The sequence below is a fragment of the Pseudorca crassidens genome, chromosome 18 (assembly GCF_039906515.1).
Source record: "Pseudorca crassidens isolate mPseCra1 chromosome 18, mPseCra1.hap1, whole genome shotgun sequence".
NCBI lineage: Eukaryota > Metazoa > Chordata > Mammalia > Artiodactyla > Delphinidae > Pseudorca > Pseudorca crassidens.
The window spans coordinates 72,225,638-72,297,726 of NC_090313.1; the positions used below are offsets into that span (position 1 = coordinate 72,225,638).

A 72,089-nucleotide genomic window follows, 5' to 3' on the forward strand; every position below is an offset into this window, starting at 1 on the left:
CCAAATCACTATACATAAGTAGTTTGCATAGAAGTAATTAGCTCCTTATTATTTTTTTGTGTGTGTGGTACGCGGGCGTCTCACTGTTGTGGCCTCTCCCGCCGCGGAGCACAGGCTCCGGACGCGCAGGCTCAGCGGGCATGGCTCACGGGCCCAGCCGCTCCACGGCATGTGGGATCTTCCCGGACCGGGGCACGAACCCGTGTCCCCTGCATCGGCAGGCGGACTCTCAACCACTGCGCCACCAGGGAAGCCCTAGCTGCTTATTTTTAATCAACACTTCTTAACCAACACTCAACTTCCTGCTAGCTAGGCTTCCTGTCGGGCATAAACAAAGAGTAAATCCAACCCCAAGGGTGATTTTGGTTTTATCTGAGTCTAAAGTAAAATAAAGTAGCTGTTGCAGAAGAGGAGAACTGAATAGCTCCTGAGGGTATATTAGGCAAGTAAGTGATTTTGCAAAACAAAATCAGCTCAGAGATGGGCAAAGGGAACAGTTATTAAAATCTTTTATAATCCAAGTAATATCCTACTTTTCCCTCTTTTATTCAGTTGGCATAAACCTAAATAATTTCAGTAATTTATTGTGAATTGTCATTCCTAAAACAGTTTTATGAGATCAAATATGAATGCAATCAACTATTTGGATAATTACCTGCAGATATTTCTAAAAATATCCCAACTCAATTGTGGCTATATTGCCTAATCTTTAATATGGGGTTAATAATAATAATAATAACAACAACATCTTTCCTGTTTGGTTCATGGGGCAGTTCTGATGGCAAGATAAAATAGTACATGGGCGCTCTAAAATTTAAAAACTTTGTAAATGTATTTGAGGTATTGTTTGAGTATATTTGAAGTTCTTATTATTTTCAAAGGGACCTAAAGAAAAAAAATGTCAGATAAATGCAGACAAAGTAGAAATTTTGTTAGACAATTCTTTGATCATCTCTAGTAGATTCCATTTCCCCCCAACTTTTGCTCCCTTCCTGAGAGCAGATTTGTTCACCTTAAACTTAAATTAAAATATTGAAGATACCTACCACCTCTGTTTCTGGAGCAGATTTGCTTTTCATCTGTTTTATTATGGGATTTCCACACAAGACCTCTTCTGTGCAAATCATGCCAAGACTAAAATAATTTTGAAAGCCACTGTCCTAGAGAACTTAAAAATATGATTTTAATTGCCCACATATAAACTGCGCATACATTTTCCTAAAATGGAAGGCATGTAAGAAAAAGGTGAAGCAATGTAGAAATCATGCTTCCATTGGGAAGATGATAATACTGATAGCACCTGCCATTATTGAACATTTATATTTTTCTGTTTAACACTTAAAGCAGTCCTGCAACAAAAGTATTGTTATATTTATTTTTAAATAGAAAGACTTGATGGTAGCTGTTCTTAGGAAAGAAGGACAAAAGGGTGGGAAAGGGATAGAACAACTTTGGGAGCTGTTGACAGCATCCTGTTATCCATGTTCTTAATTATTTTATCATAGATGTTTTGTACAAGCTGAGAGATTTCAACTTCTTGAGGGTGTAAATGTGAAATGGATTTTTTTTCCTCATCATTGCTTTCAACTGTATTATTATGCTGTGTCTCCTTAACTTCCTTGTTACATTTGATTATAAGAACAGACTTATTCCAGCTGTAACAGCTGAGTGTTGTATATATTTTTTAAAACTTCTGTGGCTCTGAGAGCAAGAGGAGGAAGAGGGTTGCAGATGTCTTCTTAGACATCCTCTTATATAACTGCCCTCACGTGGCTTTAGGGAAGCATCTAGGGTCTCACTCTGGTTTAGCCTGATGCTGGTGGCTTTGCTAATGTGGGGATCTCTGGCGTGTGTGTGCTTTTCATGGGGTGCTTTTGGTGGGTACTTTCACCCTGACTCCTTCAGTCACTGACACAACCCATCAGGGAGCAGCCATGTTTCCCTTTGGCTCCAGCTGTGGGACACGCCAACCTTGCCCAGCTCCCCTGCAGCCACCTGGTAGCCCCAGAGTGCCTATCCCTCTTATGCCTTGTGTTCCTTCCACAGAGCCTCAGGAACCCCTGGAGACCATTTCTGCATCATCTGAGGGCCATGGGAAACGTGGCAGGGCAGATAGGGCCCACATTCTTTCCAGGTTTTATAGACGAATAAACAAACTTGGAGAAATAAAAGTATTTACCAAGGAGCTAGAATTACAAATAGAACTTGGGTCTCTTGACTTCCAATCCAGAGCTATTTCCACTGCACCATGATCTCTGTATGTTGTTTTCATGAATTCTCTATGAGCCATGTGACCTAAAACAAATGGCCTCAATGTTCTGTGCCTCAGTTTTCTCAGAGGTAAATGGGGATGGTAATATTACCTGTGTCACTGAGATGTGCAGATTCAGTAATGCATATAAAGAGCTCAACCTATGATTGGCACATAGTGCTTTGTAAATGGTATCTATTATTATTGTTGTTGTTTGTCATTGTTACTATTGGATACCAATCCAGCATGTCTGTCTCAGTTTACTTATTCTGTTATGGCACATTAGGCATTGGTGTTGCACAGTAACATGTGTAAGTGTTCCTTTCAAAAACTAAGAGTGGGATTCTGTGCTCTAATTACATGTTAATATACCCTCCTTAATCATTTCTACCTAACTGCACGTGATAGGGAAACTGAATCCATACCTTTTGGCCCGTCATTCTGAGAAACAGTTATGGAGACGAGGGATAGGATAGGAGAGTCCAGCATCAGCTCACAGATCTAAGAAAGCGTCCTTCACTGGTCATCACCCAGAACGCATGCACTGCTCTACAGCCTGGGGCCAACAGGGTTCTCTGTAGCCAGGCAGCAGCCCGAATGCTTACCTGGATGAGAGAGGTCTTCTGGGAGGGCCCGTTTTCCTGCTCACCCAGAACCTCAGTCTCCACTTGCTGGGTTAGCTTTTGGACTGTAACTGCTATTGATGCTTAGTTTCTTACTTTTGTTTTGATGATTTTAGTCTTTTTGATCATTTAAAAATTTTCAGGAAGTGGTAAGGTACAAATAGTTATATATATGTATGCATAAGAATCATGGAATCTTATTACAAGAGAGTTTTTCCAGCTGGTGCCAGAGGAAGTCTTGTATCTGTTCCTGGCTCATGGGCTCCCTCATTCCCGCCACCTCTGCTAGTGGTTTCTGCCTCCTTCTGTATGGCCAGTGCTGGGTAGCGATGAAGTGTTCTCGGGTCTATGGTGACCTGCGAAAAAGATGACAATGTTCTCAGTTTAAAAGACTCTCCTTAAAAATGATATTCTTTATTGCTTTTTGTTTGTTTCAAGGGGCCTTTTATTTTCTTTTATGATGTAATAGTTATAATGGATGGTGGGAGTTTTTTTAAATGTCATTTCTTGGAAAAATATAAACCTGGCAGGACTGTGACCATCTCCCCTTCATATTTATCATATTTTAAGTTAATTTTTACATGCGTAATAAATTCACATGGTTAAACAATTAAAAATAAAAAGGAAAAAGTAAATGGTTCCCTTGAACCCCACCTACTTCTGTTATGATTTCTTACTATTTTTGTGATTCTTTATGCATATATGTGTGTGTATATAGGTGTGTATATATATATATAATTTTTTTACCTCTCTCCCAGCCTATTTTAGACAAAAGATAATATTCACTGCTCTGCCCCTTGCTCTTTCACATAAACATATTATACTAGAGGGTTTTTTTTGGTCTATATCGGTACATGGAAGTATCTTTTATTCTTAATGGTAGCATAGAATTCAAAGTAGGGATAAACTATTATTTATTTAAGCAGTCTTCTAATGGATATAGGACTGTTTCCAATCTTCTGCTACTATAAACAATGCTGCAGTGAATAACCAGGCCTATTTGTCACTTAACACTTGTGCAAGTTTATATCTATAGGACAAATTCCCTGAAGCTGAATTGCTGGGTCTGAGGATAAATGTGAAGGTAGTTTTGATGATGTTGACAGATTGTCCTTTGTAGAGCAGTGAGGTAGGAGGGTTATACCGATTTTCATTCCCACACCAGCAATGTATGAAAGTACCTATCTTCCAACAGCTCCACAGTGAATCTTTTGGATTATTACCAACCTAATAGGTGAAAAATGGTTTATCTGTACAGTTATTTTTTTTAATTAATTTATTTTTGGCTGCATTGGGACTTCATTGCTGCATGTGGGCCCTCTTTAGTTGTGGAGAGCGGGGGCTACTCTTCGTTGCAGTGTGCAGTCTTCTCATTGCGGCAGCTTCTCCTGTTGCTGAGCATGGGCTCTAGGCGCTTGGGCTTCAGTAGTTGCGGCACGCGGGCTCAGTAGTTGTGGCTCGCAGGCTCTAGAGCCCAGGCTCAGTAGTTGTGGCTCAGGGGCTTAGGTGCTCTGTGGCATATGGGATCTTCCCAGACTGGGGCTTGAACCCGTGTCCCCGCAGGTGGATTCTTAACCACTGTGCCACCAGAGAAGTCCCTGTACAGTTTTAAATTGCATTTATATTACTACGAATGAGGATGTACAGATTTTCCTGTATTTAAGAGCCATTTGTATTTCCTTTTCTGTTAACACTTTATATACTTTGCCCATTTTTCTTTTGGGTCATTAGTTTTATTCTTGGTTTTCTGGTTATGAATATTATTGCTTTATTATTTGATACATGGATACTCATAATCTCATATCTTCATAAACATTATAGAGTTCTCTTGTCTTGTTTTTTAAAACCTAAACCCCACTTTGTTTGCTATTAAGGTTGTAATCTCTGCTTTTTGATTCATATGCTTGCATTGCCCAGTTCTCCTTTATTCATCCTTTTTATTTTTAACCTTTCTGAGCCATATCTTATATACATGTAAACTCCTTTTTGTTTGTTAGTAGAGTTTTATTTTGTGTTAGTTCTGTCAATATATTTTCTTTCATAGTTTATTTTATGAGCTTTTTACTCTGTGGAGTCTCTGTGCTTTATTTCATGTCTCAGAGTTGAATGTTGAGAGGCAATTTTTCCAACACATAATGTACCAAGTTTCCGTTTATTTCGGGAATTATACCTTTTATTTTTTTGAAGTCTTTTGATATTTTAATAAAAATAGCTGGTCTTTACGTAGTTTGAAGTGTCCATATACCTTTATATGATATATACCTTTATTTGTTTAGTTCTCTGTAGGACTCAATGTATAAACTGGGTCACCTTTGTCTATCATGTTTAGCTATCATTGTGCGTGTGTATAATCTTCCTTATCTATTTCCACTCTACACTGTTTACTTTTCATATATCATCTGTGTCACTTGTGCTTTCTTCAGAAGTATCACTTCTCGCATGTACTCATTCAAATTTCATTTTTATTTCTGTGAGAGTTTTCATTTTTTTCTTGCTTGTTTTCTGAGTTCTGCTACTTTAATTTCATCCTCTGTTATCTTACTGTCTCTTGTTTGACTTCCTGTATTTCTTCATTGAAGGTACTCCTTATTAAGTTCTTTTAAATTCATATGAAACATTTGGACATGATTTTTATTTGCTGCATAGCAACATTTTTTAGTGAGAAATATTCTTTGTTCTAAGTTTTCTGTTTTGTCCCATATACTTTTTTAATACTCTTTGATTCAATGCTTTTCTAGTGACTTTTTCTTATAACTCATCCAAATACATTTTTCTACTGGATTTTGCTGAAGGTTGATGGGTGTATATGTACATGCACATATGCATGTGTGTGTATTAGTAGGTACGTGCATGCATGTGTGCACGCGCATCTGTGCAGGGGTAGCATGTGTGTGTAGACTTCATATCCTGAACCTTTTCTGCTTCTCTGCCACACAGAAAAACTGCTTTATGCTAGAATGGCTCTTTCATGTTATTCTTTATTTGGTCTTTTATCCTTTCCTTCTTGGCCAAACTGTGTCCAGAGAGACTTCAAGCATTCCTGGTAACCCCAGTTCTAACTCCCATTAATAAAAACATCTATATAGGTTTGCACATCAGAGTGAGACCTCTTATCTTCAGGAAGTATATTTTTTCTTGGCTCTGAGACACTTAGCCATTTTTATGATTTTTCTCTACATTTCTACTTGGTTTTGTCCAGTCTAAGCTCATTTTGGCATCCTCACACAAATGTTGAATTGTATGGATAATAACTGTTTTCTAGTTTTACTGAAAACAAAGTTCGTGTCCCCCCTGCCCCCTTCGCCTTGTTGGCTTTCATATGACTTGTAGGAGGAGAAGAGAAAAGATACTGTCTTACTCAACCATGTTCCTACTGGAAGTCTCTCCCTCTATATTTGTTTTAATTATAAAGCTCTAAAACCCACATCAGGGAACCATAGGGCCTATACAGTAGTCTCTGAGTTACTTTATCTAGCTTGTTAAAAGCGAATCAATTCCTAAGATTCTCAGGTTTCAACGATGCCGCTCAGCATCATTGAAATCCTTGACAACTGATCCTAACCCCACTTTATTTAATCAATAAATTTGGGTAAACACGAACGCTATGTGCAAAGTACCATAATAGTGGGATGACTTTTACTTTTTATATGATGCGATTCTTCCTCATAATACATGTTATGAAGCTACTAATAAGTTTTTTATACATTACAAACAAGGAAAATGGAAGACAAATCTCACTCATGAATGGTGATTAAAAAAACAAACCTGAAGCAAATTGGCAAATCAAATCAATTCATTCTAGGTTCATCCCAGGAATCGCAGTGTTGGTTTGTAAGTAGAAAATCTTCTCATTAATTTAGCATATTGATTTAATAGAGAAGAATTATACAGTCATTTTGATAGAGGCATAAAAACATTTAGTAAAATTCAGCACCCTTCATAAAGTCTTAGCAAACTAGCAGTAGAAAAGAACTTTTCAAATCTGGGGTGTATCCTCCCAAAATAGCACTAGCATTATTGTTACTGCTGAGATTTTAGAAACATTTTCATTCATAATTAGGAAAAGCTCAAAGATGTTCATTGTTTTCTTTTTGACATTGAATTCATGGTCTCATCCAGTGCATTAAGATGAGAAAAAGAAATTAAAGTTATAAGAATTGGAAAGAAAGAAATAAATGTCATCATTTATAAAAATTATGATTGTCTACATAGGAAATCCATAATGACTTTCAAATAAAATATGACGTTTCAGTAAGGTTTCTAGATATCATTATGCAAAAAATTACATTTTAAACAGCAGAGACAGAAAATATCATTGTACAAAAGGTATAATTTATTACTGCCAAAACTAGTCATCCTAAAATAAATGCCATGAAAAATGTGCAGGACCATTGTGCAGATACTTATGCAACTTTACTGAGAGATAGTAAAAAGATCTGAATTAAGAAATATACTGTGTTCATGTATAGGAAGTTTCAGTACCATAAAGGTGACAGTTTTCATTTAAATAGGTTTGTAAATTCAAAGTGGTTCTGACAAAAATCCCACCAAAGTTTTTCCTGAGGAATTGTACAAGCTATTTCTAAAATATGTGTGCAAAAGCAAAGTCCAAGAATGCCCCAAACTCTCTCAGATAATAAGTTAAAGGAAATTGCCTTACCAGGTGAAGATTTACTATGAAACATCAGTGATGATGGCATTGTAGCATCAGTGAAGAGAATAATGGAGCAGATTAGAGGGGTCAGAAATAGGTTCATGCAGATGTGGAAAAGACACTTGCCAGTGTGGCAGGGCAGATCAGTGAAGAAAAGATGGACTGTTTACAGATGTGCTCGGACACTTGGCTATTCATGTGGAAAAACATGAAATTGGAGCCGTATCTCACCAATCAAAAAGTAATTTCAGTTGGATTAAAATTTTAAATTTGAAAAGTATGTAAAAATGTCAAAATATTAGAGAATGTCTTTCTGATTTTGGGGGTAGCAAAACTTTTTTTAAGATAAAATATACACATGCATACAATATAAAACAAAGATTGATATATATTTGGGTAACAAGAAACTCCTATTAATAAAAATGGTATAATAAAGTAAAAAAGACACCTATAAACTGGAAGATCTATGTAGTACGCATAATACAAGGAATTATGTCCTGAACCTATTAAAGATCTATAAATTAATAGGTTTTAACATGTACAAGAATGTTTACTGCAGTATTGTCTATAGTAGCCAAAAATCTAGAAGCAGCCCAAATGTCTTCAGTAGAAAATGGATAAATTTGGTACATTACTACTGAATGATAGTTCAAATGATTAAACCATAAACAGCAAAGGACAAATCTCAGAAACAATGTCAAGTGCAATTTACAGAAGACTTTGTAGTATACCAATTACAAAGTCTCAAAAGCATAAATCATAAAGACTGTATTGGTAAAGATACATACATATGAAATATGATTATAGTAAAAAGAAATGGAATGGTAAATAATGAAGGTAGTGGCTATCTCAGGAGATCAGAGAGTAGCATGTAACCCAGATGAGCTACAAGAGGCTGCAGTGATGTTGGTTTTCTACTTAATCTGAGTCACTGCTCTTTGAATGATCTCAGATGTTAAAATGTGAGGATATGTGCATCTTAGAATTCTTGACATATTGCATTTCACAGTAACATTTTTAAAGCTTAAATGTGTCCATGTACACACGTGTGTGTATATATATATATATATATATATATACACACTACTTTCTCAGACATTTCTCATATTGAAAATATTTTTAACAACTCCTCACCTTCCTGTTTCAGTTTGTCACTATTCCTCTTGCATAAACTATTGTGACCAGAACTGAACACAACACATTTCCAGAATGGATTCTGTCATAGATTCCTGACATAAGTGAACGAAGACTCCTACTCTATTCTGCTTGACTCAAGGATCATATAAAAGTGATTTTTGCCCTACTATTGTTAGAGTTGTTGTAGAGCATGATTTCTAGATGGTTGGTCTGTAGACAGGAGAAAGGATGGGAAATGAGCTCACTAAAGAACACGTGCTCCTTAAGCGGTATAAAGGAAGAACAGCAGTTGCCAGGCAACCATCCTGTGTCCTTGGCCTTGAAATGCTGACTGCATGTGGCTCATAAGCCTCAGGTCTTTCTTGGTGTGACCGTGATGTAGCCCTCTCTGCCTCTTTTCAGCATCTGCCTCCTTTTCCTTTCACACACAAAGTATAAGATTCTGCATGAGTTCCTTAATTTTGCATTCTTTACTGACATCTCTGCATCTAGTTTCCCACGTAGACATGAGTTGACTCACAGAAGTAATCCTTGTCTTTATGGAGTTTCATGGGTTAAAAGTGTAAAACAACCTTCTAGAAAGATCTTTTAACATTTGTATTTTAAATCTCTGTGTGTGTGTATTATCCATGTCTTTTCTAGAAAGGTTTGGGGCAGCTGGAGTGTCACGTGTTCCATTCTCAGTTGATAAAACTGGAAATGAAATTAATTCCCTCTTCCATGATGTATTGCAGAACAAAAGTGAGATTTTCAGCAAGAAAAAATACAATGTAGAACTATGGTACTCCAGCTGCATGGTAAAGAGGATTGAATTTGGGGGATACAGGAATATAGAACTGTTTACCAGTGTATGCCTTCATAAATGCCAGTGAATTTCAAAAGCTCCTGTGTCAGAAAATCCTGTTAAGTATTAAGTCACTGTTTCTCAATAATGGCCTGTACCAGCATTGCCTGGAGTGTTGGATTAAAATGAAGATTCCCTACTCACTGTGAAGCTCAAAGCTCATTGAATAAGGTCTTGGAATTTGCATTCCTAATTAGCTTTCCAGGCAATTTTTGAGACACACCCCTTTAAGTTATTTTAAATGCCCCTAATCCTGAAGAGTCAGCATTGTTACTAGCCTGAGCAGTCTCTCTAAACTGAGCATTTAAGATGCAATTAGCAGAGATAAGCCTTCACAGCATTTAGGGAAATATTTTACCAAGAGTGACCTAATACAATTATAGTAACCAAACAGTCTCCAATTCTAAAAATTTGCCCTGTTTATCCCCAAATCTATTACTTCTTAGATCATGAGCCCAGTCATTTTCTTCATTGTGTATTCAAGCTGTCTGGTAGCCGCTGACCTGGTACCCCTGTCCTTGAAGCCAGGTTCTAAGCCAACATTAGCCAGAATTCGGTGCAAAAGCTCAGATGCACCATTTCTACCCGTTTGATTCTGATGTGTTTTCACTTGGTTTCATAATCTTAGTTCTTAACTTTTTGGGCTTCCAGTTTGGGAGCCCATTCCTATTCCTCTTGACAGTTAGACCTAACATCTCTTATTATTCTAGACAATCTGGTCCCCTCGAATCACCCATCACCTTGGGGTCCCTGGCATCACCCATTGTCAGGAGAGAAATCTGATTCTACCTTGTGCATGTGGAAGTCAACCCCAGTGTAGCCAGCCATGGTGAGCCCTGCCCTGGGCTGGAGGCCCAACTTGGTCCTGATACACGAGATCCCTTCCCAGTGGCTCACATTTGATCCAGAGCAGTTGACTGCAAGTGTTCAGTCTCTTTTGACACCATCTGAATGGCTGTAATGTGAGGCAGGGCAGCTGTGTCTGAACTCCAGTGTGGATGGTTACTTTGTCAAGTGCTGCCTACTGGGAGGAGAGCTTCCCAGTCTACGGAAGACTGTATATCCCAGTGATAGAGTGGAAACCCATCTAGCCCTATATTGTATCCACACTGAATTCCAGTCCCCTGCCAAGGTGTGTGTGTCTACTGATGAACTTGTTTAACTCACATCCACCATGGCAACCAGGGAATCAGAAATTTAGCTGGAGACTCAACAATTTTTTGTGGGGTTGGGGGGGCTGAGTTGGGTCTTCGTTGCTGTCCGCGGGCTTTCTCTAGTTATGGCGAGCAGGGGCTACTCTTTGTTGCGGTGCACAGGCTTCTCATTGTGGTGGCTTCTCTTGTTGCGGAGCACGGGCTCTAGGCACACGGGCTTCAGTAGTTGCAGCACGCAGGCTCAGTAGTTGTGGCGCACGGGCTTAGTTGCTCTGCGGCACGTGGAATCTTCCCGGACCAGGGCTTGAACCCGTGTCCCCTGCATTGGCAGGCAGATTCTTAACCACTGCATCACCAGGGAAGTCCCTCAACAGATTAATGTTAAAAATATTTACTGAGTACTTACCATGTACCAAGCATTATTCAAAGTATTGGTAATATACGAGTGAAAAAAACCAAGTCCCAGCTCTTGTGCAGTTTTTATTTTAGAGGAGGGAGACAAATGGAAAAACAAATAAATATAAAATATGTCAGGGATGATAAGTGCTAAGAAGAAAAATAAAACAGCCAAGGAACCATCTTAACTTGGTTGACTTCCAGATCAGCTTTAGATAGTGGCTTAAGTGTAGGTAGTTTGTCTTTGGTAGATCCCAAGGTACAGGACTGACTGAGAAGAGTAAAATGGTAAAGGAAGAAGAGCCCATCTTAGGGTGTGTTACTGATGCAGGCAACTGGGACTCAATCCCCATGGGAATCTTTGGAGGAACTTCATTGAACGTGCGTTAGAATTGTCTGCCCAAATCACAGAAGATGGTTGTATTTATCCATAAGTCCTATTCCCATAGGTCAAGGGTTCCCCCATTTGGTTCCAGGTTTGAGCATGTGCCGGGGTGGCTGGGGGGTGGGGGTGGTGTCCCGCAGGCAGGGTCAGGAGAGAAGCCCAGGGGCAGAAAGCAGGAGCTCTGCAGCACAGCTGGGCAGGGGCTGCCTGGCTACACGTGCATGAAGCTAGTGGCCCCAGTGATGACTGGAGAAAAAGGCCGGTTGACAGGATATAAAATGAGGCAAAAATAGGGATGACTTGAGGCAGTTTTATATTAGCTGGTCAGGGAAGGCATTAGAAGCACCTTTGGGGACTGCTGAGCGGTGGTGGAAGAAATAGTGGGTGGGAATCTGGGTTGCTTCATCGACTTCAACCAGAAGAACTCTGCTCTCATCTATTTTACATATATAGCTTCACTGTAATAATTCTAGAGCTAAAGGACATTTGCAAGTCAAAAGATCACATCAGGAAATTCCACTAGGAGAACCAGGGAGGTACCAAACCTGGGCTGAGCTGCCCGTCTCACCTCTGGCCATTGAGCTAGACTCATACTCAGTGAACCATTAAAGGAAGCCACAAATATCAGCCCGTGTTCAAGGTAACTCTGCTCCCTCCCTAACCCCATTTGATCTCAGCCTGCTTTTACTAAGCTTCATTCTCTGGCTTATTCATTCATTTATTCATTCATTCACATAACAGATATTTCTTGAGCATTTGTTCTGTGTCAATGTTGTGCTAGACTCTTGAGATATAAATAAGATACAGCTTTTTCGTTCAGAAACCCAAGTCTAATGAGGGAAAAGGGCAGATAGACACTTACTATCAATGCTAAACAAAGAATAAACAGTCCCATGAGAATGTGGAGAAAAGCCTTCCAGTCTAACCTGTGTGACTAAGGGATGGAGTCTCAGAGGAAGTCAGATGTGAAATGAGTCCTGGAGGATGTGCAGGAGTTGGTCACGCTCTAAGCCCTTCTCTCTAACAAAGTCCCATCTTGGGTCTTGGCTTTCCTCTTTGAAATTTGGCTTAGCTGGAATTTCTGGGACCTGTTTGACATTATTCTAGAATATAAGATGTGACATTGACCAGATCATTCTTCTGTAAGCAGTAGCTTCCCCATTCATCCTTGGTTTGGAAAAAGGGTAAACCTTGGAAAAACAAATGTCATCTTGCAATGACGGCAGAGTGGAGTAAATAATATTCATTGAGCAAACACATTCTGAATGCCTACAATGTGTGAAGCACTGTGGCTGCTACTGGAAACAGAAGTGAATGTTGTCTTAGTCTGTTCAGGCCACTATAACAAAATACCACAAGCTGGGCAGCTTATAAATGATAGAAATTTATTTCTCACTTCCAGAGGCTGGACAGTCCAAGATAAGGGCACCAGCATGGTCACATTCTGGTGTCAGCCCTCTTCCTGGTTCATAGCCAATGCCTTCTTGATATGTAGAGGTGGGCTAGGGAACTCTCCGGGGGTCTCTTTTATAAAAGCATTAATCCTATTCATGAGGGCTCCATTCTCGTGACCTAAGAACCTCCCAGCGGCCCCACCTCCTAATACATCACATTGAACATTAAGATTTCAACATATGAATACTGGGGGGACACAAACATTCAGACCAAAGGAAATATTTATTCCATGTCCTCAAATAGTCTACAGATTAAGAAGGTGAGAAATAAAAGATACAATTGCAGTGCAGCAGGTAAGTGCTATGATGGATGTAAGCAGGGTGCTAAAGGATCCTGGGGAGATACACATGGTCCAGGTCCTAAAAAGCAAAGAGGAGTCAGCATGGTAAGGTGAAAGTGGGACAGATGGTTCTAGAGAGCCTGACTCTTGGTGTAGAGCAGGGCATAACCACTATTACTGGAACATAAAGTGTGGGCTGGAGTGAAGTAATAGGCTAAACTGGAGAGATTAAGTAAGGGTCATATTATAATCATGTTCTGTGTTATAAGCTGGACTTTATATTAAAGACCCTAGGGAGCCGTTGATGGTTTTTAGAGAGATCCTTCTGGTTCGAGTTTGGAGTGTACATTGGCGTGGCTTGGGTATAGGGAGTTTTTTCCCTAAATTATGACAGTAATCCAGAAGGGAATTAATGATGGTCTGGACTACAGGGTGCAGAGGACTTGTTTAAGTTAACCTATTGGTGTGTAAAAATCTACTCCAAAACTCACTGGCTTAAAAAAAGAACAGTTTATTTTTTTGTGATTCTGTGGTTTGAGTGAGTGGTTCTTTTGCATGATGCAGTGTCCACTGTGGCTTGGGAATGGCTGGAAGGTCTAGATGACCTCACTCATGTGAGTGGCAGTTGGTGTGGGCCACAGATTGGGACCTCAGCTGGGCTTTCAACCAGCGGTCTCAGTTTTCCACGTATTTGCCTCCGTGCGTCTTCTTGAGCTGCTTTCCTTACAGCATGGTGGCTGGGTTTCAAAAAGCAGTGTATCTAGAGTATAAGCCCCAAGTGCCAGAGCTTATCATATCTCCATGTTCTTCACACTTGCTAATGCCCTATTGGCCAAAACTAGATACATAGTTAAGCCCATTTGGGGGCTACATGGGGTGTGAATACCAGGAGGCATGGTTCTTTGGGAGCCACCAAATTAACCTTCTACCACAGGGATGGAGAGAAGTAGAAAGTGCCTCTTCTACTGCCCGCCCGATCCATAGCTGCTGGACCAGTCTGGTCCCAGAATTTGCTCTGCTGGCATTTGCCTCTTTCCTCATATGGGAGCAGGAAGTGGATGGGGAAGGGGTAGTGGGCTTATACTGCCTAAAAGACTTGCATGCCACCACTAAAATAATATTTAAGTGGAAGAACTCTATCCCCTTTTTTCTTCAAAGTATTTGGCTTGAATTTATCATTGAGTAATTTTACAAGAAATAAATGCGACCATTTAGCAATTAGTAACATTTTTTAAAGGATGCTCTTGCTTAAAAATTGATAGATATTCCACTTCATGGCTTCAAATCCCCCAGGCACAATTAGTATGTAATCTAAAATATGAAAGTGGGAAAAGGAAAACAGGAAAGAATATAGCTCTAGAAGGAGCTGTGTAATTTCCAAATGTGTTTGCATGTGGCTCCTTTACTGTGATGAAATGACTTTTATGGTTGTGGTAATTGGGCCTTACGATTACTTGGATATGTGATTTTCTTGGAGTGATCGGATGCTTTGAGAAAATGTTAGTTTCTGTATGTTGCAAGAATACTTTAAAAATAATCTCCCTTTATACTCAAAGATGCGGCACAAAATTAATCTTTTCATTCCTAGCATATGTCTCCAGTTTCCTCGTCAGAGAATAATAATAGTAACCTTTTCATAGGTTTGTTGTGAGGATGAAATAATATATGTAAAAGTGCCTGAAACAGTGCCTGGCACTCAAAAGTGCTCAGTCAGTGTGAGCTATGCTTCTTACATGCTCTAGGAGTATTTTGCAGATAGAGCTGTTATTCTTTCCCACAGTTACAAACACCTTAAGAAGAGCTCCCCATGAGTCCAGTGGTTAAACCAAAGCAGGGATTGTGGGTTTGAGCCCACTCAGCTCACGTGACTCGAGGAGCCCCTTGGCTACTCGCATATAAAAGGAGCAAATTGAGCCCAGTGTTCTCACAGGTCCCTTGACCCGCTAAGCCATCTCTCTGGAGTGACCGGCAGCCCTGACTCATCTGTTCCTCCTCTCTGTCGTCTGTGACAGAAGTCCTCCTTTCCCCTTCTTCTTAATATTCCATTTTATTTAAACCACAGCTTTCTTTTCGGAGGTCTTAATCACCTTTGAGGACAGAGCCTTTTGCCTGTTGCATAGCCCTGGAGGTGTAATGCGACAGTGAGAGCCTTCTCTTTCTTTCAGGTACCATATTCTTCCACCTTCGTTTGATTTCCCTTTAGTCCCTCTAAATTTATTCCATCCTCTTTTCCTTGTTGGGTACTCCTTCCTGTCCAAGGAGACTGGATTGCCTTCCTCAAGCTTAGCAGAGTCATTCTTAGTATCTTTTTACTTTCTCTGAGAGCAAGTGCTCCTGTTCTCCATGGCACATGCAACTGATGAGCACCACTAATCCCTACTTAACCCTGGTTTTCCTAGTGTAACAACCTGTGAACCTCCTGTGGAGGGCTAGCAGTTGGACAAGATATCACCGCACTCTGATGCTCACATACAGAGCACGCAGGAGACTCAACGTAGAATATCCCCCTCAAGAAAGTTTCCCACCTCTCAGAGGCACTAAGCAAACCATACCTTGTTCACATGCATCTATGCCTGGTCACAGGACTTGGAAGTAGCAAAGCCTCTCAATCTAGAGGTCAGTTCTACTCAACACCAGTAATTTTAGTTGGTCCCATTTCAGGGCCTGATTAGTAACATGCACAAGAAGAGAAATGTGCATTTCTGAATACACAGCAGGGTGCAATGACTCCACATTGCATAGACAAACATTCTCTGATATCTGACTTACCAGCAATGGTAGAGAGTGCCAACCTTGCCACTAGTGAAGCGTTTAAATCAAGCAGGTGTCGTGAGAGACTGGCGAATGAAAGCTGACCTAATTTCCCAATATGAAATCCTCAGTTTAACTTGCCTAAGATTGTTATTTTTCCCCTTTGGATTGAAAATTAGGGATTTTATTTCAGTACCTAGATGCATCACTTTTTCATCATGTGATACAGAATTATTGAAGTATAGTTGAAACATATTTGATTACAGTGTTGTGTTAGTTTCAGGTGTACAGCAAAGTGATTTTCTGATCTTCTTTCCCAAGATAGCCTACTTTCTACCTTTGGCAATATAAAGATGATAATCAGAGCACCCATCTCCTAAGATTCCAAGGCAGTTACCAGGCTGTCCAACAGACATTTAGCAAACATGGTTGTTTTCATTGAAGACTCATGACTGAGTCTGTTTTTAAACATGCATAGTAACTGAACAATAGTCAAAGTCTATTTTCCTTGGCTTCTTTGTTATTAATCTTTGTCCTTGCTAACACTCGTATTATTTTCTCCATTTGCATTCGGAACGTGCCCTTGAATGAGCCACAAAGCTGTCCTGAGCTCCTCCCCCTGAGGGAACTATTACCTTGTGTTTCTCTTTACCATCTGTTTCTTTTCTGCAAAGCTTTTTTTTTTTAACATCTTTATTGGAGTATAATTGCTTTACAATGGTGTGTTAGTTTCTGCTTTATAACAAAGTGAATCAGTTATACATATGTTCCCATATCTCTTCCCTCTTGCATCTCCCTCCCTCCCACCCTCCTTACCATATGCTAACATATATATGGAATTTAAGAAAAAAAAATATCATGAAGAACCTAGGGGTAAGACAGGAATAAAGGCACAGACCTACTAGAGAACGGACTTGAGGATATGAGGAGGGGGAAGGGTGAGCTGTGACAAAGCGAGAGTGGCATGGACGTATATACACTACCAAACGTAAAATAGATAGCTAGCGGGAAGCAGCCGCATAGCACAGGGAGATCAGTTCCGTGCTTTCTGCAAAGCTTTTTGAAGCTCAGCCTCTTGGAACAAGAGAATAACAAAGATGACATTTATTGCCATTGATCACTTTTAGATAAAGCTGAATGTCTTCCAGCTACTCTGAATTGATTTTCTTTTCCCCCTTGAGAAAGTAACAGAAAGGAGTTAGCAACCATGCAGGGGACTGAATCAATACAAAAGTGAGGGGAATTTCGTGGAGGTAATCATGTGTAGAAAAGCAGGGAGCTCGCAGGACTAGTTAATAGAGGTAGGTTGCTTATTCATCATTATTATCAACTCACTAGGCAGACCATAGAACCTCAGATTTTCTACCTTAATATATGCCCCTGTTCCACTGTGCAAGGAATTCACAGTAATTTGTTGCATCCTTTCCATGATTCATACCCGGTTAAGGCCTCTCACCACGAAGTTCAGGAGTGCCCATTGTATGTGTAGCTCATAATGTTAGGAGTAATGAGCTCCGAAGTCAGGTAAGAGGGTAGTAATTGTAATGATAGTAATAAAATATTGTTACTTGAATATCGTTACTTATTTCCACTGAGAGCTAAAGATATGTAATGGTTACACTCCCTTTCCTCTTTGACCCCTCAAAGACAATGGTTACTGTGTCTTCCTTAAGGTATCTTTAAATTAAAAAAAATTTGGTGAACTATATATATAACAAAGAATTCGCCATTTTAACCATTTTTAAGTGTACAATTCAGTGGCATTCATTGCATTCAGTGTTGTGACACCATCACCACTGTCTATTTTCAAAACTTTTTCATTAGCCCAAAAAGAAACTCTGTACCCACTAAGCAACAACTCCTCATCACCCCACGCCCAGCACCTGGTGCCCTCTAATCTTTTTCGGCTTCACCTTCACTTTATTTTTTTTCCTTCCAGTTTTATTGAGGTATAATTGACATATAGCACTGTATAAGTTTAAGGTGGACAACATAATGATTTGACTTACATACATCATGAAATATTTACCACAAAGGTTTAGTGAACATCCATCATCTCATATAGACACATTAAAGAAATAGAAAAATACATACTTTTTCCTTGTGACGGGAACTCTTAGGATTTCCTGTCTTAACAATTTTCATATGCAACATACAGCAGTGTTAACTATCTTATCATGTTGTATTACGTTACATCACTAGTACTTATTTATCTTTTAACTGGAAGTTTGTACCTTTTGATCACCTTCATCCAGTTTCCCCTCCCCGGACCCCCCACCTCTGGTAGCCACAAATCTGATCTCTTTTTCTATGAGTTTGTTTTTGAAGTGTAATTGATGTATACTATGTTAGTTCCTAGTACACAGCTTAATGATTTGATATTTTTATACGTTTCAGAATTATCACCATGATAAGTCTAGGTGTCATCTGTCACCACACAAAGATATTGCATAATTATTGCTATATCACACACTGAACATTTCTTACCTGTGGCTGATTTATTAATATTTTATAACTGAAAGTTTGTACCTCAGAATCTCCCTCACCTATTTCTCTCCTTCCCCCAGCCCTCTCCCCTCTGGCAACCACCTGTTTTTTCTGTGTATCTATGACTTTGTTTCTGTTTAGTTGTGTTTGTTCATTTGTTTTGTTTTCAGATTCCACATATAGGTGAAATCATACAGTATTTGTTTTTCTCTGTCTGATTTACATGTTGTTGTAAACAGCAAGATTTCATTTTTTATGGCTGAGTAATATTCCATTGTGCGTGTGTGTGTGTGTGTGTGTGTGTGTGTGTGTGGTGTGTATACACATATATGTATAACCACATATTCTTTATCCATTCATTTATAGATGGGCACTTAGATTGCTTTCATATTTTGGCTATTGTAACTAATGCTGCAGTGAACATAGGTGTGCATATATCCTTTTGAATTAGTGTTTTTATTTTCTTCATATAAATACCCAGAAATGGAATTGCTGGATTGTATGGTAGTTCTATTTTTAATATTTTGAGCAATCTGGTACTGTTTTACATAGGGGCTGCGCCAGTTCACATTCCCACCAACAGTGTACAAGGGTGCCCTTTTCTCCACATCCTTGTCAACGCTTATTATTTGTTGTCTTTTTATTTATAGCCATTCTGACAGGTGTGAGGTGATACCTCATTGTGGTTTTAATTTGCATTTCCCTTATGATTAGTGATACTGAGCATTTTCTCATGTGTCTGTTGGTCATCTGTTTGTCTTCCTTGGAAAAATATCTATTCAGGTCCTCTGCCCATTTTTTAATTGGGTAGTTCGTTTTCTTGATGATTAGTTGTATGAGTTATATGTATATTTTAGATATTAACCCCTTGTTTAGATATATTTTTTGCAAATATGTTCTCCCATTCAGCATGTGGCCTTTCTGTTTTGTTGATAGTTTCCTTTGCTGTGCAAAAGGGTTTTAATTTGATGTAGTCCCGTTTGTTTATTTATGCTTTTGCTTCCCTTGCCTGAGGAGACATATCCAAAAATATATTGCTAAGACTGATGTCAAAGACTGTACTGCCTATGTTTTCTTCTGGAAGTTTTATAGTTCAGGTGTTACATTGACATCTTTAATCCATTTTGAGTTTATTTTTGTATATGGTGTGAGAAAGTAGTCCAATCTAATTCTTTTGCCAGAAGCTGTCCAGTTTTCCCAACATCATTTATTGAAGAGGCTGTCTTTCCCTTTGTGTATTTTTGTCACTTTTGTCACAGATTAATTGCCCGTATAAGTGTGGGTTTATTTTTGGGCTCTCAATTCTGTTCCACTGATCAGTGTGTCTGTTTTTGTGCCAGTACCATACTGTTTTGGTGACTGTAGCTTCATAGTATAGTTTGAAATTAGGGCGCATGATACATCCTGTTTTGCTCTTCTTTCTTAAGATTTTTGTGGCTATTTGCGGTCTTTTGTGTTTCCATACAAATTTTAGAATTATTTGTTCTAGTTCTGTGAAAAATGCCATTGGTATTTTGATAGGGATTGCATTGAATCTGTAGATTGCCTTGGGTAGTATGGTCATTTTAACACTATTAATTCTTCTGATCCATGATCATTATATAGCTTTCTATCTGTTTGAGTCATCTTTTTCTTTCATCAGTGTCTTGTAGTTTTCCAAGTACAGGTCTTTTACCTCCTTAGTTAGATTTATTCCCAGATATTTAATTTTTTTATGTGATTGTGAATGGGATTGTTTTCCTAATTTCTTTTTCTGATAGTTTGTTGTAAGTGTATAGAAACACAACAGATATATGTATATAATTTTCTATCCTGCAACTTTACTGAATTCATTGAGATCTAGTCGTTTTTTGGTGGCATCTTTAGGATTTTCTGTTGTATTGATAGTATCATGTCATCTGCAAACCCTGACAGTTTTACTTCTTCCTTTCCAATTTGGATTCCTTTTGTTTCTTTTCTTGTCTGATTGCTCTGGCTAGGACTTCCAATACTGTGTTGAATAAAAACCCTCCCTCACAGTCCTCTGAAGGAACCAACCCTGCTGACACTTTGATTTCAGTCTTTTAGCCTCCAGAACTGTGAAACAATACATTTCTGTTTGTTTAAGTGACTAAATTTGTAGTACTTTGTTGTTATAGCAGCCCTAGCAAATGGAGACAGTTCCTAAATTTGGATTTATTCATATTTTCAATCAGGATATGGAAAAGGTGGGCTAATTATCTTGTAATATCTGATTTATTGGGCTAGATCTGCTTTGTAGTTTTCAAATTAAAAACTCATATGAGATTTTCTTTTCACATATCTTTGTATTTTGAAACCATCTGAATGTGACCAGAAACAACATCTCCTTCCATGAAGCTTCTGGTATTCATCTATTAGAGAGGTTTTTGAGAATACACTATTTCTTTGGTTAGTATTTAAAATAGGTTTGGATAGTGAAAAAAATGCACTTCTACGTGAAAGGAAATTTGACAGGAGTGGCAGAATCACTGTAAGGCAGGAAGGCTGCTTTTAGACTGAATGGGAGGCTGTCTCCTTGGTGGGTAGCCCTTTGGCTCAGCTGAGCCTCTTGGAGCTACTACCTCTTTCAACATTTGGCTTTGCTGTTTTTATTCCTAGAGCCCAACTGCAGTAGTCAATGCCTATCTGTATGGTTCTGTCAGAAGGAATTTCTTGTTCTTCAGAACAAGATACAGATATGCCATGAAAACTATGTGAATGAATATAATGTCTCTACTTGAACTTTCAACCCACGTTCATGTTGATCCCAGATTCCCTTGGTCCTGGAGTTCTCTGAGGTTGTGGGACCACTTACCTGTGACCAGCACACTGGTGACCAAGCCAGTGGCTACATATAACTACAAATAGTATATGAACCAGAAAGAATTTGATAATATTTCCCTTGAGGTGGAGCAAATTGTCTCCCCCTTAGCAGGATCAGTCCCCACGTCAGGTCAGAGTTGAAGCTCAGGAATTACAGACCTTGAAGTAGTTGAGTTATGGGAGCAGATTCAGAAGCAAGCATACATGAGTCAGAAAGACGTGCTAAGCAGGACCAGACAGATATTTTACGTTGTCTGTCTGCTTCTCAAAGTTGCTCTTACCCCGCATATTCCATGAGCAAAGTTGGAATGGAAGAATCCTGCTGCTGAGAGCAAGTGGAAGCAGCATGTGTAGTAAAAGAAACTAGGATTGGGGTCAGGTGAGACCTGGGTCCAAGTCCTGGCTCATCTGCTTCTAGTTGTGTAGGCTTAAGATTGATTAACCAATATGACCTTCACATCCTGCATCTGCAGCATGTGAATAATAATGTATCATAGCTACCTCAGAGGGCTTTTGTTAAATGTGATATTTGGAAACCTATGTGCCTGACACATACCAGCAGTTGAACAAGAAATAAAAATGTGAACATGCCTCTGATTGGCTTGGGAATCACAGTGTGAAGTACAGCCATACCCAGTCTTTGTTGGCAGACCATAGGATACATGTGAGCAGAGAAGCTCTTGATGGGAGATTACGTGAGAAAGTTACATGAAAGAAATCCCTGAACTAATAGTGTCGCCTGGCCTAACCTTGGGCTTGGATCATAGTTGCAACCAGATTGGGTCTCCACAGGGAATCCCAGATCGGAGAATCTCCTGCCCACCTTTTCTGTTCCTGAGCCACTTTTCCACCTGTTCTGAGGGTCCCAGAATAGGGATACAGTCAGAGGATCAGTTTCTGGGCCCCCAAAGGCCCCAACTGTTTCATGGGGGCACAGAACCAATATATGTTGTCAGACTCTTAGTTTTCATTCCATGTACCCTTCTTTTGCCTGAATGCCCCTGAGAGCCAGTGAAGGAGGTTAAGATCATCACCCTGCCATCAGTATCACATACACCAACTTGGAGTCTCCTTGGGTTCAAGCCCTCTGTGTATGAAACTAAATTTGTTCCCTACTATACCAATGTCAAAATAAGAAAGCCAAACAGTTGTAGCATTTTAGAAGACAAGAATGCTTGAGTAGAATAAGTGTCTTTGAAAAGGCAACTGTTTTTCTTTATGAGTGTCATCTGGGGACAAAAAGTAACATCTGGCCTCTCCAACCAGAAAGGACAAGGTCTTATAAAAGCTTACAGTGATTTGTGTAAATTTCTAACACTTTTCCCTTACCAAGCCTAATGAAACTGAGATTCGACACCCTTCAAAACATGCCTAAGTTGGCTTCTCTGGCTTGGCAGAAATACAAAGTAGGAACAAAAATCCAAATCCATGCAGCACGTAAACTAAGAGTCAAAAATTCTGGGCAATTTCATGTGATCACTGGCACCGTTCCAAAGCAAGGCCTTAAAATAGGAGAAGGATGTAAGACTACCTCCTCCACATGGGCACACTTCCAGCGGCCTCTTGCAGGATTCAGGCTGGTGATTCAGTACCCTGTCTTAACACACACATCATTGCCACAAGGAAGAGTGACCCAGCTTGAGCTAGACACATCAGAGCTTTGACAATAGAGAACTGTAGGCACCTTGAGAAGGTCACTGGTTGGAAATCCACTGTCTTAGTCAGCTTGGGCTGCTATAACAGACTGGCTGGCTTAGACAACAGACATTTCTCACAGTTCTGGAGACTGGTAATCCTAGATAAAGGTGCCAGAAGAGTTGATTTCTTGGTGAGGACTCTCTTCCTGGCTTACAGTCAGTTGCCTTCTTGCTATATTCACACATGGCAGAGAAAGGAAGCTCTGGTGCCTCTTGCTCTTATTATAAGGGCACTGATCCCATCATGGAGTCTTCACCCTTGTGACCTCATCTAAACCTGATTACCTTCTAAAGGCCCTGCCTCCAAATGCCATCACATTGGGGTTAGGGCTTCAACATATGAATTTTGGGGACACTCAAACATTAGTCCATGACACCCACCAACTCCAAATAACCTTGAGTGGCCAAATGATTTACTGTAGGAATCTTTCTTAAGCTTTCCTTTATGTATGTATGTATGTATGTATGGCTGCGTTGGGTCTTCATTGCTGGCGTGGGCTTTCTCTAGTTGTGGCGAGCAGGGGCTACTCTTTGTTGTGGTGCACGGGCTCCTCATTGCGGTGGCTTCTCGTGGAGCACGGGCTCTAGGTGTGTGGGCTTCAGTAGTTGTGGCTCGCAGGCTGTAGAGCGTGGGCTCAGTAGTTGTGGCGCACGGGCTTAGTAGCTCCGCGGCATGTGGGATCTTCCCAGACCAGGGCTTGAACCCATGTCCCCTGCATTGGCAGGCGGATTCTCAACCACCGTGCCAGCAGGGAAGCCCCAAGCTTTCCTTTTCTTGTGCTAAGAAATCCTGAATACAATCAGGAGAACAATCACTTGCTGCAAAATATAGTCTCCAAATTCTGATGAGCTGGTTGATGAATGGCCGCTGGGAGGAACGTCCTTGTCCAGGAACCAGGTGCCTTGTTCAATCTTTTGATTCGAGATTTAGATGAAGAACCAGAAAACAGGCTTATCAAAGGTGCAAATAATACAGGGCTTAACAAGAGGGAATGGATGCCAGAATTAGAGTTCCAGAAATCTCCATGGGCTGAAGCAGTGAGTCAGATCTTACCAGGTGAAATTTAATGGAACTAGCTTTGTAAGGCTGTGCACTTGCATTTGAAACATATCAAAACTACACAAGTTGAGATTAGGGAAGATGTGTCTTTAACAGCAACCTGGGTGGAAAAGACACACGTGTGTGTCAAAACAAGGTTTCATATGAATGCAAAATGTGGTGTCTCTGCTGGAAAAGGTAATATAGTAATAATAGAAGCATGTCATCTGGAGTGAAGGATAATAGGCTGCTCGGACCTGCCTGTGCCCCGTGTTGAGGTCCAGACCTCACACTTAAAGAACCGTACACACTAGACCATGTGCAGAGATAAGTATGCAGGATGGTGCAGAAACGCTGGGCTTTGCCACTCAGAGAGAGCTCAACAAACCAGGGGGTGTGCAGCCTATAAAAAAGATGACTTGAAGCCCCAGCTGCTGCCTTCAGATGTCGTGAGGGAAAATAGTAAAACTGATTTTATTTGGCATGACATATTAGGGAAAGATTAAGGAAACTAATGAGAGCTACTGGGGCATAGAGTTTAATCTAACTGAAAACTTTCCAAAGTCAGATATAAACTTAACACTTCTTGTACTTCTCACAGCCGGAGTTTGGACATCCTGACAACAGTTCACTTCAGAAATCTTTAAACTCAGTGTCCCATTGTATGTGTTAGGTTTGGGTTCTGCCGGGAGAAATAAGAAATCCCAAAGTAACAGTGACTTAAACCACATTGGGCTTTATATCTTCCTCACATAAAAACCAAAACCAAAAATTCCAGAGGTGGGAGACAAGGCAGGGTCTTCTGTCATGCTACTCACCCGTCTTCGGTGAGCTGCCTCAGGGGCCAGGATGGCCTCTTGCGTGGGGAAGGAGGTAAAAGGTGGAAGAGAGAAAGGGTTCACTTCATCCCTTTCCAGAAGTTCCACACAACCCTCTGCTTATACCTCGCTGGCCTGATTTAGCCCAAGTTGGAGTCTGAGAAATGTAGACTTTATGTTTGTGACGACGATATTACAGACTAAAAAGGGAATGCTTACTGAAGGGGGAGTGCGTGGATGTTCCAAGGTGGAGGAGCTTCTGCCGCCTCTCGTGAAGACCACAGCCTCCGTCTTTCCACCTCTTCTTCTGTTACTCCTTCTGCAACTGCTTTTCCACTTTGCCGCAGGTTGCAGATCTGGTCCCTCCATCTGCCTCTAGGCTATTGGCCCCATGTGCCCCCCTGTTTCTCCTACCAGCCAGGGCTCTCAGCTGCATCATCTGTCCTGTTTCCTTTCCCTTGAGCATCCTCAACTCCCTCCACCACTGGCCTTCACCGCACTCACTGGCCCAGATTTAACCCTGGATCTAAAAACCTGCCTTTTACCCTTCCAGATAGGAATGGCCTAGCATTCCTGGATGTTATGACAAACAGTGGATACTGGTGCCGTGACAGTCCTTGAATTCAAGTGTCCGGTGGGCCTTTGGCTCTGCTCACCCATCCTCTCATTACATCACAGTTTTCTCTTTTGTCCATGCCCCTCCATGGCTGATCTAAGCCTTCATTATTTCTCTTAAGTATTGATCTCCTCATGCCCAGAAAATTATCTAATTTTCTAGCGCTTCCAAAAAAAAAAAAAAAAGTGACCATCAGTCGTCATAGCTGACATCCATTGATGTTTTGTTAACCTGAGATACTGTACTACTTGAAGTCTGTCATCTCATGTAAACCTTACAACTCAATATGGATTTATCATTTTTATCCTCAAATACAACCTTATATTCCTAGGATAAACAGTGCTTGGTCACGACGTGTTATCCTTTTAATATATTCTTGAATTTGGTTTGCCAATATTTTGTTGACAATTTGTGCATCTATATTCGTGAGGGATATTGCCAACTCAAAATTAATGAGAAAATTGTAAAATAGTCAATTATACTTATTTTGAAGGTTTTTGAAAAGCTGAAATATGGCCCTTTTTTGGCTAGTGAAATTATTTCTAGATCATTTGAAAAAAATTCATTTACTGAGTTTATTTTATAGCTTTCTGCAAAAAGTGTTTTGCCTTCAAGGTCCTCCACCAACAGTATGGCAGAATCCCCAAAGCTAAAAGTGGTCTACTCCACCTTCCCCTTTCTAGGACACTCCCACCTTACGAACTAGACATACCAAAATCGTCAGGGAGGTAGTCTGCTTCCAAGAATCCATGGGCTCAGTGATAATGGGTACTTGAGGCCTTTCAGCTTTTCAAGCTTTTCATTTCAGTCCTCTTACTAACCATGAAATCCCATTTCGCAAAACACGAATACCTGTAGTAGAGAGATTTCTAGCATTTACTTCAAATCTAACTCTTAAATCTGAACTTCTTCATGAACAAAGCCATCCATCTATTTATGAACGAGGAGAAGATGAATCAAAATCATCTGCTACTTCAGAGCAATTTGAAAGTGTTTTTCAATAGGTTTGATAATATCCAGATATCATCAGAAAGGTCACTAAAGCATAAATATGTGTTTTTGTTCTTGGAGATCAAACACAAATTTTTAAATACATGCATACATACATGCAGTTTGCAGTTCAGGATATTAGAGTTCACTGTTAATTTGCAGGCTGAAAGAATAAATGAATGTAGCTTTTTAAATTCCCCATCATGTCAGATTTCAGCATATTGATTTTTAGTTGTTTGGACATATTTACAGATTTTTGACTGTGGAATTCAGCTCTAAGCATGTAGGCAGCTAAAATAATCAGATTGGCTGAGCTATGGTAAACTTCACAGCTAATACCAGGATGACAGATTCAGAATTCATAAAATCCACATAGATTGGCCCTTTGGAGGGCATCAGCCAGTATGTTGAAATTGTACAAATTCAAATGTAAAATTCCTCTAAATATAAATATCAACAACATAAATGTAAACTGAGGGATGCAAGCCTTAACAGCAATTCATGTGAAAAAAAACTTGTTTTTACTTTTTATTGAAAATAATCTGAATATCCCACAGAGGAATAAAAAATAAAATCTGATACCTTATAAACAGAGTATTCCTATCAGGGAGATGGTAATCCTGGAGTCCGTGTTTATTAGAGCAGATAAATAAGAGCTCTAAAGCTGGAACAAATCCGGAGAATCACTTAGAAGAGGCCAGCTTTCAAAATCTTCTTCAGGATTAGCAGTGCATGTGAATGCTGTCATATTGAGTATTTTACCTTATTGTTCTGGGCAATGTGAATATATTTGTTGGTGACTGAGAATGCAACTCAGCAGCTGTATCTTCAATTTTTCTGTTTTCTTTTAACAGTATGCTTATTTTTCTGCTTGTGTTTCTGGAGTAGAATGAGCAAGGAGGACAGTGGAAGGTCTTAGACCAAGGGGCTAACAGGACAGCAGAGCACATAGGGTCTCAGGGGTAAGAGTAAGGACTTGGGAATTGATTCTGGTGTAATGGCATATTCGTTGGTATCAGAGAATGGAAAACTCTGGCTAACGGAAGGAGGAAAGGATCTAATTCAGTGAATTGGGTCCTTATAAAATCTTTGGAAAAGTTGGAGGAATGGGTTCTCAGTGGACCTCTGGGAGTACCTTTCAGAAAAACTCCCCCACAAGGGCATGCCATGGAAGCTGCTCTTCTACCAGTATCAGGAAGGAAGGGAGTCAGGCTCACATAGCATCCACTCTTCTCTGGAGCACACGGCTGGCAGTGGGATCAGGGATCAAGAAGCTGCTGCTTCTGCACCTGCCTCACTATATCTAGCAGACTGGTTCCTGGACACTGAGCTGCTGCTACAGAAAACAAAACAGAAACAAAAACCACCCACACTGTTTACGATGGTGCTTGCCACCAGCAGCAGTTAAGGCAGCTGCTAGCTAGCCTCATCTTAATCAGCAGAATCTGATGTGCGTCCAGAACACAACCGCAAGGTAGGTTTAGGCTCTGCGTACTGGAGAGGTTCAGAATTAATGCTGAGTATTGATCCACAGTATCAAGTACAGGTGGGAAGATTTCTAAGTGTTTAAGCAGAGGAACGAAGACATGATTTCACTTAACCTTTCCAAAGATCACTGTGGCACCTCTGGGAAAGGACCACAGGAGAGAGCAAGAGAGGATGAGGACAGGAAATGAGGGGGACAGCCCAGTTGGAGGATATTGTAAATAGTAGGTGAGATGCAAGGGGATGGGCTTGGACCTGACAGGTAGAGGTACAGGTGAGGAGAGTGGGAAGATTGGAGTTTTTCTGAAGGTAAAGTCAAACATATCTGCTGATGGTGTGGATGTGGGGTATAAGAAAGAGAGAAGACAAGAATGAATCCAAATTTGTTGGCCTGAGCAACTAGAAACCGTTTACTGAGATGGGGAAAACTGTGGGAGAATCACATTAGTCAGGAAAGTAGAAGTTATAAGTAGAGATGTCAGGTAGATTGGGGAGTCATCACATAGATGACATTTAAAGTCATGAGACCCGATGATTTAAAGCATGTTAGTGTATTAGAACAGAAGTTTGAGGGCTGAGCCCTAGGGCACTCCAGTGTTTAGATGGCAAGAAAGTGAAGAGGAAGCATGCAACAGGACAGTGAGAAGGGTCAGCCAGTAAAGTAGGAGGACTGAGACAGAGCATGTTCTAGAATCAAGAAGAAAAAGGAAGTCTAGGAGGAGAGAGTTAGCACTTGTATCAGACACTGCTGGTGGGTTGTTTCCCATGAGGCAGGAGAATTGATCTCTGTATTTGACAACAGTGAGGCCATGCATTTTGGTGTAATGGTGAAAGCAACATCCTGATTGGAATAGGTTTAGGAGAGAAAGCAAGTATAGACAGCTCTTTCAAGAAAATTTACTGTGGAGGGGAGCAGAGAAATGATTTAGGAGCTTGAGGTAGATATTTGGCTTAAGGGATTTTTTTAAAGTTGGTCAATAATAGAGCAGGTATGTATGTTTGCTTGTAGAAATGGTCCAATACTGAAGGAAAACTTTGACAACTAAGATGACACTTTATTATAGATTTTGGATCCTGTTTTCTTCTGCTTGACATTATGAACATTTTCCTGTTACTTTAATTTTTGTAGATGGCTTTAATGGCTATATTACATTACCTGGAACAAATAATAATGATTATAGAAGCCTTCTCCTTATGTTACGTGTTTGGGCTGGTTACTCTTTTTGCTACTATAAATAATGCTAGGAGGAGCATCTGTCTATATTTGTCTCCCTGTCTTTGTCTATTTTTATCATTTCTGGCTGAGAGGTTTAAATATTTTAAAGTCTCATATATTGACACATTTGCTTTCCAAAACTCATCTTCCAAGTTTTCAGTTTGGAATTTAAACATTTTTCTTTCGAAGAAAATAGCAGCTTTTCTAGAGCCGACTTCTAGCTCCGTGTCATGCTGATGTATTGGCAAAATATTGGAGGCTCAGAAAAATGCCCTAAATGGTCCCACATCACTTCAACAAGATTGCTTAGAAGCAGTTGACAAAATTTCACTGCCAAGAAGTGTACTTTTTGCTTTATATATATTTTATGAAGTTCCCCAGTGGGAGAGCTGAGTTACGCTGAAAAGAAAGCATCATCAGGTGAGGGATTTTATCTAGATCTTTCAGTTGTTATCTATGAAACTGATGTTTTTTAACTTCCTACATAGAACTTTTCTGACAGTCCTGCTTATTGCTTCAGAATGGCTTAATGTCTCACAAAAAGTCTAGACAACTTTTTCTAGTTCTTCCAAAATGAGAGGGGGTGTGAATAGGTGGTAAGTATATAATTGTCTGGAGATGGGGGACAAAGGAAAGAGTAAAAGAAATGATAACTATTAACAGTGAGTCACTAGAATCTTTTAATTTTCTGCAACTGAAAACAATTTCTTAATTTGTGCCGTAGAATTAAAGAGAAGGAAATATTTACTTTACAGCTGCACCACTTGTACACACCCCAAACACACACAGTCATACATAGTTTCACTTTTTTTGCAGTCATGTGTCCCTTTGGAATTGTCAGTAGTCAAAATCTTAAAATAACCACATTGGTGTTTACTGATTTTGATGTTCTGAAAATGGACATAACGTATAGAAAATTAGAGAGAACTATAAATTATTTGTACAGGCTAGTTGGTCTTAAAGATTAAGAGTTTTTTTGGTTTTGTCTGTGATAATGTAAGTTAATTACAGCATTTTACAGTCACTTTAGATTCTGTATAAAAGCTCTAAAGAAAATCATTCAATAACAATGTAAAGCTCTTGAAAAACAAAGTTCTTCTTTTCAGTATAGGTTCTCAAACTCATCTGCATTTCCAGGGTGTAAAAAAAGCCCTGAAAATTGAAGATCTTTTCGTAACTCATTTGGCTGCAAAACCTGATCTGATCTGAACTCATTTGGCTACAAGACAACCTTAGCTGACATGAGGCTATAGTTAGTCTTTATTCATCCCATTTTATGTAAATATTCATACATTTCTATGCAGAATTATTATTGTATTTGATTACTGATACTGCCTTAGAACACATGAAAAATTCTGAATAAGGAAGCACCTATGACTCCAAGGATTTCGGGAGACAGATGATGAACCTGCATTACTTTTCATTTTCAGTTATAATATATTGTTCTCTAATGTCTCCTTCTCTGAAAATAATTAGTGAGATGTACAGACCTCCCTGATAATTGAGTTCTAAAATAGAGTCAAACTTTAAATTAGGATTAAGTAGCACCAGCACCATATTCCTGCTTTTCTGGCTCTGTTGAAATTTATTATGCCCAATCAAAATAGTAAAAGGGTTTTGATGATTAAGAAGTAAGTCTGGTTAAAGTGTCACATGTGTTTTCATTCCTTTTTATTCTGAGGTCCCTCCCAGCACATACATACATATTTGATTGTATTTTTGATGTATAATTGATACTTTTATCAATTTATTGATAAGATGACATATACTTCTGTGGCCAAATTGTTTTTGATTGAGATTGTGGACAGAGGTGAATTGATATTAGTAGCAGTAGTATCAGCATCATATAACAGAATTCCCTATCTCCCGGGCAGCATGGGCACATGACTCAGAGTGGCCAATAGAATACTCTGTCTCCGTGGACACAGCTATTTCCCCTAGGGGTGTGGGTGGGCATCTGATCCAACAGGGATGATTCTGGGATTGGTTCAGACACTGGGGGTAAGGAGCAGGAGAGGGGAGGTCTCATTTTCTGAGACCATCACCTTCAGGGACTGCTGAGCAGCCATGAGCATCTTTTTACACAGTGAGAGAGTCTGGCCTCCACTTAGGTGAGGACAAGCGGAGGCGAGTAGAGCTGAGAAATGGAGAGAGAGCAGGAGGAGAAGGGAGGGCTAGGGAGTGTAAGAGAGAAAGACAAACTTGATGGCATCTTTTGAGCTTCTTCATCAAACCGTGCCTGAATTGACAGAATGCATTTCCCAGCCACGCGAGCAAACGCCATTTGGGTTTAAGCTATTTTGGATTGACCGGCCTATTTCATTCGGCAAAACGACTCAAGATTCATCTATGTTGGAACATAATAGAGGATTTTCTTCTTTTTTAAGGTGGAATAATATTCCACTGTGTGTATATATATACCATATTTTTAAACTCCATTCATGAATCAATGGACATTTAAGTTGTTCCCGCATCTCGGCTATCATGAATAGTGCTACAGTAAATGAGGGAATGCTAGTATCTCTTTGAGATTCTGATTTTAGTTCTTTTGGATAAACACCCAGAAGTGAGTTCGCAGGATCATATGGTAGTTTTAATTTTAATTTCTTGAGGAATATCCATATTGTTGCCCACAGCAACTGCACCATTTTTCATTCCCACCAACAGGGTACAGGGGTTCCCACATCCTCGCCGACACTTGTCTTTTATTTTTTCTTTTGATAATAATAATCCTAAGAAGTGTGAGGTTGTAATTCATTGTGGTTTTCATTTGCGTTTCCCTGATGATTAGTGATGTTTAGTGCCTTTTTTATTTTTTTGCTTAAACAACAGATATTTATTTCTCACAGTCCTGGAGGCTGGAAGTTCCAGAGCAAGGTGTCAGCAGGGCTGGTTCCTGCTGAGGCCTCTCTCCTTGCTGTGTAGATGTCCATCTTCTCCCTGTGTCCTCATATGATCATCCCTCTGTGTGTGTCTGTGTCCTAATCTCCTCTTCTTATAAGGGCACATTGGAGTACAGCCCACGCTACTGACTTCGTTTTACTTTAATCACTTCTTTAAAGACCGTGTCTCCAAACACAGTCCCATTCTGAAGTCCTTGGGGCCAGGACTCAACATGTGATTTTTTTTTTCTTTACATCTTTATTGGAGTATAACTGCTTAACAATGTTGTGTTAGATTCTGTTGTATAACAAAGTGAATCAGCTATACATATACATATATCCCCATATCTCCCCACTCTTGCATTTCCCTCCCACCCCCCCATCCCACCCCTCTAGGTGGACACAAAGCACCAAGCTGATCTCCCTGTGCTATGCGGCTGCTTCCCACTAGCTATCTATTTTACATTTGGTAATGTATATATGTCCATGCTACTCTCTCACTTTGTCCCAGCTTACCCTTCCCCCTCCCCATGTCTTCAAGTCTATTTTCTATGGTGGCATCTTTATTCCTGTCCTGCTGCTAGGTTCATCAGAACCTTTTTTTTTTTTTAGATTCCATATATATGTATTAGCATATGGTTTTTGTTTTTGACTTTCTGACTTACCTCACTCCATATGACAGACTCTAGGTCCATCCACCTCACTACAAATAACTCAATTTTGTTTCTTTTTATGACTGCATAATATTCCACTGTATATGTGTGCCACATCTTCTTTATCCATTCCTCTGTCAATGGACATTTAGTTTGCTTCCATATCCTGGCTATTGGAAACAGTGCTGCAGTGAACATTGTGGTACATGCCTCTTTTGGAATTACGGTTTTCTCAGGGTATATGCCCAGTAGTGGGATTGCTGGGTCATATGGTAGCTCTATTTTTAGTTTTTTAAGGAACCTCCATAGTGTTCTCCATAGTGGCTGTACCAATTGACATTCCCACCAACAGTGCAAGAGGGTTCCCTTTTCTCCACACCCTCTCCAACATTGTTTCTAGACTTTTTGATGATGGCCATTCTGACCAGTGTGAGGTGATACCTCATTGTGGTTTTGATTTGCATTTCTCTAGTGATTAGTGATGTTGAGCATCCTTTCATGTGTTTGTCGGCAATCTGTATATCTTCTTTGGAGAAATGTCTATTTTGGTCTTCTGCCCATTTTTGTATTGGGTTGTTTGTTTTTTTGATATTACGCTGCATGAGCTGCTGTATATTTTGGAGATTAATCCTTTGTCAGTTGCTTCATTTGCAAATATTTTCTCCCATTCTGAGGGTTGTCTTTTTTGTCTTGTTTATGGTTTCCTTTGCTGTGCAAAAGCTTTTAAGTTTCATTAGGTCCCATTTGCTTATTTTTGCTTTTATTTCCCTTTCTCTAGGAGTTGGGTCAAAAAGGATCTTGCTGTGATTTATGTCATAGAATGTTCTGCCTATGTTTTCCTCTAAGAGTTTGATAGTGTCTGGCTGTACATTTAGGTTTTTAATCCATTTTGAGTTTATTTTTGTGTGTGGTGTTAGGGAGTGTTCTAATTTCATTCTTTTACATGTAACTGTCCGGTTTTCCCAGCACCACTTGTTGAAGAGGCTGTCTTTTCTCAATTATATATTCTTGCCTCCTTTATCAAAAATAAGATGACCAAAAAAAAAAAAATGTGACCATAGGTGCGTGGGATTATCTCTGTGCTTTCTATCCTGTTCCATTGATCTATAGTTCTGTTTTCTTTGCCAGTACCATACTATCTTGATTACTGTAGCTTTGTAGTATAGTCTGAAGTCCAGGAGCCTGATTTCTCCAGCTCTGTTTTTCTTTCTCGAGATTGCTTTGGTGATTTGAAGTCTTTTGTGTTTCCATATAAGTTGTGAAATTTTTTGTTCTAGTTCTGTGAAAAATGCCATTGGTAGTTTGAAAGGGATTGCATTGAAACTGTAGATTGCTTTGGGTAGTACAGTCATTTTCACAGTGTTGATTCTTCCAATCCAAGAACATGGTATATCTCTTCATCTAATTGTATCATCTTTAATTTCTTTCATCAGTGTCTTATAGTTTTCTGCATACAGGTGTTTTGTCTCCTTACGTTTATTCCTAGGTATTTTATTCTTTTTGTTGCAATGGTAAATGGGAGTGTTTCCTTAATTTCTCTTTCAGATTTTTCATCATTAGTGTATAGGAGTGCAAGAGATTTCTGTGCATTAATTTTGTATCCTGCTACTTTACCAGATTCATTGATTAGCTCTAGTGGTTTTCTGGTAGCATCTTTAGGATTCTCTATGTATAGTATCATGTCATCTGCAAACAGTGACAGATTTACTTCTTCTTTTCCGATTTGGATTCCTTTTATTTCTTTTTCTTCTCTGATTGCTGTGGCTAAAACTTCCAAAACTATGTTGAATAATAGTGGAGAGACTAGGCAACCTTGTCTTATTCCTGATCTTAGTGGAAATGGTTTCAGTTTTTTACCATCAAGAACAATGTTGGCTATGGGTTTGTCATATATGGTCTTTATTATATTGAGGTAGGTTCCCTCTATGCCTACTTTCTGGAGGGTTTTTATCATAAATGCGTGTTGAATTTTGTCAAAAGCTTTTTCTGCATTTATTGAGATTATCATATGGTTTTTCTCCTTCAGTTTGTTAATATGGTGTATCACATTGATTTGTGTATATTGAAGAATCCTTGCATTCCTGGGATAAACCCCACTTGATCATGGTGTATGATCCTTTTAGTGTGCTGTTGGATTCTGTTTGCTAGTATTTTGTTGAGGATTTTTGCATGTATGTTCGTCAGTTATATTAGCCTGTAGTTTTCTTTCTTTGTGACAGAAATTGGTGTCACACACTACGTGGTGACGGCAGCCTTGTAGAATGATTTTGGGAGTGTTCCTCCCTCTGCTATGTTTTGGAAGAGTTTGAGAAGATAGGTGTTTAGCTCTTCTCTAAATGTTGGATAGAATTCCCCTGTGAAGCCATCTGATCCTGGGGTTTTGCTTTTTGGAAGATTTTTAATCACAGTTTCAATTTCAGTACTTTTGATTGGTCTGTTTATATTTTCTACTTCTTCCTCGTGCAATCTTAGAAGGTTGTGCATTTCTAAGAATTTGTCCATTTCTTCCAGGTTGTCCATTTTATTGGCATAGAGCTGCTTGTAGTAATCTCTCATGATCGTTTGTATTACTGCAGTGTCAGTTGGTACTTCTCCTTTTTCATTTCTAATTCTGTTGATTTGAGTCTTCTCCCTTTTTTCTTGATGAGTCTGGCTAATGGTTTATCAATTTTATTTATCTTCTCAGAGAACCAGCTTTTAGTTTTATTGATCTTTGCTATTGTTTCCTTCATTTCTTTTTTATTTATTTCTGATCTGATATGTGTGATTTCTTTCCTTCTGCTAACTTTGGGGTTTTTTGTTCTTCTTTCTCTAATTGCTTTAGGTGTAAGGTTAAGTTGTTTATTTGAGTTGTTTCTTGTTTCTTGAGGTAGGATTGTATTGCTGTAAACTTCCCTCTTAGAACTGCTTTTGCTGCATCCCATAGGTTTGGGTCGTCGTATTTTCATTGTCATTTGTTTCTAGGTATTTTTTTATTTTATCTTTGATTTCCTCTGTGATCTCTTGGTTATTTAGTAGTGTATTGTTTAGCCTCCATGTGTTTGTATTTTTTACAGGTTTCTTCCTGTAACTGATACTTAGTCCCATGGTGTTGAGGTTGGAAAAGATACTTGATATGATTTCAGTTTTCTTAAATTTACCAAGGCTTGATTTGTGACCCAAGATATGATCTATCCTGGAGAATGTTCCATGAGGACTTGAGAAGAAAGTGTGTTCTGTTGTTTTTCGATAGAATGTCCTATAAATATCAATTAAGTCCATCTTGTTAAATGTGTCATTTAAAGCTTGTGTTTCCTTATTTATTTTCATTTTGGATGATCTGTCTTCTGGTGAAAGTGTGGTGTTAAAGCCCCCTACTATTATTGTTACAGTCTATTTCCCCTTTTATGGCTGTTAGCATTTGCCTTACGTACTGAGGTGCTCCTGTGTTGGGTGCATAAAAATTTACAATTGTTATATTTTCTTCTTGGATTGATCCCTTGATCATTATGTAGTGTCCTTTTTGTCTCTTGCAACAGTCTTTGTTTTAATGTCTATTTTATGTGATATGAGAATTGCTACTCCAGGTTTCTTTTGTTTTCCATTTGCATGGAATATCGTTTGCCATCCCCTCACTTTCAGTCTGTATGTGTCCGAGGTCTGAAGTGGGTCTCTTGTAGACAGCATATATACAGGTCTTGTTTTTGTGTCCACTCAACCAGTCTGTGTCTTTTGGTTGGAGCATTTAATCCATTTACATTTAAGGTAATTAATATGTATGTTCCTATTACCATTTTCTTAATTGTTTTGGGTTTGGTTTTGCAGGTCTTTTCCTTCTCTTGTGTTTCCCGCCTAGAGAAGTTCCTTTAGCATTTGTTGTAAAGCTGGTTTGGTGGTGCTGAATTCTCTTAACTTTTGCTTGTCTGTAAAGATTTTAATTTCTCTGTCAAATCTGAATGAGGTCCTTGCTGGGTAGAGTAATCTTGGTTGTAGGGTTTTCCCTTTTATCACTTTAAATATGTCCTGCCACCCTTTTGGCTTGCAGAGTTTCTGCTGAAAGATCAGATGTTAACCTTATGGGGATTCCCTTGTATGTTATTTGTTGCTTTTCCCTTGCTGCTTTTAATATTTTTTCTTTTCTTTTTAATTTTTTTAGTTCAATTAATATGTGTTTTGGCGTGTTTCTCCTTGGATTTATGCTGTATGGGACTCTCTATGCTTCTTGGACTTGATTAACTATTTCCTTTCCCATATTAGGCAAGATTTCAACTATAATCTCTTCAAATATTTTCTCAGTCCCTTTCTTTTTCTCTTCTTCTGGGACTCCTATAATTCGAATGTTGGTGCGTTTAATGTTGTCCCAGAGGTCTCTGAGACTGTGCTTATTTCTTTCATTCTTTTTTCTTTATTCTGCTTTACAGTAGTTATTTCCACTATTTTATCTTCCAGGTCACTTATCCGTTCTTCTGCCTCAGTTATTCTGCTATTGATCCCTTCTAGAGTATTTTTAATTTCATTTATTGTGTTGTTCATCGTTGCTTGTTTCCTCTTTAGTTCTACTAGGTCCTTGTTAAATGTTTCTTGCATTTTCTCTATTCTATTTCCAAGATTTTGGATCATCTTTCCTATCATTATTCTGAATTCCTTTTCAGGTAGACTGCCTATTTCCTCTTCATTTGTTAGGTCTGGTGGGTTTTTATCTTGCTCCTTCATCTGCTGTGTGTTTTTCTGTCTTCTCATTTTGCTTATCTTACTGTGTTTGGGGTCTCCTTTTTGCAGCCTGCAGGTTTGTAGTTCCCATTGTTTTTGCTGTCTGTCCCCAGTGGCTAAAGTTGGTTCAGTGGGTTGTGTAGGCTTCCTGGTGGAGGGGACTAGTGCCTGTGTTCTGGTGGGCAGGTCCACGTCTGGTGGTGTGTTTTGGGGTGTCTGTGGCCTTATTATGATTTTAGGCAGCCTCTGTGCTAATGGGTGGGGTTGTGTTCCTGTCTTGCTAGTTGTTTGGCATAGGGTGCCCAGCACTGTAGCTTGCTGGTCATTGAGTGAAGCTGGGTGTTGGTGTTGAGATGGAGATCTCTGGGAGATTTTCGCTGTTTGATATTATGTGGAGCTGGGAGGTCTCTTGTGGACCTGTGTCCTGAAGTTATCTCTCCCACGTCAGAGGCAGAGCACTGGCTCCTGGCTGCAGCACCAAGAGCCTTTCATCCACACAGCTCAGAATAAAAGTGAGAAAAAGTAGAAAGAAAGGAGATAAAATAAAATAAAGATAAAATAAAATGAAGTTATTAAAATAAAAAATAATTATTAAGAAAAAAATTTTTTTAATAAAATAAAACAAAACAAACCAAAAATGGACGGACAGAACCCTAGGACAAATGGTGAAAGCAAAACTATACAGACAAAATCTCACACAGAAGCATACACATACACACTCACAAAAAGAGGAAAAGGGGAAAAAATAATATATGTTGCTCTCAAAGTCCACCTCCTGAATTTGGGATGATTCTTTGCCTATTCAGGTATTCCACAGATGCAGGGACATCAAATTGTGGAGCTTTAATACGCTGCTCCTGAGGCTGCTGGGAGAGATTTCCCTTTCTCTTCTTTGTTCTCACAGCTCCCAGGGGCTCAGCTTTGGATTTGGCCCCGCCTCTGTGTGTAGGTCACCTGAGGGCGTCTGTTCTTCGCTCAGACAGGACGGGATTAAAGGAGCAGCTGATTCGGGGGCTCCGGCTCACTCAGGCCCGGGGGAGGGAGGGGCACGGAGTGCGGGGCAAGCCTGCGGCGGCAGAGGCCAGCGTGACGTTGCACCAGCCTGAGGCGCGCCGTGTGTTCTCCCAGGGAAGTTGCCTGGGACCCTGGCAGTGGCGGGCTGCACAGGCTCCCCGGAAGGGGGTGTGGCTAGTGACCTGCGCTCGCACACAGGCTTCTTGGTGGCGGCAGCAGCAGCCTTAGCGTCTCATGCCCGTCTCTGGGTTCCGCGCTTTTAGCCGCAGCACGCGCCCGTCTCTGGAGCTCATTTAAGCAGCGCTCTGAATCCCCTCTCCTCGCGCACCAGGAAACAGAGAGGTAAGAAAAAATCTCTTGCCTCTTCGGCAGGTCCAGACTTTTACCTGGACTCCCTCCCGGCTAGCTGTGGCGCACTAGCCCCCTTCAGGCTGTGTTCACGCAGCCAACCCCTGTCCTCTCCCTGGGATCCGACCTCCGAAGCCCAAGCCTCACCTTGCAGCCCCGCCCACCCCGGCGGGTGAGCAGACAAGGCTCTCGGGCTGGTGAGTGCCGGTCGGCACCGCATCCTCTGTGCGGGAATCTCTCCGCTTTGCCCTCCGCACCCCTGTGCTCTCCTCCGCGGCTCCGAAGCTTCCCCCCTCCTCCACCCGCGGTCTCCGCCCGCGAAGGGGCTTCTAGTGTGTGGAAACCTTTCGTCCTTCACGGCTCCCTCCCACTGGTGCAGGTCCCGTCCCTATTCTTTTGTCTCTGTTTATTCTTTTTTCTTTTACCCTACCCAGGTACGTGGGGAGTTTCTTGCCTTTTGGGAGGTCTGAGGTCTTCTGCCAGCGTTCAGTAGGTGTTCTGTAGGAGTTGTTCCACGTGTAGATGTATTTCTGGTGTATCTGTGGGGAGGAAGGTGATCTCTGTGTCTTACTCTTCAGCCATCTTCCCCGTCTCCCTGGCATGTTTAACTTTTATTTGCAGTGACTCTTATAATAGGAAAAAATTAAGATTCTGAAAAATAGAAATACTTGTTTTTAGAGTATGCAATTAAAGCAGAGTTGGAAATTTGGGGTAATGTGGATGAGATTAAAGAAAACTTGAAAAACACTAAGAAGTTGAGAACTCAGGGGTATAGGAATGTAAGTTGGTTCCTGAAACATCATAAATGTATGTGCAAGGCACACAGTGGGGCAGGAGTACAGGTAAGAATATTAACCATCACACGATGGGAGGAAACTAGACTGGAAGAGCGAAGCCCAGAGGTCTGAATGCTAGGCAGTGGAATATGACACTCTATTAAAAAATAAGGCTGGTAATTGGAAACTGGAGCCCTAGTGTTTCAGCACTGTGTCAGTTCATCAGCCCCAGCTGGGGATACCCCCAATGAAATGGAAGGATGAAGTTAAGAGTGGCTGAACAAGAAAGGACTTGGGAACCAAATGTTGTCCAGAGAAACCGAACCATAGCGAACTAAGAAAAGTGAGTGACTCAGCTCTTATACTGTTGTTTTGTTTCTGGTTTTTTTGTTGAAAAAGGAATATGTGTCATAATAAGTTAACTTGAAATATGTTGCATCTGAAAATACAGTAGCAAAAGATGAGAAAGATATTCAGAAATATATTTAAACTTTGAGAAACTTTATCAATCAAATGCCATCCCTTCTGGGTCAAAATCCTTTCACCAGATCATGTAAAGCCTTTTATGAGTTTTTCAGAAGAAGGCACCCTGGAAATTTCAGTTATTTTTATCACCTTTATTGAAAAGGCCATTTCTTTGCTCTAAGGCTGAATTCTTTGATGCAAGTTCAGTAGCTTTGGAGTGAATCTGAGTGCAGCTTTCAGAGCAGTGAGAAAAATCATGCAGTGTTGAGATACCAAGCTTCCTTCAAGAAATCATTTGAAAGTAACTGATAAAGATGCTTAGGGCTCTGAATTATTGTGAAGTACGGTATTCAAAGAAACTGGTAGTTTGGAACACTTTTCTATAGTTACATGCTGTTGAATTCTAAAATGTCACATAGCAATGTAAGAGCAAGATATACTCATTTTTAACTCACTGTGGACAAAATGCATAGCTGCAGTCTCCAATCTGAGGCTCAGGAGGTGGACGTGGGTGCACCAGTCAGGTTATTTTGTTGACTGATCTTAACGATCATCACCGATGCCGTGGCCGTCACTTATTAGGGAGGGGAATGACTGCATCAGCCATTTCAAGGATTTGGCAAAGATATATCAAATGCCAGAAGGAAAAATGGGAAAGAGCAGAAACAATGACAACAAAAGTCCTCGTGAGACCAGGAGACCTAAGCTGGGCCACGCCCTACATAACAGCCCACAGAAACCAGTAGCACGCCATTGTAATGCAAGAACAAAATCATGGTGTTTCTGGAGTTTGGGCATTTTGTAGATTGGTGTTTTTCAGAATTTTCCTGCTGCTTTGTAACACAGTTTGAACTTTAAAACTTCTCCTGTATGCTGAAAGTCATTCATTTAGTAATAATAGTCAATACATACCATGCTTTTTCTGTACCAGGCATTGTAGTTTGCAGATGATATCTCGCCATAACCCTTTAAGATAGGGGATTGTTTCCATCCGCATTTTGTAGGTGAGTCACAGAGAGGTTAACTGGCCCAAGGTTCTACAACTCTTCAGTGACAGAACTAGATTCAAAGCCAGTTAACCCAGCTTGCAAGTCGAGGCGTTTACGCTGTGACACCACACACTGCAGCTTCTGTTTTTATTGGGCATCTTTAAAGACGTGGCACTTGGCTTGTTTCCGTAGATAATGTGACGTATGAGACAGGAATTTTTCTAAGTTTTAGTAAGTTCAGTATTTTTCTACTTTCTAAAAGCCCGTGTACATATACACTTAGCAATTCACCATGTAGCCTCTGGTGCGACCTATACTGAAAATTCCTCAAACAGTGAAAATAGCTCACTGGCAGAGAAGAGCCGATCACAAGACACCCAATCCTCGTTTATCTCTGGGTAATACCTGAATCAGCTGGAGCAAACCTGCTGCCCAGGGACGGCTCTCTGGGCTGGAGGTCTGTGCTGCAGCCGGCCTGTAGTGACATCAGCAATGAGAGAGCCCCCCGAGCCCCCACGTGGAGCCCACTGCCCATCCTCAAGAGACCAGCACCAGGGATATGGCCTGTTAAGTACAAGCTCCTCTCTGGTTGCCCTTGGATTAGTTTTCGCTACAACTGAAGGCTAGTGAAATTAACAACGACAATAATATACATATGTTACTTAGCGCTGCTCTATGCAGCACTGATTTGTTATAGTACTCTCATCACAGAAATATTTTTATTTTAAAATATTTATAGATCTTTTATAGTGAGGAAGAGTATTAGGGTGAAGCATATGTAATTACCAACATTCAACCTGTTTGGCCAGCAAAAACCAGTTTTCTTATACAAAGTGGGTACAGTCGATGTAAGTACATCGTAAGTTCTCAGCCAGTGAACCACCTTCTCATAGGGCCTTCGCTCAGTCAGAATGAGGTTCAGCTCTCTGTGGTCTCTCTCCCATTATCGTATGTTCTTGAGGTTCAGTTTTGACTCACAAAAATCAGCAAAGTATGCATAGGTGACAGTGCCTCAGGTGATGCAGAGGTGGCAGGTAGCCTTCCCAAGGGACTGTCAAAGAGGCACAGGGTGAAAATCAGCTACCGAGCAGGGAGCAGTGCAAGACCTGCGACATTATGACAGCATCAAAGCATCCTCGTTACCCTGGAAAAATAAAATAAAACAGCGGCACAACGAGAGCAAGTGACGTCAGGATTGCCTCATCATAGGAATCCTCGGGAAGCCTGTGTTTCAGGAAGCATTCTCTATATTAAAAAGATCTACCTAAAATCATAATGGTAAGTCAGTAATTCCTGAGGACTGTAACAGGCAAGGCACTGTGCTAACTGCTTAACATGTGTGTATCCGTCAGGCTTCTCCAGAGCAGCAGAAGCAGTGGGACACACAGACATTGAGATTTACTTCAAGGAGTTGCTTACATGGTGGTGAGGCTGGCAGGTGCAAAATCCACAGGGCAGTCAGAAGGCTGGAAAGTCTCAGGCAGGAGCTGTCATGTTGAAGCAGAATTTCTTCTTCCTCAAGAAACCTCAGCTTTGCTCTTCAGGCTTTTCAACTGAGTGGATGATGCTGACCCAGATTATAGAGGATAATCTCCTTTACTCAAAGTCAACTGATTGTGATGTTAGACCACATCTACAGGATACCCTCAGAGCAACACATAAATTAGAGTTTAATTGAATAAATGGGTATTGTGGTGTAGCCAGGTTGACAGGTAAAACTAGCTGTCACAGTATATATGCCATTTTTCCCTCATGAAAAAGCTGTACGCATAGTACTATTGTATACCCATTTTACAGATGAAGAGATGGAGGCTCAAGGTCAAGAACTTGTTCAAGATCACACGGTTTGCAAAGGATGAAGCCATGCTTTGAAACCAGGGAATTTGACTTGAGAGCCAGTGAATTTAACCACTGGGATCTTCTGTCTCACCAAGTAGCAAGGATTTTCTGCTAAGGATATGGGAGTTGAGTAGGGAAAAGCCAGCAAGGGGAAAAGCCAGCAAGAGTTAAAGCCAGCTCTTGTGCATTAGAGAATCACTAGCTCTCCATTGTCATAGGCTTCACAGCCATCCTGCCATGCAGTAAACATAAGCTGAGTACTTATTAAATGAACCACTCTGTAAGTAGAGGGAAGGTTATAACATAGTAGGTATGGAGGTACCAGCTTGTGTGAAAAACATCAGATCAAACTGGATTGTACATCAAGAGAGACATCAGGGAGAAGAATAAAAAATTCCTTCTTTTTGCCATTCCAAATAGACTCCTTCCAAAGTTCCACTCCAACCAGAACAGCAGCATTAGCAGTATCTGGGAAAGTTGCCCTCTGGGAGCCGTGACAACGTGAATATAGAAGAATGTGGGACTTGGGATCTCCAGGGAAACGCAAATTGACAGCTAGCTGGGGTGGAATTTTACAGTTGCCCGAGAACTTTCCCTCACCTCCTAAACAAATGAGTGTCTCCCACTGTCACCCTCCCTATCCCATACTCCGTGGTGGCACTTATGAAACTTCTCCATGTCCCTAAAGCTCTCAGCTCTGCTTGCAGATACTTTAGCCGAAGACTTTGTTTCCACCTTAGAAGAAAAATACAAGCCAGCAGAGACAACCTTCCTAAATATCTCTTCATACCACCACCAAACATAGATGAGCTGCACCAGTTTTCTGCAGCCTCCTCTGCAAGAGTATCCCTTGTCTTGTGCTCTGCACTTTGGTTATCATTGGCATCCATCACCTCTAGAACTTGCCCCATCAGTCATCACTTTCCTTTCCCTCATTATATTTTCAATCATTTTAGTTTTTCCTTTCCCCTCTGCCTACAAATATACTAAATGCTTCCACTATCTTAAAAACTACCTTGCTTCTAGATAATTGCAAGAAACATAAATGGACTAAAATGCTTTATAAATGGGAAAATTTACAGAGCAGATGGGAGTAAAAAAAAGAAAACTGTATAGATCTTACTTGACTTACGATGGGGTTACATTCTGATAAACCCATCATAAGTCGAAAATATCCTAAGTCAAAAATGCTTTTAATACCCCTAACCTACCAAACATCACAGCTTAGCCTTGCCTACCTTAAACGTGCTCAGAACGCTTGTATTAGCCAATAGTTAGGCAAAAATCATCTGACACAAAGCCTATTTTGTAATAAAGTGTTGAATATCTTATGTAATTTACTGAATACTGTACTGAAAGTGAAAAACATCATGGTTGTAAGTGTATCGATTATTTACCCTCGTAATCCCGTGGCTGGCCACGGGATGCAGCTCACTACCACTGCCCAGCATCGTGAGAGAGAACCATACCACATCTTACTAGAGTGGGAAAAGATCAAAATCCAAACTATGGTTTCTATCACCTTTACACCACAGGAAAGTTGGAAAATTGTAAGTCGAACCATCTTAAGTCAGGGACCATCTGTATTTTGATTCTGTGAAACACATTTTACATATAAAAATATAGAGAGATTGAAAATAAAAGGATAGAAAAAAAATTTCCTTCCAAACTCTGAGAAAAAGATAGTAACTATCAGATAAAGAAAACTCTGAGATAAGGAATATTACTAGAGGTCAAAGAAATTTCTCAGTGATAAAAATTTCAATTTACCAGAAAGCTATAGAAAATTCTACATCTGTATATGTTTATAGTGTACAATTCTAAATGTATATACTCTTCTAAATATAGACAGCAAAAATTAACAAAAGTGAAAGAGGAAATGTGTTTCAGTAACGTTCTGTGGGTTTTAATATACCTCCATCTGTAACTTACAGAACAAGTGGACACATGCACACACAAAAATAGTAAGATTACAGATGGTTTGGTCAAGGTGATCTAACTGACATATTAATAAATTGGGTTATCAATTGAATATATAGATACACTATCACTATTCCTGGAGATATGCTCAACTAAAAGAGACACACATATATACCCAAAGAAATTTATAAGAATACTTATAACACCACTATTTGTAATTGTCAAAAGTTGGAAATAAGCCAGTGATATCAAGGCAGATCAAATAAATGTGATATTTTGAAAAAGTATACCTTGCCTCAATTCTGCTTCCCCCTCAAGCTACCAAAACTTTTCTTTCTTTTCCTGTATGATAATTTTAAGTGAAAATATTTTTGGAAAAAAAATAGCAGCTCTATTTCCTCACTCCCATTGCACTGCTGAATTCTTAGCAATATTTCCAGCTGCTCTCTTACCACGGAAATTGTTCTGGTCAGGGCAGCAAGCACAAAACTCTGTTATCTTGTTTCTTATTCCTGTTCTACTAGGCTGGCTTCTCGGCACATCTGACACTGGTTGTCCCTCCCTTCAACCTGAAAATCTCTTCTTTCTTAACCGATTTCTCTCTTGGTTCTCTTTCTGTTGCTAAAACCTTTTTTTTCTCCCAGTGTCTTGCAAAGCCTCTTGTTCTGGCATTGCAGGTACACTGGGTGCTGGGGCCCTGTCTCTCTTCATGATGGGCGAGGATATTTGGTCTCATGGCTTCAGCACATCTTTGTGCCGAGGCAGTAAGTACGGCAATGTGGGTGAGCCTGGGCTTTGAAGTCAGTTGATGGGCTAACTCACAAAGCAGGGGCTCTGAACCCAGCCTTTCTCCTGAGCATGAATCAGAGGGGCGCTGAAAGTAAACTTGACCCAGATCATAACTGTGTCTGTCATGAGCCAATTTTGCACCGCTGCACGTTCATAAACTGGTGAAAGCACACATCCTGTTCTCATAATACCAGACCCAGTTTATGCACTTGTCAGATTTGCCTGGGCATGTTTTTCTGCTTGATGCTACTGGTGACCCTCCAGGAAGATCACTTGGCACCAATGGCATTTTTGTGGGAACAGAGAGGTGATGTCCATCTTTACTGGAAGGGGCTCACTGGGCTGTCTCCCTGCCTTCGTGTTGGTGGCTGATTGGTCATTGCCCTGGGCTGCCCAGCAGGTGGTCCCGATCGCCCATGTTGCTGAGGGCAGGACCAAACGGTGCCTCCTCTCACACCACCTCTGACCTCACTGCAGGGCCCTCCTCTCCTGCCCTTGGGCTTCCCTCCCACTGCTGCCCTACAAATGCCAGGGCCTTACTGAGAGCTCCAGCCACCCACTGGCTTTTCAGGAGGGTCTTCAGGGCTGCAGGCTGCAGAGAGACAGGCATAAAATGATGCTGCCTCATGCCCTTTCACAAGTTTGATGCCACTGCTCTGGACAGAATTTCCCAGAAATATGGGGGAACTGATGCCCAGCAGTGGAGAGGGGGGAGACTTTGGCCAGTAAGCAACAGGAGACAGAAAGAGCCAGCAGATAGATTCTCCTCCTTTACTCCTCCCCCAGAGACTGTTCTGGGACACAGTGTTTCCATATCCCTCTCTGGGGATGTTCTGTGTGTCCGAGCAACCAGGATGTTCCAGCAACCTGGTTGCTGGAGAGTCAGGACAGCTTGGAATGCACGCCTTTGTACCTGCTTTCTCTCTCCTCCTACCTCACTCGCCTGGTTCCTTCACATCTTCTTCCCTGGAATGCACCCTCAACTAAGCTTTAGCACTTAAGTTTTGACTTAGGCTCAGTTTTCTTGGGAAACCAGGGTGAAAGATTAACCATCAAAAGCACAGTCCTCTTGATTCCCTACTAAGTGCCTGCGGTTTTGCTAACTGATTTACCTTTATTCTCTTTTGACCCTCAAAGAAAACGGTATGGTAGATATCCTTTCCCCCTATTAGAGAGAGGAACTGCGGCTCAGCGAGGCTTAAGTAACTTACCCAAGACGGCACAGCTAGGAGGGCGGAGCTCAGATGCTCATGCCGCCGTGTCTTGCTTCAGAGTTGGCATTCCTCCCGTTGCTCATCCCTGCCTCTGTGTGAGGACAGTGGGGCCTGGGGATTTTATGTAGTTTCCATGTGGTAATTCATCGGCAGAGTTCTCAGAACCTTTGAGGATGATTGAATGAAGAACATTTTAAATATCCAAGCAGAGCATGATAAGAGAGTCCTGAAATGACCGACTGGTGAGCAATCAATAAAAGCAGATGGTTAAACCACCATTATTTGACTTTTAAATATCACTTTATACAGTCATTTCTAAATGGAATCACATTGATGAATCAGCTAAAGGTCATGAGAGTAGCTGCTACAGGGAGGAGAAACGAGGGCTCCTCCCCAGGCCCAGCTCAGAGCTCCGTCACGCTTGAAGTCACAGGGCCAACTCATCTAGATCATCTAGATCTGTCTGTCCTCTCCCTAAAGATCTTTGAGAACAAAATGTACAACGAGATAACTAGAAAGTTCATCTTGAGACAAAGTAGAGGGGTCCTGACTGCCAGAGACTGAAATGGGAAGGAGTCCCTTGTCCTGCACAGAGTGCTACTGGCAGAGTTCTATACGTGTACAGAGATTTGGACTAAGAATTGCACTTTGCAAATTGGAAAAGGACCAAATTTGGACCCTGTTACACTACTCAGCATCTCTCCAGATTGTGGATTATGAAGTGAACCTTTTCACTTTGTGTCCCTCCTGTGGGAAAGAGTTGTTTTTTGTGTGATTACAAAGTTAGACCGTTTACAAATCTAATCATTTTATCTTGGTCTGATAAAAGTGCTGAAGGACTGGCCCCTTGAAGAGAGTTGCTAACTCGTAAGTACATACTTATAAAAACAAGTGGATTTGTGTGTATGTGAAGAAAGCATTAACACCAACTGCCTGATATTGAAACTCCTGCCTTTGAACTTCACAAGCATCCCAGAGGCCTCCAGGAACTGTGCTATCCCACAGCAGTGTCCTCTGAGCATCGTTGCCAGCAGAGGCTGTTCTCAAAGAAGCCTTTTCCTTTTCTGTATTTTCCCTGCATGCTGTTCAGTCGCACGGTGTGATGCCACCCCCCCCAAAGAATCCACACTTACCTCTTTAAACAGCAACCGCCCTCTCATCTCCCAACGCACCCTCCAAAAAAAACCTGCTCAAAGAGCTTAACCCAGTGTCTCAGATTTTAATATCAATCACCTGGAGGTGTTGATAAAATGACGTGACATTCTGATTCAGTAGTTCGGGATGGGGCCTGAGATCCTGCATTTTAAGCACACTCCCAGGATATGTCAGTGCTGATCTGTGAACCACGCTTCGAGTAGCAAGAGCTTAGAAGACCATTGTATTTCCCTTTTGAATATTTTAATGATGATTTGGTGCTTAGAAAAATTTGCCCCTTGAAAATGCCTCAGTGCTACCAACAAGCTGTTCTGGGTACCACTGCACAAATTTCAAACAGATGGGACTGAAGTTAGAAACACTGAGAATATTATGCTACAGCTGTTCTCTTGGTCGCATTTGTTTTAGTTCTCGGCACAAGCACAAGCTCAGAGCTGACCTAAAGGCTTACTCTCAAAATTACACATAAAAGTGGATTTTACCAACACTTTTTGACTAAATGTGCTTGTCCCTGAGACCACCAGGCTCATTTTATTCAGTCTCGAATTGGTTATTTTCCTTCATGCAATTTCAGTTATTGTATAGGGTGAGATTTTAATGTTTAGGCACATAAACAGAAGCAGCTTAAGTGTGTATTTAAATTCTGTATTTGATTGAGCAGAAGTAATACTTGTTATTCTGCCTCTATTTCAGGGTTTTCATTTTCTGCCTAGCGAATTCAGTCATTTTAATATCCAAGAAAACAATTCTGGAAAATACAACTGGTCCAAAGCATGTTAAACTGCCTAAAACAGATGGGGGAGAGAGGTATTAAACTAGCCAGCTTTTCCCAGGTGCGTTAGAAATATTTACTGTGTATTGATTGCATTTTACCCCAAAACATAGCTATACATTATCTTTTGTTGAAAATACCTTATTTGGAGAAAAATAAAAATAAACATTTGGTTTTGTATAAACTATACCAAATCTTACATTTATCTGTTACATTCATTTTTGAAAACTGCCTTCCTAACTCACATCTTAACCAGTACATTTTGCTAACATCCTCCTGGTATTCTTGTCTCTAGATGCTGTCTATTCCAAAACACATTTGCAAAATAATCTCCTTAACTTAAGGAGAATAAGACCTTAAGAGCCATTTATCATATCAGTCTCCTATTTCAAGACATTTGCTCAAAGTCTGTAGTTCTCAGCCTACTACTTAGCACCTTTCGCTAAATAAATTAACAACAAAAATCTCAGGTTTGGGAACCAGTCGGTTCCTCACTAGGGGGAAAATAAGGAGCTCTACATCCCCAAGTTAGTCTTAGTTATTTTTCTCTGTCCATACTGACTTGTGCCATTTAACCATGACTTCAATTTTTAACAGATATAGAACTGTATTCTTATTCAATGAGTTTTGGTAGTTTGTGTCTTCCAAGGAATTGCTTCATCTCATCTAAGCTTTAGAATGTATGTGCTTAGAGTTATTCACAGTATTCCCTTATAATATTTTAATGTGTGTTGGGTCTCTAATGATAGCATTCTCTCACTTCTGATATAGTAATTTGTTTCTACTCTCATTTTCTTGGTCAGTCTGTTAAGAGGTTTAACAATTTTAGTGATCTTTTCTAAGAATCAGCTTCTGGTTTTATTGATTTTGCTATTGTTTTGCTGTTTTCAATTTTATGGATTTCTGCTCTTACCTTTATTTACTTTCTTCTGATAAATTTGGTTTATTTTGCTCTTCTTTTTCTGGTTCCCTGAGGTGGAATCAGTATTCATTTGAGGCCTCTCTTTTTTCCTAATACATGCATTTAATGACATGTTTTCTTCTAAGCACTGCTTTAGCTTTACCTCACAAATTTGATACGTTGTATTTTCATTGTCACTCAGTTTAAAATTTTTTCTTATTTCCTTTGAGACTTGCTCTTTAGCCCAGGGATTATTTAGAAATATTTAATTTCTAAGAATTGGGGGATCTTCCAGATATTTTTGTTATTGATTTCTAGATTAATTCCATTATGGTCAGAGAATATACTTTGTATGATTTCAATACTTAGTTTTTAAAAATATGTTAAGGTTGTTTTATGACCTGGTATATGGTCTATCCTGACAAGTGTGCCGTGTGCACTTGAAAAGAATGTGTATTCAGCTGTTCTTTGGTGGAGTGGTGGTGTTCGATTCTTCTATGGTAGTCCTGATTTTTTGTCTACTTGTTCTATTGCTCGAAGAGGAAACTGAAAGCCTCCAACTATAATTGTGGATTTATTTCTCCTCGCAGTTCTTCCAGTTGTATTTTAATACGTTTTTTGGTTCTGGTTTTGTTTTTTCTGTGTGTGCATACATATTAAAGATTATATGTCTTCTTAGTGCATTGACCTTCTTATCATTATGTAATGATGGCTCTTTGTTCCTGGTAATTTTCCTTGTTCAAAAGTCCACTTTGTCTAATACTAATAGATATAACTTAGTTTTCTTTAGATAAGTGTTTGCTTAGTATATATTTTTCCATCCTTTTACTTTTAACCTGTCTATATCAGGATATTTCAAGTGAGTTTCTTGACCACATATATTTGAGTCTTAGGTTTATTTTGTTGTTCAATTTAATGTCCACTTTTATTTGGTATGCTTAGACCATTTATATTTAATATAATTATTGATAAGGTGGTATTTTGGTCTACTATTATTTGTTTCCTTTTTGTCCCTCTATTTTGTATTCTTCTTCTCTCCTTTTGTGCATTCTTCTGAAATATTTGAATATATATTTGTATCCCATTTAAACTTATCAGCTTTTTGTATTTATCTCTTTTATCTTTCAGTGGCTGTTCTAGGTATTATATATGTCACTTTTTACAGTCTATTAAAATTAATGTTTTATCTCTTCAAATAAAATGTAGAAACTTGATTCTCCCCCTTTTATGTTGTATTAATATTTGTAGTTGTCGGGCTTCCCTGGTGGCTCAGTGGTTGAGAGTCCACCTGCCGATGCAGGGGACATGGGTTCGTACCCTGGTCCAGGAAGATCCCACATGCCGCAGAGCGGCTGGGCCTGTGAGCCATGGCCGCTGAGCCTGCGCGTTAGGAGCCTGTGCTCTGCAACAAGAGAGGCCACAACAGTGAGAGGCCCGCGTACCACAAAAAATAAATAAATAAATAAATAAATATATATATATATATTTGTAGTTGTTATTTGCATTACATCTACATACATTTAAAAGCCTGCCAGACAATGTTATAATTTTGACCTTCCATCTTCGTACATACTTCAAAAACTTTAAAGGAGAAAGTAATTTGTCATATTAACCTAATTATTTGCCATTTCTGATGCTATTCCTTTATGCCCTAGATTTCCCAGTTTCCCTGTGGTATAATTTCCTTTCTTCCTGCAGTACTTACTTTAACATTTCTTTTAGAGAAGGGCTGATTTTGACTAATCCTCTTAATTGTATTTCGTCTGAGACTGTTATTATTCCCTCATTCTTGAAAGATACTTTTACGAGATAGAGAAGCCTGGGTTGACAGTTCTTTTCTTACACTACTTTTAAAATGCTGTGTCACCTCCATTTGGCCTCCATGGAAATCCAGTCATCCAAATGTAATGTGTCATTTTTTTCTCTTGTAGCTTTCAAGATTTTTTTTTTTAAACATTGGTCTTCAGCAGTTTGATTAAAATGTGTCTGGGCATGGTTTCCTTTGAGTTTATCCAGTTAGGGATTCTCTTAGCTTCTTGAATTTGTAAATGTATGTCTTTTATCAAATTTGGAAAGTTTTCAGCCATCATTTCTTCAAATATTATTCTGCACCAACCACACTCACATTCTCCTCTCCGACGACTCATCTGGCATGAATGTTATACCTTTTTATACTATTCCACAGGTTCCTGAGACTGTTAACTTTTCTTCTCCAAAGTATTTTTTCTCTGTTGCTCAGATTAGATAATTTCTGTTGCTCTATTCAAGTTCATAGATTCTTTCCTCTGTCATCATTAGTTACTTTATTTTTTAGTTTTCAAATGTCCATTTGGTTATTTTTACAGCTTCTCTTTCTCTACTGAGGATTACTATCTTTCCATTTGTTTCAAAAGTGTGCAACTTTACTTCATGGAACACAGTTATTATAGCTGCTTTAAAGTTTTGTTAGATTTATATTACTGAGGCTCATCAACAAAGGGTAGGCAGCTGTTGAGTATCTTTTTCCGTATGAGTTGTTGAGGTTTTCTCTATTTGTATATCAAGTAAGTTTGAATTGTATCCTAGATATTTTGAATATAGTATTATGAGACTGTGGTCCTGTTAAAATCCTCTGGGAAGAGGGACTTCCAGTTCCACTCTAGTTTTAGTGACAGAGACCAGTTTCACCATCCCTTTCAAACAGTGAGACAAAATATATGCAACAGTGGTTTGCAAGACACTGGATATGAGGCAGTGAAGGACAGCAGTCCACGAGGAATAGAAAACAGATGAGATGAGCCCTACAGTTGTCCCTTTTAATTCCTTAAGAGAGTGATCAGGACATGATGCAGAGAGTGGGAGCCAAAGCAGAGCTCAGTGGGTTCCCTGAATTGAGGAGATTAAGCTGAGCATCCTGAGAGACCAAGGTAGTAGGAATGTATAGTGCAAATAACAGAGATGAGAGAACTGCCCAAAGAGGGGACTCTGGAGATCTGCAGATGACCCGCTCTGAGTATTCTGGAGAGGACTGATGAGTGCATGTTTCTAAGGAGACCACTTGATGCTAGGAAATAGCCATCCTGAAAGATAAGAGGAAACATTCTTATTTTTTTATTTTTGATAAAATCTATTTTATCAGTTTATTCATTTATAGTTCATGCTTTTGGTGTCACGTTGAAGAAATCTTTGCCTAACCCAAGGTCACAAATGTTTCCTACTGTATTTTCTTCTAGAAGTTTTACAGTTCTAGCTTTTAGGACTATAATCCATTTTGAGTTATTATATAGTGCAAGGTATAAAAGTCAAAAAGGTTTTTATGTTGTTGTTTGTTTTTTTTGATTTTTGTTTTTGCGGTACGCGGGCCTCTCACTGTTGTGACCTCACCTGCTGCGGAGCACAGGCTCCAGATGCGCAGGCCCAGCGGCCATGGCCCACAGGCCCAGCCGCTCCGCGGCACGTGGGATCCTCCTGGACCGGGGCACGAACCCGTGTCCCATGCACCGCCAGGCGGAGTCTAAACCACTGCGCCATCAGGGAAGCCCTAAAAAGGTTTTTAAAGTTTAAAAACATTTATAAATCGATAAAGGATTTGTATCCAAAGTATATAAAGAATATTCAAAATTCAATAATAGAAAACATACAACCCAGTGAAATAAGCAAAAACAATGAGGAGATGCTTCTCCAAAGATGATTTACAGATAAGCATATGAAAAGATGCTCAGCGTCATTAGTTATTAGAAAAATGCAAATTAAAAACTGCAGCGATGTACCACTACTTACCATAAGAATGTCTAAAATTGAAAAGACTGATCAAACCAAGCATTGGCAAGGATGTGGAGGAAATAGAACTTTCATAGGCTGCTGCTCAGAATTCTAAATGGTATCATCACTTTGGAAAACAATCTGGTGGTTTTTTGGAAAAGTTAAGCATACACTTGCTATGTGATTCATCCTTACTCTCCTAGATGTTTACCAAAGAGCAGCGAAAGCCTGTGTCTATACAGAGCTGCCGTGAATGTTCATAGAAACTTTCTGTGATAGCTGAAAACTGGAAACAACCCAAATGTCCATCTGTAGGTGAATGGGCAAACACATTTTGTATATTCCTATGTGTTGGTTCCTTAGAGCTGCCATAACAACATGGGTGGTTTAAACAACAGATATTTATTGTCTCACAGTTCTGGAGGCTAGAACTCCAAAAGCAAGGTGATGAATATGTTTGCTATTCTTATTGTGATAATTGTGATCATGCAGACAAGATGACTAGAGACAAAACTAGTTCAGTCAGTGGAATGAAACAACACAGAGAAATAATCCCATCACTGGCAATGTTGAGCACCATTACCCAGGGCAAAGGAAACAGTAGTTCTCCCTGCTAGTGTCTCTGTCATGTCAGTTATGCTACTGTATTAATTTAGTGGACACAGTGGGAACCCTCCTTTGTCTTTTTCACTGCTAGTTGCCATGAATAAGGCAGAGAGAGTCCGCAGAAGGGAGGGGCTGTCACATACTGTGATCCAGCTATGTAGGTAGGTGCTGACCCACATTGTCAAGGCATGAATGATGGAATCTTTACCTATTTCCCTGTCTTTTTTGTTCTTTTAATGAGTCCCTTTTTTAAAAAATTAGAGAAGCAAGAGAAAGGATACTTGTGTGTTCTTGCTAGGCAGTGTTCTGTGTAAATTGATTTAACTATCAGTTTTGCCAAGTATTGGATCCACAGACAAGATATTTTATTTTTGGATATTACTCGTTTCTTTAGCTGAACGATAGAAATAATTACATTTACTGCAGTTCAACCAGACTTGATAACATCTGCAGTTATTCCACATTAACACACTTTAAGAAGAGATTTTTTTGTTGATTTAACAAGCTCTGATGGTACTATTTGCCAGCCATTGTTCTAAGCAGTATACAAACATGAATTCGTTTAATTTTAATAACTATAATATGATGTGGGTATTATTTTTCTCATTGTTAAAGGTGGAGTAACTTACCCAATGTCACAGAGCCATAAAGGGCAGAGCTGGGGTTCGAACTGAAGAGCACATTCTGGCCACAGTCTGTGTTCTTCACCACCACGCATGCTGCCTTATATTTGGGATTAGATGTAAAGTTTTAACAGGATAAGAAAGTAACATACCTTACTAAAAAGGACAGTCACTTGTGCTGAAGCAACAGTTTACATTATCCAACATTAAATAATACCTGTGCTTAATGATTTTTACTCTCTACCGAATTTTGTAGCATGCACGATGCAGATACACATATTGATTGCTGACTTGTCACACAGTAATGCTCAGTTAGCCAAACTGACAAAACCCAGAGAGCAAGCCAGTGATAGCCAGTCATTTACATTTGGCCTGTGAATATCTAATGCTAGAGCAATATGGAGAGGATTCTTGTCTGCAATTTGCCTTCCTAAATGTCCTTTCCCGCGTACATTTACTGCATTGTCCCTCAGACATTCTGCGAGAGGTCAGTAAATTTTCTCTCACTTTATCTCATTAAAAATATCATTTTCTATACTTCTGAAATCATTGTACTCTTTCAGCCTTTACAAATCTGTAACTCATGGTTATTTAGTAAGCTCTTTTTTTTTTTTTTTGCGGTACGCGGGCCTCTCACTGCTGTGGCCTCTCCCGTTGCGGAGCACAGGCTCCGGACACGCAGGCTCAGCGGCCATGGCTCACGGGCCCAGCCGCTCCGCAGCATGGGGAATCCTCCTGGACCGGGGCATGAACCCGTGTCCCCTGCATCGGCAAGCGGACTCTCAACCACTGCGCCACTAGGGAAGCCCCAGAAAGCTCTTTGAAATCAAAGCTGGGTCTGCTCCAGGTTATAGATGTTGTCAACTCAGGGGTAGCAGGTGGGTTGTATCTGGAGGGTCAGCTCTGGACAATTGTGTCTCCCTTGGAACAATGGATAGAAGAGTTCTGATGTGGCTCCTGGCTTAATGGAGTGTCACCTACAGGGGACCAGAGAGACATGGCCACAGGGTGACACTTATTTCCATCCCTATGGCCCAGCTCCTTACTACTCTGCATCTAACCATCAGAGTACATTAATAATCATGAAGGATTCAAACACCATTGTCAGAGGATCTTCAGATGGTGAGAAAGATGTCTTCACTTTATTAAACCGAAATCCAGTAAAGATAAGAGCCATCAATGTCATTTTTGCTTGTCATTCTTAAACGTCAGCCAGGATTCTACTCCTTATATTTTGTCAGCTTCAGGTGACTGGGCTCTCAAATAAGAGATTCAGGAACAGAGATCATTAGTGGTCACTTTACCCTCAAAGCTGAGACGCTGGAGATGATGCAGGTCAAATCAAGGGTGGCATTGAGACCTGGGAACTAGTGCTTTGGCAGTTTAAAAGCAGGATTCTGGTCTTCTGTGAGCATCTGTCTATGAAATGTCACCTATTTCTCAAAGATGAGTCACTGGAAATAAGATGATATGTTTATAGGATAAAGAGGGAATATTTGAAAATCATTAGAATTCTTTTTCCTAATATTAACTTAGAGTCAGTTTTTAATGAAGTAAATGACAGCACTAAAAAAATGATTTATTTGAATTCCTTTAGAGGAAGTTACTCAATTTTCTTCGACCAAATGACCTGCTTCCTGGGAATCTAAGGAGATGGTCCATGTGTGAAGAAAAGGAAAAATCCACAAAAGCTTTGTGGAAGATTGAAGAAATTAAGATTGAGTCGACCCCTGCTGTGTACATGAAAGGCTTGAGACCAGATAGACGGGGATTATCTTGGAACACTGTCCCCAGATCATGTTTACTGTTACTCCTTTCCCACTGTACAAAGGTGCGGGAAAGCATGCCCCTTCTTTCTACCTCAGAGACCTCTGGCAGCATTGAATACTCCCCTGGTGCTTGGATTTCTTTTCCCATCATTGTGGCAGTTCTCTTCAGAGCAAAGATTTAAGGCACATAAATATGGTTGACCAGCCTGAGATATCCATGAAACCCCATGGCAGAAAAAGAAATTACCAAGTGTGTAAAAATGTTTCTGCCGTCTCAATTTTAGAACATTAGAAAGAGACTTTTAAAATTGAAAGTAGCCAACGGCTTGAAATATCTATTAGTTTTCTTAATAAATGCATAAATGAAACTGGACCCTTCATCTCTCAAAAAAAAAAGAGTGGATAGAACTGTCATTTCACAAAGTCACTTTTTTCAAAGCCTTTGACTCTCCACTTTAAAAAGGATGACATTCAATAAGAGCTAAAACCTCACATTAGTCACCCCTTTTTGAGCTTCTTTTGAATGTGGTCTCTGATCATGCTGTTTCTGGATAGACTCCCTTCATTAACAGCTGCCCAGCCATCCATTAAAATGACAAGCAAAGGGCCACAGGGCCGGGCTGACTGCCCTTAGTGCAACACTGACGGGAGAGGTGACAAAAAAGGTTTCCACCAGTCAGTTGTAAAGATGCCTCTACACCTGGGAGCAGAGGGAGGACTTTCAAGTTAAAGCACAGAGTAATCTTTGAAACTCCAGGGATCAGAAATGGAATGGTGACACGTTGGTGCCGGATGAATCAAAGTGATTTTAAATTAGTATTAGAAATCTAAGGATGTAAAGCTTGTTAGAGGATTTGCTACAGTAGCTCTCCGATTATTACTTCTTGTTGACGGATTAAACTATCATCTTTATGAAGTTCTGTGGACACCTTTGAGTAGATAACACCTTTCCTTGCTACCTCTTTAATTACAGTCAAACCTAGATTATTTATACTAATGTAGAGTTAAGATGGATGACAGACAACTGTATGTAACCTCCCTGGGATTTTTTTTTTAATACCTACGATTCTTGCTTTCCCAGAGATCAAACTCTATAGAGCAAAGTTTGAGAAAGATAAATGTAAAAACTACTTCTTTGACACAGGCCTTGTAAGAGACTCATTCTTTTTTATGTCAGAGACCTCTGGCAGCATTGATTAATGTGAGCAACGGTGAGTTGGATGGAGAAGTAAATGCTACATGCTTTCTATATGTTTGACCCCAAAAAAGCATTTTTAATACATAGAAGTAGTAAACAACAGGCCCATGTGTTTTCTTATTAACTTTTTATTTTTTTAAATAACTGCACTTACAAGAAGTTGCAGAAATAGAATTGAATAGAATTCTGTGAGCCCTTCACCCCTCTTTCCCCAGTGGTGATAACCTTTTATAACTGTAGTTATAAAACCCAGTAAATTGACATTGGCACTATACTATTAACTAGGTTACAGGCCTTATTCAGTTTTCACCAGTTTTTACATGAACTCATTGTGTGTGCGTGTGCGTGTGTAACTTATATGGTTTTACGGGTAAGTTCTACCACATTTTGGAGAAACAGATTATTCCAGTCATATATTAGAGTGGATCACATGAAATGTCAACATTTGGTCAGTTGTCAATTCACTATGAGTTAAAAATTTGATATAACTATAATTCCATTTCTACTTTTGAGAATTTACAGCAGTAGTGTGTCTTTTTTTATTTTGTTTGGTTCTTGAGTTTATTTTTATATTTTTCCACAGAAGTAAACAACGTAATGTCTTTGAAAGAAATGCAGAATCTTTTTTTATATCTATTTAAACTGAAACATCATATACAGCTGAAGCAGGTAGAAGCATCATTTGGCCTCTGGAAAACCTCTGTTAGTGAAAAGATATTCAGTGATAGTTCAAAACTTTCATTCTGTAGCTTTGTAGTATTGTCTGAAGTCAGGGAGCCTGATTCCTCCAGCTGTGTTTTTCTTTCTCAGGATTGCTTTGGCAATTCAGGGTCTTTTGTGTTTCCATATAAATTGTAAACATTTTTGTTCTAGTTCTGTGAAAAATGCCATTGGTCATTTGATAGGAATTGCACTGAATCTGTGGATTGCTTTGGGTAGTATAGTCATTTTGACAATATTGATTCTTCCAAACCAAGAACATGGTATATATCTCTCCATCTATTTGTGTCATCTTTGATTTCTTTCATCAGCATCTTATAGTTTTCTGAGTACAGGTCTTTTGCCTCCTTAGGTAGGTTTATTCCTAGGTATTTTATTCTTTTTGATGTGATGGTAAATGGGATTGTTTCCTTAATTTCTCTTTTGATCTCTTATTGTTAGTGTATAGGAATGCAAGAGATTTCTGTGTATTAATTTTGTATCCTGCAACTTTACCAAATTCACTGATGAGCTCTAGTAGTTTTCTGGTAGCATCTTTAGGATTCTCTATGTATAGTATCATGTCATCTGCAAACAGTGACAGTTTTACTTCTTCTTTTCCAGTTTGGATTCCTTTTATTTCTTTTTCTTCTGATTGCCATGGCTAGGACTTCCAAAACTATGTTGAATAATAGTGGTGAGAGTGGACATCCTTATCTTGTTCCTGATCTTACAGGGAATGCTTCCAGCTTTTCATCGTTGAGAATGACATTAGCTGTGGGTTTAACAGTATGGTACTGGCACAAAAACAGAAATATAGATCAATGGAACAGGATAGAAGGTCCAGAGATAAACCCACGCACCTATGGTCAACTAATCTATGACAAAGGGGACAAGAATATACAATGGAGAAAAGATAGTCTCTTCAGTAAGTGGTGCTGGGAAAACTGGACAGCTACATGTAAAAGAATGAAATTAGAATACTCCCTAACACCACGCACAAAATTTAACTCAATACGGATTAAATACCTAAATGTAAGGCCAGATACTGTAAAACTCTTAGAGGAAAACATAGGCAGAACACTCTGACTTAAATTGCAGCAATATCTTTTTTGATCCACTTCTTAGGAAAATGAAAATAAAAGCAAAAATAAACAAATGGGACCTAATAAAACTTAAAAGCTTTTGACAGCAAGGAAAACCATAAACAAAGCAAAAAGATAACCCACAGAATGGCAGAAAATATTTGCAAATGAAGCGACTGACAAGGGATTAATCTCCAAAATATACAAAATAGCTCGCAGCTCAATATCAAAAAAACAGCCCAATCAAAAAATGGGCGGAAGAACTAAATAGACATTTCTCCAAAGAAGACATACAGATGGCCAAAAAGCAGTTGAAAAACTGCTCAACATCACTAATTATTAGAGAAATGGAAATCAAAACTACAGATGAGGTATCACCTCACACCAGTTAGAATGGGTATCATCAAAAAAATCTACAAACAGTAAATGCTGGAGAGGGTGTGGAGAAAAGGGAACCCTCCTACACTATTGTTGGGAGTGTAAATTAGTAACAACCACTATGGAGAACAGTATGGAGGTTCCTTAAAAAACTAAATATGGAACTACCATATGATCCAGCAATCTCACTCCTGGACATATATCCAGAGAAAACCATGATTCAAAAAGATACATGCACCCCAGTGTTCATTGCAGCACTATTTGCAATAGCCAAGACATGAAAGCAACCTAAATGTCCATCGACAGACGAGTGGGTAAAGAAGATGTGGTACACATATACGATGGAATATTACTCAGCCATAAAAAAATGAAATAATGCCATTTGCAGCAACATGGATGCAACTAGAGATTATCATACTAAGTGAAGTAAGTCAGAGAAAGACAAATACCATATGATGTCACTTATCTGTGGAACCTAATCAAAATGATACAAATGAACTTTACAAAACAAACAGATTCACAGACCTCAAAATCAAACTTAGGTTTACCAAAGGGGAAACATGGGGGGGAAGTGATGAATTAGGAGATTGGGATTAATATATATACACTACCATATATGAAATAGATACCTAATAAGGACCTATTGTATAGTACAGGGAAATCTACTCAATATTCTGTAATAACCTATTTGGGAAAAGAATCTGAAAAAGAATGGATATATGTATATGCATAACTGATTCACTTTGCTATACACCTGAAACTAACACAGCATTGTAAATCAACTATACTCCAATAAAAAAAATTTTTTAAATTTCATTCTGGGAATCTGATTTTCAAAACTGAGTCTCAAAAGAGATCTAAATTTGTTTTAAATAAAAATCAATTAATTGAAAGCTAACCCACAAACAGTAGTTCAAAACTTGTTGCAAACTTAAGGAGTGTCCAATAAGACAGTATATCAATACTGGGCTACAAAAGAGAAGGTGAAAAAATGGGAAAGATGGGCACAGTGACTGATAGGGGATCAAAAATGGAGAACTGTTCTGGAGAGGATCAGTGCCTGTGACAAGCAAAATAGAAATTGTATGACAATAGAAAGCTATCTGGACAGGGTCTGGATGTTGTTAAAGCACATGATATACATAGAAAGCACCACTGCAACTAGAAAAGACTTCACTGACAGTATTGTGGTCTGTTAAACCCATGTGAAACAACTACCAGCATCATCATTTGCATGTACCAGACTCACTGGAACTTTCTCCAGTGGACTACCTTCACATTCCTCATTTGGACTCCAAAAAAAAAACCTCCCTCAGTAAAGAAATAGTAGATTGGAGAGCTAGGACAATTTGTGCTATCTAAAACTACCCAATTTAAAAAAATTGAATGTAATATTTAATATGTTAGTATAAGAAAAATTTAATGCTAGTGGTGCATATGGGTTGACTAAAACTTTTTTCCAGAAATTCCAGAATTTTCATTATTGTTTACAAGAATAGCAATTTCATATAATATAAACTGTTCCAGAAAACAGAAAATAGGAGGACATTCCCCAACTTATCTCTGACACCAAAGTCGGACAAGTATCGTATAATAAAGGAAAATTATGGAACAATATCACTTACTAATCTACATGAAAAAAAATCCTAGACATGATAAGAGCATAGTAGATCCAGTAATATAAAGAATAAGAACTACATTCTGACCAAGTTGGGATTATTCTGGAGATACAGGAGTAGTTACCATTAAAAAATGTCTAAACATAATTCATCACATTAACACAGGTGAAAAAAGTACAGACATTTCAATAGGGACCCAAAGGACAGTTGATAAAATTCCACACCTGTTCACAATTAAAGAAAAACAACTGTTGGCAAAGTCATGGTAAGAAATAGAAGGGAATTCTCTTAATATGATTAACGTTATCTACTCACAACCTACACCTGACATCATAATGGTAAAACATTAGAAGCGTTCCCTTGAAAATCAAGAGTAAGAAAATTGTGGCCACCGCCACCATATCCATTCCACATTGTTCTGGTGACGCTGGACAGAGAGTTAAAACAAGAAAGAGAAACAAAGAATATAAGGATTAGAAATGAGAAAATAAAACTGTCATTATTCACATCAGGTTGTGTACATAAAAATCCCAAAACAACCTACAAATTATAATAATCAATAATAGAGGTAACCAAGTTTAAAATTAATATTGAATAGTCAGTTTCATTTCTGTACACAATTTCTGTAAAACAAGTTAGAAATTGTAGTTTTAAAAGAGAAAGCAATTTACTGACAACAATAACAACAATAAAAGAGTACCTAGGAATAAATTTTACGAACCATATACAGGACAGCCTCAGAGAATATTTTTAAATGTTATTGAAAGACATTAAAGATTACTTAAATAAATGAAAAGATATACTTAATGGGGAGAAAGATTCCACGTTGTAAAGATATCAGTACTATTGTAAAGATTGTAAATTTGTAAATTTTATAAAGATACCAATTTCCACCAATTTACTTATACACTATTTGCAGTGCTTGCCAAAATCCAGACTGGCATTCTGTTAGAGAATTTGACAATTCATTCCAAAATATATGTAGAAAAGAAAATAGGAAAAAAAAAAAAGTAGCTAGAAGATGATGAGAGGACTTGACCTACCAGATCTCAAAACTTATTCTGTCTGTAGTAGTTAAAACATTGTTTAATTGGATGTAAGGATAGACATATTGTCAGTGGATCCAAGTAGAATTCATAAAAAGACTCACACCTACCTAGAAACTTAAGTGATAGAAGTGGCATTACACATCCGTAGGAAAGACAGGCCAAATTGGATCCCGATTTTATACCCTACATAAATAGATTCTAGGTATTTTAAAAACTTAACTATATAAAGTAAAACTTTAAAACTTTTAGATGGAAATGAAAGAGCATTTTTACAACCTTCAAGTAGGGAAATTCATCTTCAACAAGACAATGAAGTTCTAACTGTAAAATGTTCAAAATTATGCTGTTAAAATTAAGGACTTAAGTTAAACAGAAGACATCATAAAGTGAAAGGAGAAGCCATAAAAGTAAGAAGGTATTTATAACACATATTGACAAATGATCAGTATTCAAAATTTTATACAAAAATCTAAAAACCTCCTACAAATGAATTAAAAACAACCCATACACAATGGGGGTGTGAAGGAATGGGCAAAAGATCTGAACCAGATATTTATTTCACTGAAGAGAAAAAATATATATTTTTTTGCCACAAAATTCACCATTTATTTTTTCACATCTTTATTAGAGTATAATTGCTTTACGTTGTTGTGTTAGTTTCTGCTGTATAACAAAGTGAATCAGCTATACATATACTTGTATCCCCATATCTCCTCCCTCTTGCGTCTCCCTCCCTCCCACCCCACTAGGTGGTCACCCCACAGGGAGCTGATCTCCCGGTGCTATGCGGCTTCTTCCCACTATCTATCTATTTTACATTTGGTAGTGTATAGATGTCAGTGCTACTCTGAAGAGAAAATATTAATCAAAACACATTCAACTTCATTAGTAATCAGGGAACTGCAGCTTAAGATCATCATGAAACACCATTTTACACCTGTTAAATGGGTTAAAAAATAAATATATAAGACATCTGGCAACAGCAACTATTGCTGAGAATGTGTATTAATGGAAATTTATGTTCTGCTGGTGGGTGTAAATTGATTTAACCATCCTGAAAAACAATTTGACATTGTCTTGCGAAGCTGAACACCTGAATACTTATTGCACTAGCTGGCTGTGAACTGTCCCCCAGTGTTTGCATGCCTGTTCTTCCTTTACTAACAGAACACCCCCAAGTTTTAGCTGAATGTATAGCCACCCAGCTACAGAGTAGCCTCCCTAGTCTCTGCAGATAAGTGTGGCTAGAAGAGTGAGTTCTGGCAGCAGGACGTGAGAAGCAGCTTGTGCAACATCCAAGCCATGTCTTTAAAGATTCCAGATTCTCTCTCCCCTGTCCCGGTGACTGGGACACAGAACAGCTGGACGGCTGCTTTGACTCAGCGATGGAAGACCCATGTTGAGAGGAGCAGAGCCAGTGCCCCAGCCAGAGGCATGGATGGAATGGAGCCAGAGGAGCCCGGGCAGCTTAAATGGTGGTGCTGGTAGTGTTCCGGTTACCACTGTACCATTATTCATTTCTGCATTTTTCCTCATAACCTACATACGTTGTCTTGTATGCTTCAAGTAGTGTAGAATGCAAAGTTAAGGAAAAAAATAAAGGAGAGGCGTTCTCTTCGGCCCCCTGCAAATCTGCACTCTGTAGAGCATGTGTCTCTGAAAGGTGAACACTGTTCCTGCCAGACAAGTCAGAGAGACTCCCGGGCTGCATCCTGAGGCTCAGGCCTCAACCAGACTCCTGGTGGCGCCTCTGGGAAAGCCGTCCTTTCTGCCTTCATTTGTTCGTGTGATTAAGGAAGATACTATCTATTAAAAGTCTCACATGCACTAGCCCATAGATCTCTCTACCATCATCTCGCTGCAGATCCGGCGCTAGCATTTCAATCCTGACTGTCCCCTTCGGAATGCCAGCCCCTTCCTGTATTTCCTTGGCAGAGTCCTTAATCCCAATTTTACAGACTTTGGGTTCCTCATCACCCCCGGCTCTATCTTGATCCCTTCCTTCTGTTCTTGTCCCCAGTCCTCTCTGAGGCCTTTCTTCACACCTGGAACAGAGTTCTCTTTCACAAACCAATCCGTCTCCCTTTTCTTATATTCTTTTCGCCTCTTAACTTCTCCATGAAACCCTTCCGGACTAGCTAGAAGGTGATTTAAAATCTCTTCACATGGGCTTCCCTGGTGACGCAGTGGTTAACAATCCGCCTGCCAGTGCAGGGGACACGGGTTCGAGCCCTGGTCCGGGAAGATCCCACATGCCACGGAGCAACCAAGCCCGTGCACCACAACTACTGAGCCTGCGCTCTAGAGCCCACGAGCCACAACTGCTGAAGCCCACATGCCACAATTACTGAAGTCTGCCCGCCTAGAGCCATTGCTCTGCAACAAGAGGAACCACCGCAATGAGAAGCCCGTGCACCGCAACGAAGAGTAGCCCCCTCTCGCCGCAACTAGAGAAAGCCTGCGTGCAGCAACAAAGACCCAACACAGCCAAAAATAAAATAATTTTTTTAAAATGTTTAAAAAAATGAATCTTTAAAAACAAAATCTCTTCACATTAATTTTGCTAATTATCTCAGGGGGTGTATTAAAAACACTATTGTTTTCAATAACAAAAGTTGGGAGGTATAACCTAGAAAGTATTGTCAAGCTACACTGTAGAAGAGAAGGTGGGTTTGAAGCTGAGGCTGCCCCTGACATCTTGGACAGGTAGCTGCTGGCATCCGACCAGCTCCTTCACCTTCACCATCTGCCTCCAGGTCAGCAGCAGCAGTACCAGACCCCACCCCCGGAGCTGGGGATCGTGAGATCGATTGCAGTGAGTCCTTATCCATTATCCACATCTCATTGCATCCACTGCCTCACCATCCTTATCTGTCTCTCCCCAAGGCACTCAGCCTCTTTAGCTGCTGGGCTGTCTTGATTTAGTGAGTGTAATGTCCCATTCATCTAGTTTTCTCGCTTCAGCCTGCCCTACCTTAACTCTTGACTTAGCAAAGCCTGGCCTGTCCATCCAGCTGCGGGGACTCTCTCTTCTTTCCCTTCTCTGTCTCCTCCACAGACTGACCCAAAGGATAGCCTGGGACCTGGCGCAGGCTCTCATTCCTCTCCAATCGGAATAGAATCCCTATTGTCCGAAGCAAAAACTGGCAGCCCGCACTTCCTACATTCCTAACTTTTGACATGCCTCCTGATACTATAATAACAATCACAAAAACTAATACTTTGTGGGTACCTAATGTGTGTTTGGCATTATTTTTAAAGCACTTGACAAATATCATCCATTAAATTTACACAACCCAATGAGGAAGATACTAACATTATCTCTAGATAAGAAAACTGAGGTTTAAAGAGGTTATCTTTCTAGTACTTGGTAGAACAAGGATTCTAATCCTGACAAACTAACACCAAAAACCTTAAAATCTTGAATTCCATACTCAGAAAACATAAAACTAGGCAATGCCTGATTCTCTGGAAAGTGCTCAGTGAGTACAGAGCAAGCAATGAAAGCTGGCTGGCCATCAGTAAATGCTGTCAGATTCTAGTCTCTATGAATCAAAATACTGGTCACAGTTTGTGAGTTTTAGGAAACAGTTCTTATTCTTATGGAGGGATGCCAGACAAATTAACTTTTAATATTTTTTATTTTATTTATTTTATTTTTGGCTGCGCTGGGTCTTCGTTGCTGCACTCGGGCTTTCTCCAGTTGCGGCGAGCAGAGGCTACTCTTCGTTGCGGTGCGCGGGCTTCTCATTGCAGTGGCTTCTCTTGTCGCAGAGCATGGGCTCTAGGCATGCAGGCTTCAGTAGTTGTGGCACATGGGCTCAGTAGTTGTGGCTCATGGGCTGTAGAGCACAGGCTCAGTAGTTGTGGCACACGGGCTTAGTTGCTGCACGGCATGTAGGATCTTCCCGGACCAGGGCTCGAACCCATGTCCCCTGCACTGGCAGGTGGATTCTTAACCCCTGTGCCACCAGGGAAGCCCAACTTTTAATATTTTTTAACATTTACATTTGCCATCAACAAAGTGAAAAGACAACCTACCAAATGGAAGAAAGTATTTGCAAATCATATATCTGATAAGGAGTTAATATCCAAAATACATAAAGAACTCATACAACTAGATAATAACAACAACAAAAACAATCCAACAAAAATATGGGAAGAGGAAATAAATAGACATTTTCCCAAACAAGACATACAGATGGTCGATAGGTATGTGAAAAGGTGCTCAGCATCACTAATCATCAGGAAATGCAAGCCAAAAATGGGATGAGGTATCACCTCACATCTTAGAATGGCAATCCTCAAAAGGACAAGAAATAACAAGTGCTGGGGAGGATGTGGAGAAAAGGAAACCCTGTGAACTATTGGTGGGAATGCAAATTGGTGCGGCCACTGTGGAAAACAGTTTGGAGCTTTCTAAAAAATTGAAACATAGGGTGATCCAGCAATTCCACTTCCGGGTACTTATCTGATGAAAACAAAAATACTAGCTCAGAAAGATATATGCAGCCCCATGTACATTGCACCATTATTTACAGTAGCCAAGAAATCGAAACAACCTAAGCGTCCATTCGTAGGTGAATGAATAAGGAAAGTATGGTATATATACATGATGGAATATTACTCAGCCATAAAGAAGAATGAAGTCTTGCTATTTGTGACAACATTGCTGGACCTTGAGGGCGTTATGCTAAGTGAAATAAGTCAGACGAAGGCAGATGTGGGGAGCGCCTAAAATAACAACAGAAAACCCCCCCAAAACAGAAAACAGATTGGTGGTTGCCATAGGCAAGGGGTGGGCAAAATATGTGAAGGAGGTCAAAAGGTACGAACTTCCAGTTACAAAATGAGTACGTTCTGGGGATGTCATGTACAGCCTGGTGACTCTAGTGAACAACACTGTATCGCATACTTGAAACTTGCTAAGAGAGTAAATCTTGAAAGCTCTCATCACAAGAAAAGAAATTTGTAACTCTGTGTAGTGACAGACGTTAACTAGACTTATTGTGGTGATAATTCCGCAATATATACAAATATCAAATCATGTTGCACACCTGAAACTAATACAATGTTATATGTCAGTTATACATACCTACACACATACAAGCTCAAACTATCAAGCGTCACCCAGTGTGAAATGGAAAATTTGAATAGCCTTGTAACTAATAAAGAAGTTGACTTCATAATATTAAAAAACTGAAAAAGGATATCTTCAGGTCTTGATGATTTCACGGCAGAATTCAACCAAATGCATGAAGAATCAACACCAATTGTACACAATCTTTTCCAGAAAATAGAAGATAAGGGAACATTTTCCAGCTCATTTTATGATGCAGGTATGAACCTGATACCAAACTAAACAAAAATAACACAAAAAGAAAACTATAGGTCAGTGTCCCTCATAAAAAAATAAAATCACATCCTTTTCTTGCCCATATCCAGGTATCTCAGAACTTTGACTCCTCATGGTCTTTGCCTCAGTTCCTGATCGCTGCCCAGAACTTCCTCTTGGCTCAAGACTTCTCCCTGCTGGCCCTGTGTCAGCATCTCACCCCCTGCAGAAATGAGCCTCGTTAGCACAAGGGTGCTGCCCCCTTGGGCATGTAAATTCTGGGAACCTAGTCTTCAGGTCTACCCAATCCAAGTGTGGCAGAGAGAAATGCCTGGAATTCTTTAACTTGGGATTTTATGTGAAAATAGCAAAACGATATACTGACTATGACTGAACACATACTTGGAAATGAAAATCATACAAAGTTTGTTTTATGCATGTAAAAGGGCATTTTTATCCAAGGCCAGAGCTGAGGGGCCTTAGAACTCATGATTTCTGAGCTAGAGGTCAGCAGGGATGCTCCAGGCAGACTTACCTCTTAACTGCCATAGAACGTTGGGAAAGTTCTTAACTGTCGCTGAGAGCAGTGTCCAGCCACATCTCTTCATGCACCTGATGGAGCAGGGCCTCTGTAGGAGTTTGAAACCAATATATATTCATATATTTCTGCTGGACTGAGTGTCCCCAAGAGAAATCAGATTGAAGGGAAAAACTGTAAGAGTCCTGAGAGGAGATCCTTGTGAATAAAGATAGAGCAGGGCAATGCACGTCTGCCAGAGAGCAGAGATGCCCTGTGCCCTGAACCAGCTTCTCTACGCACCTACCCCCTCCCCAGGGGGGAGTGTACTCCAGAAAGGAGAGGGCTCCGGTCCAAAGGAACAAACTAGGTCCCTTGCACTCTAGTTGATCGATGGAGTGGTGACCCAGCGGAGACAGGCAGTGTGGGGAGTGGCCTGTGTGAGAGGAGACAGGAGCATAGAGGCCAAGCAGGGGGTTGTAAAAGCCTGTGGGCCTTTCTGAAGCAAGCCCCCAGGCCTCCTTCCAGGTACTTCTGGAAGAAAAGTGAACTTACCTTCTTAGAAGTAGGGATATTCAGATACAGATGAACACACACTTTAAGGTCCTGTGGAACAATTTGGAAGAAGGATGAGGAAGGGGGAGAAATATGATTTTTGCTGGGAAAAGAAGCAGGAGGCCAGAGCAGGGAGAGTGGCAGGGTCACTACGAATGGGGAGTGGATGCCCTCGGCAGCAAGTGAAACTGGCTGTAAACTAAGCAGGATGTGTAAGGGGTGCGGGTATGAACCTGGAATTCTTCCCCACGAGGGATGGATGGTAGCCCTTAGCCGGGTGCACGGGGGAGTCATCCTGGCCCAGTCTGTATCCCCTCCCCGTGTCTCCGTTGATCAGATCTTCACCAGCCGTCCCCTCCGTGCTTTGTGCCCTTATTTCTGAGACCTGGACTTGGCCTAGGCAGCTGCTCACAGGACAGCCTCTGCGTGTAACGTCCTATCCCTTTATTTCACGCCAGGCTCCGCTGCCCCGCGCTAGGTCCTGCGAGGTTTGCTGTGGCCACAGCGCGGCTGCCTCCCTCGCCAGCCCAAGTCTGCTGTGCGTGTTTCTGTGTTTTCTTTGGCAATTGCATTCTCTTTGGGACCCGGCTTCTCCCTACATGCTACAGTAATCAGACTGGCGATTCAGATCCAGCTCCGGAGATGAATATCAGTTCAAAAGAATCCCTACCGGACAAAACATGGGGAACATTTTTAACATGAAAGATCAGTTCCTGCTTGAAATTGGAGCTGAAAAGTGTCCCCACTGGCCCAAAGCATGGACACCAATTCCTTCCTATGCAGCCAAAGGCCGTGAGCCTCTCTCTAGCCTCCCAGCCCATCCCCTTGCCGTAGTAGCTGATGGCACGTATATTTGTCCAATTTTGTGTCTATAATCAATGCAGACCTCCACAGAGCAGGTCCTGAGGCTTAACTGCCCGCCTCTGGTCATTTTGCTTCTTTGTTTAACTTCCTACCCTGTACACTGCTGACCTAACCTGTAGGTAACCTGCTTACCTACCTGGTCTAGACTCTTGCTTCCCCTCCCTGTTGTCCCCTTTAGAGGGGACCCAGATAACAGAAGTCTGGCTTCACAGGAAGAAGGATCTGGAAGGTGTAGTCGAGATGTTGAACTCCAGAAGGCAGTTGAAGAGGGAAAAGTAGACACTGTAGGTTCATGTAGACACGTCTGGAGTTTGGAAATTCAGGTTTCGGGAGCCATACAGTCCCTGGGGTGCAGGGTTGGCGTCTTTGGCGAAGACCCATGCTGTTAAGGAAAGCACGCAGCTTCTGGTTCTTACTCTGCCTGGTTGAGTGAATCTGAGCAGGTCACTGACTTTCTAACCTTGGCTCTTCATCCAGATTTCAGGGAGGACGGGGAAAAGCTGGAGAGGGTTTTATGACACCTGCCACATCTGTGTGGCCCGTGAAAGTTCTTGATGCTGGTGTTTTCCTGTGTCTCCTGACCTCCGTCGCTCATTAAGCTGCTTGCTCCCAAGACTCTCAGGACACCAGGAAGAATCCTGAGATCCCTTTACCTAGCGCAGGGCACTTCTCCATCTGTTTCCCTTACCAGCATGTTGAACAGCATTGAATAGACAGCTTTCCAGCTGTAAGAAGGACATTAAAGTCTGAGGCAAGAGCAGCCTCATTCTGTCAGCTTTTCCCTTTTCATTTTTAACTTAAAAATCATTTTTAATTAAAAATATATATATATTATGAGGTGAGTGGCACTCCCTCACTTAAAACCTTAGATGATGTCCCATTGCCAATACGTTAAATCAAGCTCCGTGGCAGGGAACTCACAATTCTTCACAAACTGGCCCAAGCCTTCCTTCCCAGGGTCATCTCCTGTCCCGAGCTCGCACTCTGGTCACTCTGGCTCCTTCAGAGAGCCTGGAACGTGCTAACTACCCTCAGGCCTCTGTGTTGTTGCTCAGGTTGCTGTTCCTCCTCTGTCCTCTGCCTCTGAAGCATCCCTCTGTGTAACTCCTCCATCATCTTGTCACCCCTCCCACCTCTTTCCTCCTTGAAAGGCACCGGCCCTCCCCTCTCCATGCTCCCAAAGTCCCTTCACTTCTTCTCATTTTTGCACACAGTCTTATTATTTAAACTTTCATATGTGTCTTGTCTTGCCAACTGTTAAAACTTTGCAGGCAATAGGGATGGTTCTTACATTAGTTTTATGCTCCCCATGTTGCCTAATGCAGTACACACGTGTAGCTGTTCAGTAAATGTTGGAAAAGAAAGTAAACAAACCAACCCCTTGGCGGGTATTCCAGCCCTGGGTTTTCTTTCTAAAACCCCCACATCTGTCCTCACTGCCCTCAGGGTTCAGGATAGTGGGTCAACGTTGGTGGTGCTCTCGCACGTCTGGCCCAGAGGCAGGAGGTAACTGAAGCCAGTCTTCCAGACATTAACCAATGAGAGCAGAAACCTTCTGGACATGGCTTTCAGGATGCCCGAGTCTGGCATATTGAGGTTAGACTAAGACACAAAAAAAGGAAAAAAAACCAAGTCGCCTGCAGCTACGCCTGCAGAGAATTTATCTAGTTAGAATCTCTCTAATCTTCCCCCACCCCCCACCCCCTCTGCTGTGGCCTCTCCCATTGTGGAGCACAGGCTCCGGACGCGCAGGCTCAGCAGCCATGGCTCACGGGCCCAGCCGCTCCGCGGCACGTGGGATCCTCCCAGACCGGGGCACGAACCTGCGTCCCCCACATCGGCAGGCGGACTCCCAACCACTGTGCCACCAGGGAAGCCCTAGAATCTATGTAATCTTAAGTAGACAAACTGTTTTTATTCAAAGTTTAAAATGGAGATTTTGAGAAAATTGACAAAGTAGATAACTCAATACGGCTTTTATTTTTCTGGATGTCTTTTAAGTGACAGATTATGTCTTAGAAGTCTTGACTTATCTACCTTTTCAAAAGAAAGCTGACTGAGTTTCCTCTCTCGTGATTTCCCTCAGGAATAAGAGATGAGAAAGATTTATTATGGTAATTGAAAAATTGAAAGCAGAAAGACTTTTAAAGTATTAAGGAAGCTAGTGATAGCATTTGAAATCATTCTTACTGACTATTCCCAGAACATATATTATAAATATTTACACAACATAGGTAATAGTGTGCATCAGAACACAAACACTGTATGCCCTCAAGTTTGAAAAAAAAAATAGACTTGAAATGAATGCTGTACTTTTCTTGACTGAAGAAAAACCTTCAATCCCAAGCTGCAAAATTCTACAAAATCATTAACGCTATCCTGGGGTGACCTTTACTTGTATTCTTTCCCGGCATCCTTCAGTCTTTCAGAATAGGACAAAAAAACCAAACTGCCTAGTTGGGGTAAGTTCATCTTGCTAAGAAATACAAAGTTTTCCAGAGCAAAAATAAGCCATGAATTCAACCACTTAACAAGATCTGGAGA

At 40.2% G+C, this 72,089-nt stretch overlaps 1 long non-coding RNA gene across 1 annotated transcript; it reads right to left on the reverse strand.

The window, feature by feature from the left end:
- Positions 1-40,682: 40,682 nt before the first annotated feature.
- LOC137211108 (uncharacterized) lies at positions 40,683-46,973 on the reverse strand. The gene is made up of 3 exons (XR_010936908.1): positions 46,677-46,973; positions 42,337-42,470; positions 40,683-42,061 (listed from the first exon to the last, which is right to left on the reverse strand). It is a non-coding gene; the product is annotated as an uncharacterized lncRNA (long non-coding RNA).
- Positions 46,974-72,089: the final 25,116 nt, after the last annotated feature.